We start from the raw sequence: 72,089 nt of genomic DNA, 5'->3' as shown, positions 1-72,089 counted from the left end.
CGCCTAGCCTTCGAGGTCAGGGCCTTGCAGTCCGAACATGACTCCGCATCGTGGTCGAGGCCCAAACAGTAAAGGCACCGGCAGTGACGATCCGTAACCGACATCAAGCGGTTACAGTCAGCACAGGCTTTGAAACCAGGCATCCTACCGGCACCGGAGTCGAAACAAGATCAAAAAGGATCAAAAAACGTAGTCAAAAAAGACTAAAAGGGATAGCTCTCCCGGATCTGCGCTTACTGGCGCGGAAAAAAGAAGAACTGACGTCAGCGCGCGAGGGCGGCGTCTAAGTACTCCGACGACGTCATTCCGGCGCACGACGCCGACGACTGACGCGGAGCCACAGACGACGCCTAGCGACGCGCAAGGGGTATTGCTGACGAAACATCTTCCGGATCCAGTCTGACGCCTGGGGATATTCTAAGGTGAGGAATCTAACTAACGTGTTTCTTTCAGATTTGCCTCTTTCCTACCAGAAGATCCAGAAGATACGAGTTTTGGATTCAGTGAGATCCTGGTCGGACGGGCTACTTGTGCTCGTATTATGGGTAAGAGCCGGTCTTTTTCTGCGCCAAGCAGTGCCTGATCATGCATGCTAATGAGTGATGGCAATTGGTGTTAATCTGTGTTCTTGTCTTTTGTTTCCTCACAGGGTACATGGGCCTTTTCCCTGTCTGTAGCTGCTAGAGGGGAATGTTGTGCCCAAGTGTCAACCCCTTGTGTTGTCCCTCTTTTTACTCCTGCCTTCTCCCTGTGTTCCTGGCAGCTATCTTATTGTTTATATACCAGTGGTAGCTGCCAGAACAGGGGTAGTGGACCGGGTATATCTTCGCTCCTGCAGTGTTGGGCGATATCAGGTGGTATCAGGACAGAAAACCAAGCCCACGAATTGACACACTGCCCGAGCGACTGAGGTAGAAGATTTGAGGCAGGAAAATCATGGGTTGCGTCAGGAGTTGAGTACATTCAGAGTTCGGGATCAGGCCTGGGGTCAGAGTAGGGGTTCTTCATTGAAGGGACAGGGACCTATAGTACAACCCGCCACTTTCCAGTTTGACAGGGTGTCAGGGCAAGGGGCCAGTGGTAGTACTCCTATAGCAGTCACTGTCACTACACCCACTCCTGTCCCTTTGGCTGTGTCGGAACAATTTACGGGTGATTGTAATAAATACAGTGTGTTTGTGAATCAGTCACTTACATTCTATGTGCCGTTCCACAGCGTTTCCAGATGATTCTGCCAAAGTGGCTTTTATTATATCTTACTTAGCGGGTACGGCAGCTATGTGGGCTGTTCCGTTAGTGGATAGCGATGATCCTGTGCTGTACAATTATTTGGCTTTTAAGGAGCAAATGCATTGTTTGTTTGCAAAGCATGCATTTATGCAAGCTAGCGATGCTGAATTATTGAAACTGAGACAGGGTAAACAAGATTTGTTGTCTTAGGTCTCCTCATTTAATCGTCTGGTTTCAGAGACGCATTGGCTCATGGCAAAAAGAACCTCTTTGTTTTATCAGGGGTTGAGCGAAGAGTTGAAGGACATGGTGTCTCAGGTGGTGGATCCTCCAGAGGATTGTTCGGCTTTCATTGACTTAGTGGTCAAATTGAATCACTGATTGTCTGAAAGACGTGGGGAGAGGAATCGGTTTCAGGCCTCCCATGTGATTTGTGTGAGAAGCGAGAATAAAGGGCCTGTGGAGCTGAAACAAGGGCCTGAACCTATGGAGATAGGTGGAGTGAGGGGTCCGTTGTCGAGTGAGGAAAAAGGCAGACGGTGGGCACAGAACTTATGTTTGTATTGTTGGAAAGGTGGACATTTTGCTCACGAATGTCCGGTGAAACCATCTAGTTTGCCCACAAGAAAGGCTGTAGCGTTTGTGGGTAGACAGGAAGGAGTAAGTCCCATGGGAGATGTCGCTTTTAGTCAATCATACGTGATACCTGGTGCTGGTCAGAGGGTTCCATGACATTTCACCATTTCTGTCTGTTTGGTGTTGTCTAATAGCAATAGATCAACCTTGTCTGTGGTGCTTGATTCTGGGGCCACATGGAATTTTATGGACATCCAACTCGCTGAGAGATTAAATGTTCCATGTGTGTGCAAAGAACAACCGGAACCTGTAAGAGCCATAGACGGGACCGAGTTGGCCTCAGGTTCTATAACTCATCAAACAGAACCCTTGTGTCTATTATGTGATAATGGACATTCAGAGACGATAAGTTTTGATCTCATAGATGCTCCTTCATTTGGGATTGTTCTTGGTGTACCCGGGCTGCAGAAGCATAACCCTAGGATTGATTGGGTAAGGTGAACAGTAACGTTAAACTCTGCTCACTGCTTACAATGCTGTTATCAGGTCACCAAGGACTGGGTTATGCCATTAACCTGAGCAGTGGGTGACTGTGGAGAAATTGGTGATATTCCTGCTCCATATGTGAAGTTTGGTGAGGTGTCTGATAAAGTCCGGGCCAATACTCTTCCACCTCACCGGTCCTTTGATTGCCATATAGTTTTATTGCCGGGTGCTACATTGCCCTGTAGTCGCATCTATGCATTGTCAGAACCAGAGGAGCGACATCTGAGGGAGTATTTGGATGAGAATTTGGCATCTGGTTTTATACGTCCTTCTTCCTCGCCTGTGTCTACGGCAATTTTTTTTTTATTCCTAAGAAGGAGGGCCGTCTTTGTGCTTGTGTGGACTACAGAGCACTCAATAAGGTGACGGTAAAGACTAAATATCCACTCCCATTGATCCCTGTGTTGCTAGATCAAAAGAAGCATGCTACTGTTTTTACTAAACTGCATTTGAGGGGCGCATACCTTCTAATTTGTGTCCGTGAAGGGGACGAATGGAAAACCGCTTTCTGTACAAAGTTTGGTTTGAGTATTGCGTTATGCCTTTTGGTGTGTGTAATGCTCCAGCTGCTTTTCAGTTTTTTATCAATGAGGTTTTGAGGGAGTATTTGGACGTGAGCATGATAGTGTATATTGATGGCATCTTATTTTTTTCTAAATCCACTGTTGATCATGAGATACACGTGTCACAGGTGCTGAAAAAGTTGAGAGAATTCCAACTGTTTGTGAAGCTGAAGAAATGTAAATTCTATACCTCTTGCGTGTAGTTCTTGGGGTTTCTGGTTTCTGCTGGTGGAATTAAGATGGATCCTCGTAAGATTGAGGCTATTGTTACCTGACCCTCCCCTACCTGTGTAAAGGACGTACAGGTTCTATTGGGATTCGCTAATTTTTATCGGCGGTTTATTTCACATTTTTTGGATGTAGTAACGCCTATGACTGCTTGTTGAGAAAGAGGGTGCCGTTTGTTTGGTCTCCTATATCACAAGCTGCTTTGGAGTTGTTGGTTGATAAATTCACCTCAGCCCCTGTCCTTGTGCATCCAGATCCTGCTTTGCCCTTTGTAGAGGCTGATGCTTCTTTGTGTGCTGTAGGCAGTGTTCTCTCTCAAAGGGATGTAGAAACGGGTTTTATGCACCCTATTGCCTTCTTTTCTAAAACCTTGTTACCAGCTAAACACAATTGCACGGTGGCAGAGAGGGAGTTGTTGGCCATTAAGTTGTCCTTTGAAGAGTGGAGACATCATTTATGGGGGGCTCGACACCCCATTACGATTTATACAGATAATAAGAATTTAGAGTTCTTTCGCTCAGCCAGAGAACTGACCCAGAGACAGATGCGATGGGTATTATTCTTTAATGAATATGATTTCATCATCACATATAGGCCTGCTGCACAACAATTGAAATCAGATGCGCTGTCCCGTATCCATGTGGATCAGATGGGGCATGCACAGGGCCCTGAATTGAGACCTGTGATTCCTGGGGAGAGTATCGTGGGTTGTGTTTCAGCAGAAGACTTTTTGTCTTCAGTGAAAGGACAAATGGGGAACGTGGATCTTACCCCATGGCTAACAAATCCACTTTTCTCTGTTCAAAACGGTCTATTGTATCATGATAGGAGACTGTTTGTACCACCTGAACTGAGGGAACAGGTTCTCCCTTGATGCCACTCCTCATCCTTAGTGGGTCATCCCGGAATGAATAAAACCAGAGTTCTTTTTACGCTGGGTTTGGTGGGAGACAGTGGGACATGTCCAGGTGTTTGTAGCTTCTTGTCCTGTTTGTACCATTAGTAAGCCTACACACACACACACGTCCTTCTGGGTTGTTGCATCCGTTACCTGTCCCTCCAGCTCCGTGGCATACTATCAGTATGGATGTTGTTATCTCCCTCTTGACTCCGATTATACAGCCATACTGGTGGTAGTGGATTTGTTTACTCAGATGGCACACTTTATACCTTTACCAAATATGCCTACAGCTCATGAGTTGGCCATAGTATTTGTGAATAATGTAATGAAGTCACATGGGATTGCCCACTGCCATTGTGTCTGACACAGAAGCGCAGTTTGTATCGCATTTTTGGACCGAACTGTGCTCCTCTTTAAAAATGGAGTTGCGTCTGTCATCCGCTTACCATCCTCAGAAGGATGGTCAGACGAAATGTACCAATGAAACAATGGAGCAGTATATGCGGTGTTTATTGACCTCCTTAACATGTAGTTGGAATATGGCACTCCACCTGGCGGAATTCGCATACAATAACAGCGTGCATACAGCCTTAGGGATAACTCCTTTTTTTGGTTCTATAGGATTCCATCCTAAGGCCATTCCAATACAACCCACGGGGCATGTACCTGCATTAGACACCTTAAGTCTCTCCTTGGTCCGAATATGGGGGAAAGCACAAAAACAGTTACGGGTTACCAAGCTTAGCATGAAGAAGCGAGCTGATCGACATAGAGATCCCTCCTATGCAGTAGGGGATCAGGTATGGTTGGCAACAAAGAATTTGTGGTTGGGTGGCTGCCGGAAATTACAGCCACGGTATGTGGGACCTTTTAGCATTCTCAGTATAGTGAACCCGGTTGCCATGAAATTGGAGTTGCCAGAGGATTATCGTATCCATCCTGTGTCCCATACGTCCCTATTGAAACATTATACTAGGTCTACTCAGGCGTTGCCGCCTCCCCCTCCTGTTTTAGTGGATGGGCATGAAGAGTTTGAGGTTAATGCTATCCTAGATTCTAGACGTAGGAGAGGGAGGTTATATTATCTTGTAGATTTGAAGGGATATTCCCCTGATGATCGTACCTTGGAACCAGCGGGTGATGTTCATGCTCCCCGGTTGGTGCATTTGTTTCATATTCGTCATCCTACTAAACCACGTCCTGTGGGGAGGCCGGGGGGGGGGGGGGGGGGGGATACTGTTAGGGATTAGACGGGTGCCTGTACCGGTTTCCCATTGTTTTCTACCTTTGTCCTCTCTCTTTGTGAATGCATGGTTGGGACTGTTGGTGCGTGCGTGAATTTGGCGCGAAGGCTGGGGTATAAAACTGGCCGTCACCTGTAAGTCCTTGCTTGGTTTCGTTTCCCGTTCTTGTTACCCGGTAGGACTTCGCCTTTGTTCACTGCTTCCTGCACGTCAGATCGTCTTGTCTTGTCTCCTCCTTGTGGATTTGCTGCCGCTCGCAGGACTGCGGGTGGTTCTTGTTCCGGGACTTTGCTCTTTTTCCCCTTCCCTGGAGTCAAATACCGTGGCTATCTGGTGTTGCGGTTAATTTTATTATCGGTATTCATTGTTCAGCGGGTACGCGGCTGCGTGCCGGTTTCTCTCCTTGCTACTTTATTTTCTGGACATTCTATGATCAATCTAGGTCGTTTTTAGACTTTTAACACTTTAGGGTGATTTTTCACAAACCGTTTGGAATATTATTTACGGACCTAATTTTTCTTTCTTTTTGTGTTTGTTTTCTTGGTCTAGAAGATGTTTTTTTTTTACAACTGTGGCAGACTTTTTCCCCTTGTTTTTGATCCCTGAAGAAACACACACTGGATATTGGGAGTACCTTATTTTGCCTCTTTCCTACCAGAAGATGCGAGTTTTGGATTCAGTGAGATCCTTGTCGGACGGGCTACTTGTGCTCGTATTATGGGTAAGAGCCTGTCTTCTTCTGCGCCAAGCAGTGCCTGATCATGCATGTTAATGAGTGATGGCAATTGGTATTAATCTGTGTTCTTGTCTTTTGTTTCCTCACAGGGTACGTGGCCCTTTTCCCTATCTGTAGCTGCTATAGGGGAGTGTTGTGCCCAAGTGTCAACCCCTTGTGTTGTCTCTCTTTTTACCCCCACCTTCTCCGTGTTCCTGGCAGCTATCTTATTGTTTATATACCAGTGGTAGCTGCCAGAACAGGGGTAGCGGACTGGGTATATCTTCGCTCCTGCAGTGTGGGGCGATATCAGGTGGTATCAGGACACAGTGCATGCGTGACCAGCACAAGAAGCAGATCGTATTAAAAAGGGCGCAGGGCCAGAGTGGCCAAATAAAATACAATTTTGCCAGGAGCATTAATCCATTATGATTCCCTACCTGGTGGCAAAGAAGGGTAAGCATTTAATTTAACTTTGCTTGTTGATGTTTGTATCACAAGACTTTTCAGAGTCAGGTGTTAAGACTAAGAAGGCCCGCCCACCAAGAGATGGGCTGCGTTGCCTGAACAAATGCCACTAACCGGGAGAGCTGAATTTGCCCCCACCTCACGTGTCTGTAGTAATCTCAATGAAGGACAATAACTGTTCTGAAGAGGCAAGCCCTAATTGAATAAACTCAGTCAGCAGGTTTGGATTAATCTCTACACCAAGTAGTTTCAAATCAGGTACTACTACAGCCCTGTCGATCACAACCACAAAAGCACACCCCTGGTGGGGAGGCCCGATCAGTTTCTCACTTGCATTTTGTAGGTCTTGTTATAGTCCAGAATCAGAGTAATGGAGGGGGGGGGGGGTAATTTGTATCCGTCCTCATCGTCGTGAGGGTGATTTGGAAGCCCTTATACTGAATCAGTGAGACATAGCCTCCAGCCTCCTAAGCACACCGTTTCAGAAGCTTGTGGTCACATTCTAAAGTGGTTGGCTGCACCCTGGTGATTTCTTACTGCAATATATGTCTGCTTGGGACCTCAGCTTGCCATTGGGACTAGATCAGGCACACCTGCCTCTAGTGGAAATCAGTGTTGGCATGGTCAGGACCACATGAACCCTGTGATCAGACTGGATCTGGGAACCAGTAACAGAAGGAGGTCCACTGGGACAAGTTTGCAGAAAGTCTGCTCGTGGACATGCGACCGGTGGTCGCTACTGCTTTGTAGGCACATTTTAGATCTATAGTCACCTATTCTATCATTTAGATCACTTTGTGCCCTTATGGGGTTATCTTTAAAGTGTATGCCTTTATAAACTTTTTCGGGAAACTTAAGTACACAGAGGGAGGTCTTATTTTGAATAAATTAACCAAATCCATTAGCTGTCCTCCTTCATCAGAGCTTTCACAATGGCTCCCTTCTTTATGAGATTTTTGACTTCTTGTTTCAAACATTTGAGGTGGTCTTTTCAGCACTGCAGAATTTCTGCTTCAATATAGAGGTGTGTTCGCCAACTCTAAACAATATTGGTGTTTTATGCCCTTTAGTACACACTGATTAAACGTTACCCTTTCCAATTATTGTAGAAAATCTTGCTGTTGGAGGTAGATGATGCAAGACTCATTTAGTGGATTAACTGGAGCTCCTTGGGTTTTGACATCTTCCTTTTTCTTAAGCCTCCCACGTCCACTGCATGTTCATGACATGCAAGTCTAACTCCAAACGACTTTGGAATTGTTGCAAGGGTGTATGTTCTAGACCTCTTCTACATGCACACCTTTTAAAGGATCTGCCTCGCTTGTGAAGTTTCCATGGCCCTTGGGGGTCCTTCATTTGTTGCAATGATTTGTCCACAACCTCAAAGGATGTATTGATTACAGTTGTCTGTACCACAGATATCCTAGGTTAGAAGACTGGGATCCTGAGCCTGCCATAGCTCTCAATATAGTGTAGCACGTGTGACGGTGGGCCTACCGTAACTGACAAACAAGCTACAGATTATCTACTGGCGGTCGCCAGTAGATAGTTATAGTTAGGACCGTGTTTCCATAAGAAATCTGAAAATTCTATTTTGAATAACTTTGGCGCCGGTTGACGAACCCTCGCGCAATTCTCAAAACTAATGGGGCGCTCCGCTCAGCTCCTACCCTGAAAGTCTCGGGGTGATTCGTCAAGCGGGGGCCGAGAAAAAAGGGGGGTCCCAAAACGCGTTTTCCCCATGCATTTTCCCATAGGACCTTTAGTCGAAGGTACAGCCCGAACGGCTGAACAGAATTACTTGAAATTTGGCAGAGGTAGTCCTCAGGTCAGGCATGTGCCTTTTGCATGTATGGAGTAAATCTGTTCAGTATTTCCTGAGAAAATTGCAGTTAAAGCACATAAATATCTATAGCCGCACACGGTGCGCGCACCCTAACGTGCGCGAGCGTAATTCTGATTGGTGGTTACATGTCCGTCAACGTTCGAATCGGTCGAAATCAGGAAGTGTCAGCCGCCATTTTGTTTGTTGTGGGTGCAAGAGTGAAAAATAGAGGTGGCGAACATGAAAAGGGGGCAGGGTAGAGAGTTCCTGACCCCCTAGCCTTTGTCAGGGGGTCCCTAAAGGACCCCGAAGGGTGAAAAAAGATTTTTTTTTTTTTCAAATCGCGGGGTGCGCGCACGGTGCGCTCACGGTGAAAAACCTTTAAAAAAAACAAACATACATAACTTACCATTTAAAAAACCGTACAAATTCACTTAAAAAAACCATAGGTTTCACACACGTTATAGTTAGGAATTAGCATTTAAAAAACCTTGCAAATTCACTTAAAAAACCATAGGTTTCACACGTTATAGTTAGGTGGACATTTCACTCGTAAAAAACCAATGAAATTCCCCCGTTATAGTTAGTTCAGATAACTAACTCGCGCGACCGCCACTCTATCACAAGGATGATGTCATGAGTGATGCCACTGACCAACTTAAAAAACTTATTTGCGCTCCCTCAATCGTCAATGGTTCAGGCCGTAAGATTGGAATTAGGACTGACTTCATGGGGTATGTTGGCTGGTATGGCCCTGCTCCGTTTTTGGCAACGGTTAGGGGCGGATGGAAACTTAAAAGTATCCCAATGGTGTAAAAACGAGGTAGAGAAAAGCGAGTTAAGATGGGCAAAAGAGATCAGGGCAACCATGAAGAAGTTATACCGTAGGATGGAGGTTACCCTGGGCCCTAACGATTCTGTGGTAAATATTGATAAAAAGATCCTCAAATCGCTGGGGAAGGAAATTTGTATTGTAGAGGATCGAAAGTATCTTGGGACTAAACCATCAGTAGATTTCATGATTACTGTTTGGGAAGATGATCAATGTTTCCCTTATATTGATAGGCTACCAGATTGTGGATTACGGAGGGAGGTCCTTAGGGTAAGAATTGGGGTAAACCCATGTTATACAAACCATATGGCAAAAAGCGCCATGATTGACAAGATGGGAAGATGTACTTGCACTTTGCACACATGTTGTGATCTGTTACATACATTATTAGATTGCCACAGGCTTTTAGAATTACGATGCATGTTCTTAAAACCATTATTTAAGCTATAGAAGATAAAAACTAGGACACAGGCTGCCGCACTATTAACCGAAATGACTAATTTAGATATTGCTGTTGCTATGGGGAAGTTTATGCAAAAAGTGAAAGTATTTTTGAATACCATTATTGAGCTGTAGCAAATAGATTATGTGCAATTTAGGTTATAAGACGTATAAATGAGTTTTTAAGATGTATTTTAATATTTTAATAGAAATGAACTTTTTAAGATGTAATTTTAAATATTGTGTGTTTTGTTTATGGATCTACGGTCCAAATAAACGTGAATTAAAACTGAACTGACTGATGCCACTGACCATTTCATGAGTGATGTAATATGTGACGTCATGAGCAGTGGATTGCGGGCGCGCGAGTTATAGTTATCTGAACTAACTATAACGGGGGAATATCATTGGTTTTTTACGAGTGAAATGTCCACCTAACTATAACATGTGTGAAACCTATGGTTTTTTAAGTGAATTTACAAGGTTTATTAAATGCTAATTCCTAACTATAACGTGTGTGAAACCTATGGTTTTATAAGTGAAAATATATATATATATATATACCTCCAATTCACTCCTGCAGCTTAGTAAGTGAGTCAACACATTATTGAAGGATGAAGATGGTCTCCAACTCATTCTTTCCATCCTTAAGCCTACGCATTTCAGAGCTGTGCACTCCTTGGGCTTGTTGGTGAATGCAGAGTCAGCTGGTATCGATGGTGTCCCCTCATTCGCTTTGCCTTTAGTAGTAAGCGAATCCCGTTTCCGCTACAGTAGCGCAATGTACATTGGGACTTGTAGTCTCCATCTGTCGCTTTAATACCCACAGTGGGCCCCGCAACTCTCCAGCAGTTTAAAAGGGGGCAGAGGTTCTGTACAAATCCTCTGAGTTAAAGGCACTCCAGTGCGCCCCGGGTGAAAGATAACATCTCCATTAGTGTAATACCCCTGCTGTAAATTACGCTACTGTAGCGGAAACGGGATTCGCTTACTACTAAAGGCAAAGCGAAAGAGGGGACACCATCGATACCAGCTGACTCCACATTCACCAAGAAGGAGCGCACAGCTCCGAACGCGTAGGCTTAAGGGTGGAAAGAACGAGTGGGATACCATCTTCATCCTCGCAATAAAGTGTTAACTCACTTACCTGACTGTCGAGTGCTTCTTGAAAGCTGCAGGAGCGAATAGGAGGGATATATATAGATATATATATATATCCACAGAAAAAGGCGCGCTCCTTCCAGCAGCGTCAAACGGGCCACACCAACAGTGCTTGTAAATAGACTTTATTCCAAGAAAAAAATCAAACAGGCATTACGCGTTTCGAGTCTAACGACTCTTAATCATATGCCAATTGCCACACTGACGGTGAGTTCGTTAGCTTTTCAAACGTAGCTTGTGAGACATTGACAAAGGACAATTTTTCCAGTTTAAAGGGACAGTTCATTTCTTGAGTATTTATTCAAGGTTTCATCAATTAACTTGATATTTTGCGCAGCGAAGACCAGTACAGTCACTCCCATATTCTCCAGGTTAATCCTTTAAACCTTAAGTGGCATTTATTCTCTGTTTATCTTCGTTACTCCTTTCATTTCGTTATTCATTTAATTTTCGGGACTTCATCTCCACAATACCTCATAACTGTCCTTATCACTTTTCTGGTTCCCAATGTCGATTTCGGCAAAACTTTACTGACTCAACTGTGTTCCAAGAGCAATATATGCTATAATAGGAAAGTTCCATACCTCGGCCACAGTCTTCATCAGGAAAAATTTCACTACCACTGTATTCTTTGTCAGCTTGTAGTTTGTCTTTCAGGTAAAATCAAGCACAAAGTGCATAGGAACATTCCTCTCGCAAATCCTGGCTGCTCAATCTGTTCACATCCCAAGATGAGGCGGGCCTAACACAACGGCCCTTCCAACGAAACTTAGTGCATGCTCAGTGTCACAGCCGGCGGGCATTCCAGATAAGCTTTCAGCTTCCACCATACCCCTGACAATGGAAATGCCTCTGCCTCACGGATTTGGGGCCCGGTTAGGGTGTGTCAGACACCTCTTTTACATCCACAGAAAAAGGCGCGCTCCTTCCAGCAGCGTCAAACGGGCCACACCAACAGTGCTTGTAAATATATATATATATATATATATATATATATATAATCTACTGGAGGTCGCCAGTAGATAGTTATAGTTAGGACCAATTTTCCATAGGAAATCCGCAACATTCTATTCCCAATAAGTCTGGCGCCGGTTGACGAATCCTTGCAAAATTTTCCAAACTTTTGGCCAGCTCCGCTCCGCTCCTACCCTGAAAGTTTCGTGGTGATTCGTCAAGCGAGGGCCGAGAAAAAAGGGGGGTCCCAAAACGCGCTTTCCCCATGCAATTTCCCATAGGATCTGTTGTCGCAGCTACAGCCCGAACCGCTGAACAGAATGACACCAAATTTGGCAAAGAGTTAGTCCTCAGTTCAGACTCGTGCCTTTTGCATAAATGGTGTGAATCCGTTCAGTAGTTCCTGAGAAAATTAGAGTTAAAAGTACATAAATATCTATGGCCGGGGAGGATCCGCGGACCCTACCCGCACCGTGAGCGCACCCTCCCCGAACCGAGCACGCACCCTCCCGATCGCACGCTGAATGCTAATTGGCTGTCGAGTGTCTGTCTACATTCGAAACCAGGAACTGTTTGCGGCCATTTTCTGCCTCGGTAGAAGCGAGGCTGAAGAAGCAAGGGGAATAAGTGTGTAAAACATATAAAGGGGCAGAGTGGAAATACTCTGACCCGCTAAAGGTGCTTAGGGGTTCTAGAAGGACCCCCTGGGGCCCCTTTTTTTAAACAGCAAAATGCGTGCACGGTGCTCGCATCCTATCACGTTGGGTTCAAGGATTCTCTCGCGTTGGGTTTGCGGATCCACAGAATTTTTTTTTTTTTTTTAAAAAGACAAGAAATCATTGGTTGTATGACTACTTTCTACACTGACTTTTAAGACTAGTTTAGAGTTTGTCTTCAATTAATATTCACATGAAATACATAGATATATTTCTTTAAATGTTAAATACTTTGCGGGATCTACGCACCTACCGCGTCATAGACGCAGATGACGCATCGCGGAAGCGCGTAAACGTCGCGTTACATACATCGAACGTGTCGCGTATAGGCTGGGAGTCGCGTATCGGTCGCATTGCGATCGTGCACTAAAAACATACCCAACGCATACCGTGCGCGGATGCTTCCGCGTAGGGATCGAGAACGGTGCGCATAGGGTGCGCGGGTCCAAAAACATTGAAAAAAATATGAAAAATAAAGTTTTGAACATATAGTTAAAGAAATATTTTTGAAAATATAAAAAAATATGTTTGAAAAACCCAATAAAAACAAATAATATATATTTTTTAAAGAATTAATTAAATACATTTTAAAAATGGCGATAAAGAATTTCAAAAAAACATAATGAAATTGACACACTGAAATTGAAAAATATAGGAATCCAATGAAAATCATTAAACATGATCTCTTTAGAGATAAGTTATAGATAGGAATTAGCATTTAAAAAAACCTTTGAAATTCACTAAAAAAAACATAGGTTTCATGCACGTTATAGTTCGGAATTGGTATTTAAAAAACCTTTGAAATTCACTGAAAAAAACCATAGGTTTCAGAGACGTTATAGTTAGAAATTAGCATTTAAAAAACCTTTCAAATTCACTGAAAAAAACAAAGGTTTCAGGGGCGTTATAATTAGCTGGACATTTCTCTCGTACGAAACCCTAGAAATTCCCCTGTTATAGTTAGTTCAGCTAACTATAACTCGCGCCCCCGCAATGCACTGCTGATGACGTCACATATTACATCACTCATCACATGGTCAGTGACATCACTCATGACGTCATCCAGTGACTGTGTGTTTCTGTAAAGTTTAAATAGGTTTTATATATTTATAGTGAAAGGCCTGTGGAAGAATGAGTGGGTGTACAAGTGTGTGAATGGATGATTTTCTAGGTGCGTAACTGACTATAAGTGAGTCATTAAATGTATCTTACTGCAGACTAGTGACTAAACTGTGTGAATGTCTTTGTGTCTGTGTGTAGGTGTATAAGTGGCTGCATGGTTTTGTGAATAGCTATATGACTGTCTATATGGGTTATTGATTGGTTGTCTGAGTATCTGTATGGGTGCCTGAGTGTTTGTGTGGGTAGGGTGTGTGTGACTCTATGCATAGATGTGTTAGTGGGTGATTCTATGGGTGCATGGTTTTAAGAGTGCATCTGTGATGAACTGTATGGTTGAGTGAGTGTATGTATGGGTGTGTTAGGGATTGAATGTATATCTCAGTGGTACATGTGTGACTAACTACATATGTGAAAGGCAGTATATATGTGTGTAAGAGTATATAGGTGGGTGTATGTGAGAGTGTGTGATTGTGAGAGTGGCTGTATGGATGAGTGTGTGCTTGTATCAATGATTGTATAAGAGCGTAAGAATGTGGTACTATTTTTATGAGTAAGTAAACTTGAGTATGTATAACTGCATAGGTGAGTAAATGGGAGTGTGATTAATTATTTGCATGACTGACTAGGTGTGAGAGTACCTCTATGGACGATTGGTGGTGTAGGAGTGTCTATGTAGGTGTATAAATGCATATGATAGTCTTGTACAGAGTGGCTGTAAGTATGAGTGACTGTACAGGTGAGTGAGTGCAGGTGTATGTAGACCTAAGAGTTAATGAGTGGGTATGTAGTTATTGGTATTGGAGTATCTATGGTTTTGAGAATGGACGTCTGAAATTTTGAGTTGGTGTATCAATGATTAAATTAGGGTGTGAGAAGATGCAGTAATTTATCACATGGATGATGTCATCAGTGATGTCACTGACCATGTCATGAGTGATGTGATATGTGACGTCATCAGCAGTGCATTGCGGGGGCGCAAGTTATAGTTAGCTGGACTAACTATAACGGGGAAATTTCTAGGGTTTTGTACGAGAGAAATGTCCAGCTAACTATAACACCCCTGAAACCTATGTTTTTTTTCAGTGAATATATATATATATATATATTACCTACTGGCGGTCGCCAGTAGGTAGTTATAGTTAGGACCACGTTTCCATAGGAAAACCTCAACATTCTATTTTGAATAACTTTGGCGCCGGTCGACGAATCCTCGCGAATTTCTCAAAATAGGTGGGGCGCTACGCTCCGCTCCTACCCTGAAAGTCTCGGGGGGATCCGTCAAGCGGGGGCCGAGATAAAAGGGGGGTCCCAAAACGCGTTTTTCCCATGCATTTTTCCATAGGACCTTTAGAACGAGCTACAGCCCGAACGGCTGAACAGAATTACTCAAAATTTGGCAGAGAGGTAGTCCCTAGGTCAAGGAAGTGCCTTTTGTAGGTTTGGTGTAAATCTGTTCAGTAGATTCTGAGAAAATAGCCTTTAAATCAATATATATATCTGAGCCCGCTTACGGTACGCTTACCGTACGCTTACGGTAAGCATACGGTGGCGTGCGCGAGTGCGATTCTGATTGGCTCTTAGATCTTAGTAAACATTCGAATCGGCCGAAACCAGGAAGCGGCGGCCGCCATTTTCTGTGTTTCACTCTGAAAAAAAAAGAGTGAAAACAAGAAAAGGGGGCAATGAGGAGAGTTACAGACCCCCTTACATTTGTGAGGGGGTCAAAGAAGGACTGTAAAGTACAAAACAAACATTTATTGATTTTTAAAAAAAATCACGGGGTACGCGTACGGTAAGCTTACGGTAAGCGTACGGAAGAAACATGGCGTGCGCGAAGGAGATTCTGATTGGCCCATAGATCTTAGTAAACATTCGAATCGGCCGAAACCAGGAAGCGGCGGCCGCCATTTTGTGTGTTTCACTCAGAAAAAAAACAGAGAAAACAAGGAAAGGGGGCAATGAGGAGAGTTACAGACCCCCTAACATTTGTAAGGGGGTCAAAGAAGGACAGAAAAGTACAAAAAAAACATTTATTGATTTTAAAAAAAATCACGGGGTACGCGTACCGTAAGCTTACGGTAAGCGTACGGTAAAAAAAATTAAAAAAAAAAAATGAAAAGCAGATTTAAGAGTTTGCTCTTCATATGTCCTCCATGTGCGCACGGTGCGCGAAGCGCATCGTGCGTTCATGGCCCATCTAGCGTAATGTGGGCACGCGGTGCGCGAAGCGCACCGCGTGCTCACTGTGCGCGCACGGTGCGCGAAGCGCACCGTGCGCGCATGGAACGAAATGCGTTAAGTGGGCGCGCACGCCACAAATGGCGTAAAGTAACTTAGCATTTAAAAAACCGTACAAATTCACTGAAAAAACCATAGGTTTCACACATGTTATAGTTAGCTGGACATTTTACTGATAAAAAACCAATGAAATTCCCCCGTTATAGTTACTGTAGGCAACTATAACTCACGCGACCGTAATCCTCTGCTGATGACATATGTGTCTTTATGAAAAAAAAATATTTGTAATATATGTATAGCTAAAATTTAATGGAAGAAGACATGGGCAAATAAGTGTCTAAATACAGTATTAGCATCAGCAGAGGATTGCGGTCGCGTGAGTTATAGTTGCCTACAGTAACTATAACGGGGGAATTTCATTGGTTTTTTATCAGTAAAATGTCCAGCTAACTATAACATGTGTGAAACCTATGGTTTTTTCAGTGAATATATATATAGTCATGAGAAGTCATTATAGCAATCTTCACATGGTCACAACTGTGGCCAACTCCTAATTTGTGCAATTGTGCAATAGGACCATGTAGGAAGCGGTCTCTGTATATACTAGAACAACATAAGGCATAATGTGTAGAGTCCAGGGAGTTCCCAAAGGTATAGCTGAGGCTAAATTAGACGAGTACCAACAGCTATCTTTGTGGTACTGTGGGTGAGCAGTTCGGCTTATCAGGAGGGTGTGCTAAGCATATATTGTTTTCACTCAATCAAGGCTGATGGCACACACTCCGGGAGGCTTCCTGAAGGCGATCACCGGCTGGAGAGGTAAGATGGGTTCTTGGAGGGATTCCTGGACAGTCATTTGGGCCACCCTAGGCTGTGGGTGTCATGAGCAGGTGTCTCTTTTGCCATTGGGTCTTCTTACTAGCTCAGGTTGCCGGGACCCTTTAGGTTGAGGCTGTAGGTGTCGGATTGAGGGAGGTCGAGGATCACTAGACCCCGAGTCAGGATCGCTGGGGAGACCTCCTTGTGGTGTTGACCCACTTGAAACTTGGGCATCTGGTGCAGAGTGGTGGAAAATCGCAAAGCCACCTGGATCCAGATTCTGTGGGTGAGTCTTTGTGGAGGAAATCGGGTGCTCACAGGAGAAAGTCTTTAAGATGGGTACAGAGAAGGTCTTAGTCTCTGGGGGGCTGCTGGACACACCGGGGTTCCACTGTAGGCAGGTCACAGTTGGGACAGGCCGGTAGGGCAGGTGCCAAAGCAGTTGATGTTCTCTTCTTCCTGGGTCAGCACGCCTCTTCGGTCCTTTTTCCTTGAAACTGAGGAGGCAAGGTTCAGGGTCGCCCCTAAATACAAAATGTAGGGTTGTTTACAGAGGTGTGTTCGGTTGGGACCAATGGGTCGTTTCCTTGGGGTGAGTACACCCCCTATTATGCCACCCACCAGTGGGGGAGGGGGGAGCATGAGCCTCTTCCTTATTGATAGATCCCATCATCTTCAGGATGGAGGGGACAGATGTGTGCTTCATCTCGCCTCCCTCACCTGAGGGGTGGGCTTGGCAAAGGTGGGCCCACCTCTCCTCCTAACTCCGCTTCCCACAGATTCTCTCACACAAGGTGGGGGTCAGAACCGGTGCGAGCCAGTTGCTGGGGGCAGCAAAAGGCAGGGACAGCTTACAAAGGTGGCAGGCCTTTAAAGCTTCCCCTTCGTGGACCCAGCCTGAAGACTAGGTGTTCCATACGATGGTGGCTTGCACCTGTGAAATTTAACAGGTGTGTACAGAGCTGCAGACTGATCCTGAGCCAATCCACTCGGAAAGCATACCCTCCCCCTCCTGGAGGTTACATCAGAGGGTATGCCGCTGGGGCCAGCAGCTCACGGAGATAGTTGGTGGTAAGGCACCAATCTGTCAGTGAGGTGGCCCCATTGGACCTGGTGTGTGGAGGACTGGATATGGAGAATCTAATCACCCCTTCTAAGTTGCCACCCAGAGAGCTAGTGACATTATGTGTGCGGTTGTAGTTGATTCCCGCTGATGGGGGAACCCTGGAGACCAGGCGAGTTAAGGGTACTGCTGTGAACCTAACAGTTATGAACAAAGCCTTTGTCCAGTTGCCTCACCCTTCTGTTCCTGAGTCACAGGTGTGGCGAAACATACGGCCCTATTAAAGACCCATTATTCTGCATCTCGCATTACTCCTGCAGCTTCTGGCTTAAGTGGAGATGGGAAACAACCCCAAACAAGCTAAACTTGCATTCGATGCCAAGCGTACTCTAAGGTCCTCATTGCCTGAGGAGACTGGTGCGGCATAGGAAATCTCAATGAGCAAAAATGACCCGCACATGAAGACACTCCTCTTGCAAACGCAGAAGAGCTTCAGCTCAATTGATGGCAAACTGGACTTGCCTACGGCAATTAGATCAGTTATCCACTATGCTTAATAAGCAGGGCAAAAGTCTCTCCTCTGCAGAATCCCGAGACTCGTCCTTAGCAGATGAAACTCCTTGAGATGATTTAAGTTCTTGAAATCATAGAAGCCAAAAATGAGGACTTCAAGGATTGCAACAATAATCAGACTGGAGGGAGAAAGAAGAGCCTCTGATACACTCAGCTTCCTTATCTCAAGTATCAAAAAATCAATGGGGGAGTGGATCACTAGTCCCAAAAGAACCAGGGAGTGCAAAGGTAGTACTAGGTACTGTTAAGGAACCCTCAATCACGTTTTTTAGATGTCGATTTGAGCGGTATATTTTCGTTCTCCGCTTCGTTATTAACAACGTGACAGCATCATCATCGGGTTAATGCAATGCTTCCTCCACCTGGAGGTCGTCCCACTGGTTTTTTTAGTAGTGATCGTAGACTAAAAAAGGTGAGTTCTGGTGAAGTGACATGTGGTGAGAAAAATATATCGATTAAAAATCCCGTGGAGCCAGTAAAATATCTTTAATTGCACTGGATGCGGGAAATTATAAAAGTTCTTCGGTGTGCACCTAGAGGTTAAATATGGCCATGTGCACTGTAAAAGAAGTGTCCATAAAAAAGGTCGACATGTTTCAGCCCTTCAAATGCCCCGGAGGGTCAAGTGGGCTTTCTTCAGGACCTAAACAGTGAAGAAGTCCCTAGTAGTCAGGAGGTCTTCCAGTGAGTGAAGGGAGATTTGTTAATCCCAAGTGTATCTGTTCAATTTGAACCTATAGTCGTCGTTTGGAGCGATTATGGGTAGGGCAGAGGGTAGAGGGAATGTCAAATAACAGACCTTGTTAAAACCATACACTCAATAGAGTACAGACGTTTCTGGTTATTCTCAGATGTATTCACAATTGATAAACTGCTATAACAACTAGAAAATGGCAATTCTTTAAAAAACAGGTCTCTGGACTAAGCGTAGTGAAAACGAGAGTACGTTACTTAACATCAAAACGTACTTGTATCTAGTACTCGTTTAGTTTACCAGAAAAAATAATAATAAGCGTTTGATTGTCACATCTTATGTTATGTTATGTTCTTTCATGGGATTGGGAGTGAATGCAAAATCGAGACCGTGTTAACCGGTCACGCGCACATTATTTGAAATAATGTGCGCGTGACCGGTTAACACTGTCTCGATTTTGCATACGCTTAGTCCAGAGACCTGTTTTCAATCATGGCCTTGAGAACCTACCCCCCTGCGAAAGTTATTAGATGCATGATTCGGAGCTATTGGAAATATCAGCATACCATTTTAGCACGCTCTCCACGAGGAACCTTACAACCTTCTCATGCTAATAACCACATTTCGCTTCTGATTTGAGTACCTCATGGATTTAGAATTTGAAATGTTCTGTAAGTAAGATGTCTATTACCGCTTCATAACCATAATAAGTAACAACACAATGGGGCAACTGCTTTATGAAAACATTGTTAACCTTTTAGAAATGCCTTTAATACAAGTGTATTTACTATTCTCCAACATACGACAAGATGGATGGTTTGCCTCTTATTCTTGCAGGAAGGAGGGATGAATTTTGCCATGTATAGTGGGTATATTTACAGTCACTCACTTTTTAAAGAATTGCCATTTTCTAGTTGTTATAGCAGTTTATCAATTGTGAATACATCTGAGAATAACCAGCAACGTCTGTACTCTATTGAGTATATGTTTTTAACAAGGTCTGTTATTTGTCATTCCCTCTACCCTCTTCCCTACCCCTAATCGCTCCAAACGACGACTATAGGTTCAAATTGAACAGATACACTTGGGATTAACAAATCTCCCTTCACTCACTGGAAGACCTCCTGAATACTAGGGTCTTCTTCACTGTTTAGGTCCTGAAGAAAGCCCACTTGACCCTCCGGGGCACTTGAAGGGCTGAAACATGTCGACCTTTTTTATGGACACTTCTTTTACAGTGCACATGGCCATAATTAACCTCTAGGTGCACACCGAAGACCTTTTATAATTTCCCGCATCCAGTGCAATTAAAGATATTTTACTGGCTCTACGGGATTTTTAATCTATATATTTTTCTCACCACATGTCACTTCACCAGAACTCACCTTTTTTATTCTACGATCACTACTAAAAAAAACAGCGGGACGACCTCCAGGTGGAGGAAGCATTGCTTTAACCCGATGATTATGCTGTCACGTTGTTAATAACGAAGCGGAGAACTAAATATACAGCTCAAATCGATCTCTAAAAAACGTGATTGAGGGTTCCTTAACAGTACCTAGTACTACCTTTGCATTCCCTGGTTCTTTTGGGACTAGTGATCCACTCCCCCATTGATTTTTTGATACTTGAGATAAGGAAGCTGAGTGGATCAGAGGCTCTTCTTTCTCCCTCCAGTCTGATTATTGTAGTATTTATTAGCGCACAGCTGTGGGAGCTCTCTCTATGAACTTTTAAAAGAACTACCTACACCATTCACGTTGGAGACAATCATGGCCGAGAATCTAGGCTTGAGTTACTCCACGGAAGAAATTAATGCGATTCTGTCCCTTCCCTCACTACTGCAAGGTAAAGATCTGACACAAACCCTAGCCCAAACCACCGACTGGGACGAACTGTCAGAAACAAAAAAAGAACAAGTGCGTACAGCCATTCACGGCGCCATCATGACCGAGTACTTGTGTGCCAATGCGGCACCAAAAGGACTTTGGGTTAATAACGCTCCACGAATCTTCCTACAAGACCTGGTCTTTCGCAAAGACTGGTCCTCCATCTCCTGGAAGTGTACAAGAGATTACCTAGTTCTCATAATCAAAACAGCAACAAGACTTACAGAAGAACTTACGATTAAAATCCAAGTGATGGAAACGAAAATTAAGAGTATGGTACACTTGACAGTGTACAAGAAAAGGTTGGAAGAAATAAATAAAGAAATCAACGAAACAAAAGATTATATCACACAGAACAAAATACAAAAACTGGGGAAAGATCTGAAAAGATTCTCAATGGAAAGAATGCACCCTTATAGCGCAGAAGACTACAAGGTCCCAGATGACACGCTTGACAACTCGAGCAACTCTAGTATGGGTTCCTCAACTAACGGCTCTGACTGGAGTGGTGAGGAATCTTATACACTAAGAAGAAACAGAGGCCAATACAGACGCCAAAATAGGAGAAGACCCAACACCTGGTTTAATCCTTATTTTGGCACACAACCACACCCAATGCCCTATACATCATTCAACCCCAATCTCCCAGGCTGGGTGAATCCTTTTTACCCAGGTCCTCCCTCCATGGGAACCACAGCCGTGTCAGATATGGGACACAACTACACACAGACCCCCTTTTTTAGGGAGAGGCCAGACCACGAACAGGTCGAGACGCAAGGGAGTCACCTGGTCAGACCAACAACGTCAAGTTCACACAAGGAGCATGACGGGCGCGAAACCAGGGACCAGCACAACAACCTCATCTTCAACTTGACTAACATAACACACACAAAGGAACAAGAGGATGTTCTCAATAAAGGTCTTAGCTATGTACCTACACCACCTTTAGACATTTTCAGACTCCAAAGTGAAATGGCAGAATTTTGCAGAAAAATCAAACAGAAAGCTTTCTTTAATAATCAGGACGAAATAACCAGAGATGGCGATACGACCCTCCTTCGCAAATCCAATTTTTGCCCTTTGAACCACCAGGTTCCAGTGGAAATCTTAGCCTTTGAACAGGCCATAATGAAGGAAGTAGAAGATCTAAAAGACCAGACAAGAAAACCCTTCATGAACATTTCCAACTCTGAACAGAAAGCACTGGATACACTGAGACAGAATGATGAGCTAGTAATTAAACCAGCTGACAAAGGCGGTGGCATTGTACTACTTAGCAAGGAAGGGTACCATCTACAATGCATCGAACTACTCTCTGACAAGAAATTTTACCAAGTCATCCTCACAGATCCCACCTTACGCTTACAGAATACCATTGCAATAATGGTTGAAGAAGCTGAAACCTACAATTGGATCTCGAAGACCGAGGCAGAGTTTCTGACAACAAGGACACCAAGGATGCCGTATTTCGACTCCCTCCCCAAGATTCACAAAGAACGACGACCGCCACCTGGACGCCCCATCGTGTACGGGATCAGCTCTCTTCTAGAACCCTTACCACAATTTGCTGACCATTACCTGAGACCGCTAGTACAACAGACCCCCACTTACCTGAAGGACACAAAAGACCTTCTGAATCTTCTTCAAGATCTACAATACTCAGAAGAAACAATGTTACTAGTAGGACTCGATGTCGAAAGTCTGTATACCAGTCTCCCACAACAAAAAACTCTAGAAACCCTGGAGACGTTATTGTTTAATCAGCAATGGGAACACAGAACACCGAGACACTTTGTTCTCGAATGTTGTAGGCTAGCGCTTACAGAAAATCACTTTGAGTACAACAAGATCATGTACAAACAGTGCCATGGTACTTCCATCGGGAGTACCTTCGCGCCGAGCGTAGTGGGGCTCTACGTTAGTGATTTCGAGACCACCCACATCCATGACACCTCCAACCCTTTTTTGAACCGCATCGTCTTCTGGAAACGTTATATAGACGACGTTCTCTTAATATGGGAAGGTAACAATGAAAATCTGGCTGAATTCCACCAGTGGCTCAATACCAGAGATGAGTGGCTAAAGTTCACATACACAGCAAACCCCAACAAACTGGATTTTCTGGACGTTACAATCTTTATTGAAGGTGACAGAATACAAACAAAAACTTACTTTAAACCTACCTCCAAAAACAGCCTCCTGTCATACAAAAGCTTTCACCCACGGCCAATGAGGGAGAACCTACCTTACGGACAGTTCCTCAGATTAAGACGAAATTGTAGCAACATCCAAGATTACAAAAGTCAAGCGAAGGAACTTAGTGATAAACTCCAAATTAGAGACTACCCCAGAAATATCATCAAAAGGTGTCAGAAGAGGGAAAGGAATCAACAGAGAGAGACCCTCCTAGGCACTACAACTAAGGAACCAACAACAGACCTAGTGACGTGTGTAAGCACTTACAGCACAGTGACAAATGATGTCAAAAAAATCATCAATAAGAACTGGCGAATCCTTACCTCTGGAACACTTAAATGGCCAAAACAGAAGTTTTCAAACAAAAGGACGAAGAATCTGAAGGATCTACTTGTACACACGCGACCACTGGCAAAATCAACCATACCGGTACTACAGGGACTCTGGAACAACACACCTGTTACGGGACATTTCCTATGTGGGTCATGTTCTGTTTGCCACTTAACAACGGCAACAACCACTCTACAATTGTTACCCAATCTAAAATGGACAATCAGATTCCACACCAACTGTAATACCACTCATGCTATCTATATTATTACTTGTCCATGCGGTTTACGCTACATCGGAATGACGTGCCGAAAAGTAAAACAAAGACTTTGCGAGCACCGCAGCAATATCAAGTGCAAAAAGAGCACAACCAAAATGAGCAATCATTATCTGGAGAAAGGACATACTGTCAACGATCTACGCTGGGTCATTTTAGAAACTCTAACCATCAAGAACAATAATGCTGAGAAAGTGCTGTTCGAAAAGGAACAAAGATGGGTCTACCGCCTTCAGACACATTTACAAGGACTGAATGACAATATACCATGGCTGAGCTTCATGAAATAATAAAACTCCTTTATAACAATCATACAACTTTATTGACACTGTGTGCACGCGACAAGGACGAAATTCATCTATGAAGTTATACAGGTAATACACTGGTCAGTAGAAACTAATGATTTGCGTGAACTCAGGTAACCTAACTGTTCTTCATCCATGAGAACTAAATACATTTTCTGCTCTGTTTACAACTATTACTGTATTAACCGATCACTTAGAACTCCTGATTTGTATAGCCTATACAAAATGCCGTCCTCATGATCTGGCAACATGCCAGTACCCGTTTGTGGACATAGTTACCACATTGTAATGCTACAGATATGTTTTATCCTACTCGAACATCTACCACTTCAAATATAGCAACTTGCTTTTCTGCTGTATTTAATATAACTGTCTGTTTTATGATATAATATTATTTCCACACTTATGAGATTGTGCAGATCTAAATACATTACCATTTGGGACGACTATTGCTCTCCCCCTCGCTCTGGACGTAACTTTATCCATTTCGAGTCTTCTGTCCTTGTCTCTTTTTAGTGTCTATGCCCCTTTTCCATCTCCTTATAACCTCACTACACAGGCACCGGAACTAGTACCGGGCCAAAGAGGGCAGAGTCAGCACTGGACGAATGTTCCACGCCGAATAGGTAAGAAGGATGAGAGCTGATACCCGTAACCGCAACGTAAGAGATTGGCAAAAGTTTGATGAACTTTATTTCTCTCCCTACTCTCCTCTCCCCACAAAGCGCGTGAGCGACCGCCCCATTCACACCCACTGTAGCCTGCAATAACGGCGAACAGGTACGAACTAACACGTCTTTATGTGCTGCGTGACTATGTTCTTTTGCATGACACTTATCGCGAGTCTGAATTAACACGTTATCCTTGATAGGCAATTCCCCGCCACTCAATCTCAATCTCCTTATTTACTATTCTGAATAAAGGCCATTTAAAATAATGTGCGTGTAATCTGCTTTACACGGTCCCCCCGGCGTCGGAGAACAGCGATGCCATACGCTCTCATTCCTTAGGCGCCCTTTTCCCCCGTATTTTTTACAAATGCGTAATTTTCAACCGGTCTATTCAACCTTTGAGTGCTGACCGTTTTCAAATAATGTGCGCGTGACCGGTTAACACGGTCTCGATTTTGCATTCACTCCCAATCCCATGAAAGAACATAACATAAGATGTGACAATCAAACGCTTATTATTATTTTTTCTGGTAAACTAAACGAGTACTAGATACAAGTAAGTTTTGATGTTAAGTAACGTACTCTCGTTTTCACTACGCTTAGTCCAGAGACCTGTTTTCAATCATGGCCTTGAGAACCTACCCCCCTGCGAAAGTTATTAGATGCATGATTCTGAGCTATTGGAAATATCAGCATACCATTTTAGCACACTCTCCACGAGGAACCTTACGACCTTCTCATGCCAATAACCACATTTCGCTTCCGATTTGAGTACCTCATTGATTAAGAATTTGAAATGTTCTGTAAGTAAGATGTCTGTTACCGCTTCATAACCATAATAAGTAACAACACAATGGGGCAACTGCTTTATGAAAACATTGTTAACCTTTTAGAAATGCCTTTAATACAAGTGTATTTACTATTCTACAACATATGACAAGATGGATGGTTTGCCTCTTATTCTTGCGGGAAGGAGGGACAAATTTTGCCATGTATAGTGGGTATATTTACAGTCACTCACTCTTTAAAGAATTGCCATTTTCTAGTTGTTATAGCAGTTTATCAATTGTGAATACATCTGAGAATAACCAGCAATGTCTGTACTCTATTGAGTATATGTTTTTAACAAGGTCTGTTATTTGTCATTCCCTCTACCCTCTTCCCTACCCCTAATCGCTCCAAACGACGACTATAGGTTCAAATTGAACAGATACACTTGGGATTAACAAATCTCCCTTCACTCACTGGAAGACCTCCTGAATACTAGGGTCTTCTTCACTGTTTAGGTCCTGAAGAAAGCCCACTTGACCCTCCGGGGCATTTGAAGGGCTGAAACATGTCGACCTTTTTTATGGACACTTCTTTTACAGTGCACATGGCCATAATTAACCTCTAGGTGCACACCGAAGACCTTTTATAATTTCCCGCATCCAGTGCAATTAAAGATATTTTACTGGCTCCACAGGATTTTTAATCTATATATTTTTCTCACCACATGTCACTTCACCAGAACTCACCTTTTTTATTCTACGATCACTACTAAAAAAAACAGTGAACGACCTCCAGGTGGAGGAAGCATTGCATTAACCCGATGATGATGCGGTCACGTTGTTAATAACGAAGCGGAGAACGAAAATATACCGCTCAAATCGATCTCTAAAAAACGTGATTGAGGGTTCCTTAACAGTACATAGTACTACCTTTGCATTCCCTGGTTCTTTTTGGACTAGTGATCCACTCCCCCATTGATTTTTTGAGACTTCAAGGATTGGTCAAGATGCAATATCCACTTGGTTGGAGTCCACTAACACCAGCAACATGGCAGACAATGTTAAACCGCGCTTAAAGACCTGTTTCGAGGTTTTCACTGCTGTTTGAAGTTGAGAGAGCAAATCACTCTCTGGGGCGTACACCGCCACAAGGGGCATACTCCTGTCCGATCTGAGCCAGGCTGTTCAACTTCAGGGACCATGACACTATCCATAGATTGGCTAGAGCGAAACAATTCCTGACATATTAGGGTATGACTTTCTATGTTGCTGGGTTTCACTGTGGCAGTGCAGGAAGCCTGACCGGAATAGCACCCTCACAAACAAAAACATCAGCAAGCAGGAGTATCCTACACCAAACAGTACCCAGCAAAATGGAATATTATGCACTGCTACAAAGCTCATATTCTTGAGACCACAGAGTTCTTCTTGATTCGTCAAGCAGATTCTTGCTAAATCTAACAGGAGATCCTTTAAAGACACAAGAATCTAACAAAGGATTCGGTGATGTGGAATGAGACCATGCAGTTGTGTTTTTACTACATGGCAAATGTGGTATAGCAAAGGAAGCGGCCTGCATGTGCATCCTATAGACTGTGTCCACGCTAATACCTTTTGTTACAGCATTCTGAGGTACCCTTCTGTCAGGGTGTTGAATTTTCAACTATTATGGCGCCCCCTGGAGCACCCCAATTTACCTACTTTGTTTTAGTATTGCTTATGTATATTATGCTGATTTTACTTGGGGGGGGGGGTAGTTGGAGATTTCTTTCACTGGTTGGTGAGGGCAGCTAGTGTGATAGGGTTCTAGAGTGGTTGCGGGATTACACGTGAGCAGACGCAAGATGACAGCTTTATATAAGCCAATGTTACACCTATTATGTGCATGTACTCTTGGCAGGAGCCTATCCATCCTTCACAACTGTATAGGGTGCTCGATCTTCACACATTTGAGGGTAAACTTTATCTCGGCTTGTTTACATTGAAGGTAAGATGGCTTAACCCCCAAAAAGTTAAGCACGTTTTATCATATTTAGATTAGCACAAAAATGATGTGGCAGTATTTCAAGGGATGCATTTTGCCCATTCTACCATCTCCAAGGTGGCACCAGAATGCAAAGTTTATTGTACATTTGTCAAATTCTGTTAATTCGCTAGAGGCATGGCTATCTTGATTAAAACAAAAGGGGTCTAGTTCAGACTTATTCAGGAAGCAAACCACCCAGAGGGGCAGTATAGTGTAGTGCAGGAGATGCTTCATGGTAAACATAGCACACTTGTCATTGCCTACAGCCCTAAAACTGAAGACATCTCTTATACAATCAATATGGTGCAAGTGTGCAGCTATGTCACCTCAGACTATACTTTGGGGAGGGGGGTTTTAATATTGTGCTAGATAAATTCAGAGATACACTCCACTGGCACTACTTGTAATCACAATGCTGTAATAAATGCAACAAACACAGTCTACAAGTGTGGGCTAGAAGATATATGGAGAAGCAGATACCTAGAACAAAGAGAGGGTACACATGTATCATTAGCCCACAGCTCCTGGACTATTGATTGGGCATGTGATGTGTACATGGACAATCTCGACAGAACACTTACCATGCACCTTCTCTCTCCACTAGCCAGGTAAACTGGTGCTTGAACAACCAGCCCCATGACCCCTTTACCTGGCGATTGCTACCGTACGCTCTTTAAGCTCTGTTTCTGGAAGAGGTTAGGTCAGAAATTGAGATCAACTTAGTCCTTAAAGGGCTACATACATGGAATATGCATAGCTAAACAGAATGGTCAGCGTAGATCGCTCCAAGACGGTCTCGCTCGTCTTTTAAAGGAAATAAAAGCCATAGAGGTCGAATATTAGCTCCACTCAGCAAATACACTGGTGAGCATAAAGACCACACTGGCCAAGTTTACACATTGGCAGAGCAGGAGGGTCCTGCACCTACATAAACATGCAAAGGCGAGGGTATGTGGAGAGGGGAAGAGATCGAGCAGAACTCTGGTGGCGTTGGAATGCTGTCTATGGACGTCACAATCCATTGAGTGAATCAGAAGTGTAGAAGAGACAGCTCTGTATGAACTGAGCACATTTTGACTGAATTTACAAGGTATTACACATGTTTTCCACACATACGGACAAGTTACTTACCTTTGGTAAAGCCTTATCTGGTAGAGACAAGATCTAGCTACAGATACTTAACCTTTAAACTTCCCAGGCGTCCGAATGGATTCGGAAGATTTTTCTTGAGCAGTACCCCTGCGCGCCGGAAGGTGGCGTCAGTCAACTCTGCGTGACGTTGTAGGAGTTGTCTCAGTCATCGTGACGTCCGCATCGTCAAAAGAGGGGCCACCTTGGCACGCTGACGTCTGTACTTTTCACGACTTTCCATGCCAGAAATACGGAGCCATAAAGTTGACTGACAATGGTGTATTTAGAAAGCTAGGGCCCTGAAGGGGAAAGCCGTGACATTAAGAACTGATCTGCAGTGCGGGAAGGCGGGAAAGGAACCTGCGGCTAGATAATTTCTCTGCCAGATAAAGCATTTCCAAAGGTAAGTAACTTGTCCATCTGATAGAGACATCTTGAGGCAGATTTCTTACCTTATAACCCAAGCAATAACGTCCCCAGAAGAGGCACTGCAGAAATGTTTTAACCAGAAAAGTCCTATAGGACAGAACGGCCAAAGAGGCCTTCCCTACGGACCGGATTATCCAGGCAGTAACGCTTAGCAAACGTGTGCAGGGATGCCCATGCAGCCGCCTGGAAGATGTAGAGGACTGGGATACCACATTGGAGAGCCGTGGTGGCTGCTTTAGTTCTGGTAGCATGAGCTCTGAGGTTTTCAGGAGGCTGCTTCTTTGCTAGAGTGTAACAGATCTAAATGCAGAGGATATCCCATCAAGCGATGGTTCTATTCTGCACAACACGTCCCTTCTTTGCTCCAAAGTACCCCAGAAAGAGTTAGTCGTCCACCCGGAACTCTTTAGTGTGGTTAAGGTAGAACGATAACGCTCTTTTGGGGTAAAGACGATGGAGAGATTCTTTTTCCTTAGAAGGATGCGGAGGAGCATAGAAGGTGGGCAATGTGACAGATTGCCTAGATGTGGCTACTTTAAGCAAAACAGAAACCCTAGTGCAGAGCACTACCTTGTCAGGGAAGATAATTAGGTAAGGAGGCTGATAAGAAAGTGCCTGCAACTCGCTCACCTTCCTGGAAGAAGTTATTGCCACTAAAAAGGTTGTCTTGACGGGGAGTAGCCAGAGGGGGCAATTGTGCAGTGGCTCAAAAGGTGCACATATTAAATAAGTGAGGACCAAGTTAAGGTCCCTATGTGGCATGATATAAGGTGAGGGGGGGAACTAATGTGTAAGCTCCTTCAGAAATCTATTTACAAAAGGAGACTTGAATAGTGATGGTTGGTCTGGCAACCGTAGGAAGGCAGAAAGGGCCAAAAGGTAACCCTTTAGAGTGCCCAGAGCAGAGGCCTGTTTGGCAAGAGATAGGATAAAAGGAGGATGTCTGAAAGGGAGGCAGATAGAGGGTCAATAGATCGTTCTGTACAATATATACACATTTTTTGCCATCAGCAGTCATATATTGTCTTAGTGGAGGGATGCCTGAAAAACTCCACATAGATCAAAGGCTATCAACTGCTGTAACTCAATCACCAAGCAACGAGGCGGTGGGTTGACAGGTTCGGATGGAGGACCCTCCCCTGCTGCTGCGACAGAAGATCCTCCCGAAGGGGCAGCTTGATCGTAGGATCGATGCTCATCTAGAGAAGTTCAGGATACCAAACTCTCCATGCCCAGTCTGGAGCCAGAAGAATGACTAGGGCTCGGTCGCTCCTGATCTTTTTGAGCACTCTGGACAGGAGTGGTATGTGCGGATAGGCGTATAGGAGGCCTGAGTTCTACTCGAGACTAAAAAGCGTTTCCGAGTGAGAACCACCTTGGAAACCCCAACACGCAAACTGCAGACATTGCATGTTCTCTTCAAAGGCAAACAGATCTAACAAAGGTTTTCCCCACCTCTGAAAGAGTCCTTGCGCCACCTCCGGAGAGATACGCCATTCTGAGTTGGTTTGCCTGGGTGTTCAGGGAACCGGCCAGGTGTTGAACCACCAGGGATATGCCCTGTATTCCAGCCAAGTCCAGAGATGCAAGGCCTCCTGACAGAGGTTCCACAACCCTACCCCGCCTTGTTGGTTGCAGTACCACATGACAGTGGGGTTGTCCATGAACACCTGAACCAGCCTTCTCTTGAGAGATGGTAAGAAAGCTTTCAGTAAAAGACACTAAATTGATGGACGGAATGCAGAACAAATCAAAACATTCTCCCCCAGTCAAGAGATCTGGGTTAAATCCATCATTACTTTGCTCACCATGCCACCCCAGTTTAGACCTGGCCATATGCAAATCAGTCTTGACCCTGTGCCTCATGGGAACAGTCCAGCCCGAACTGCCAAGCCACGTCCTCCCTGGACTGGAAATAAGCATCCTAGGACCGGTTTCGGGGTTTCACCCCTCTTCAGCCAGGATAGCTTGAATCCTGTGTTGTTTTGCAGTTGTTTTTGAAGAAGGCTTTCAGTGCCAATTGGATCCACGGAGCTTCAACAGGTTGATGGGAAGACCGGCTTCCGCTAGAGACCAGAGTCCTCTCATCTCCACCACCCCCAGATGGGGGCCCCATCCCAGGAGTGACACATCTGTCGTCACTGTGAGAGCTGGGCGGGGAAGGGAGAGGGGTCTGCCTGTGACCCATTCGCGGTTTGTCAGACACCACTGCAGATCTTATGCAGTTCCCCCGCTAGATCTGGACTTGATTGGTGAGATTCCCCAGAGGCTGCGCCCACTGGAACTTCAGATACCACTGCAAAGCCAGCATGTGCCATCAGGAATGATTCACTAGCAGAATGCAGAAGGCCATGAGGCCCAGCAGCCTGCGCTAGTCTCACCGAAATCAAAGACAGAGGCTGAAACATCGGTATCATAGCCTGAATATCGCCATTCGGAAGTACGGGCCTGAAACTGCACCGTGTTCAGAACAGCTCTGATGAAAGGGAGCGTCTGGGAAGGAGTCAGGTGTGACTTTGGCATGTTGATAGTGAACCCCAGCGAATGCAGGATGTTTGCCATAGTTTGGAGGTGGGAGACAACCGCCGGGGCGAGCCCGCCTTCAACAGCCAGTCGTCGAGATAGGGTAAGACTTGAACCCCTGATCTCCATAGATGAGCTGTGACCACGGCCATCACCTTGGTGAACACTTGACGGGCACTGGTGAGGTTTAAGGGGAGCACAGTAAACTGAAAGTGCTTGTGGCCCATCATAAACCACAGGTAGCGGTGATGGGCAAGCAGGACTGAAATATGGAAATAAGCGTTCTGCAAGTCCAACGCTACCATCCAGTCTCCGGGTCCAGGACAGACAGAACCTGAGCAAGAATGAGCATCTTGAACTTCTCTTTACTGTGGAAGTAGTTGAATGCTCTGAGGTCGAGGTTAGTACGAAGGTCTCTGTCCATTTTGGGGACGAGAAAGTCGCGGGAAGAGAAACCACATCCTAATTCTTGAACCAAAACCCTCTGTATGGCTCCCTTGGCCAAGAGAGTCATGACTTCTTCTCGCAGTAAAGCAAGGTGATCCCCTGTCAGCCAATCGTATGTAAGAGGCATGGAGGGAGGGGTAGTCTCAAAGGGGAGGGAGTAGTCCTTCGGACTATCTTTAGAACCCACTTGTTTGAGCCGCTATCTATGGAGGTGATGCTGTATCATGCCACCAAATGGACGTCCATGATCTGGGAGGCTCGGACTAGGACGACTGGGGGTGGAGGAGGGAGGGGGGTTTGTAGCCTGACCTGACCTCTGGTCAGCCAACCCACGGGGTCAGGGCGATCAGCGCTCATGGCTGCACAAAGGTCTCGCAACTTGCGCAGTCCTCTGGCTAGGATAGGCTGGCGCAGCTGGAAGCCACTTCCGTAGCCACGAAAAGGGCGAAAGGCAAACGCAGGACGAGTTGACTCGGAGAGGCACCAAGACTTGGCTGTAGCCTGGGATAGCTTGAAATGCTCTAGTGCAGTGTCCGCCCTATCTTCGAAGAAACGAGAGCCATCAAAGGGCAAGTCCATAACGTTAGCTTAGACAACCCCAGAGAAGCCAGACGTTCTCAGCCAGGCGTGGCGTCTAACAACCACTGTTGAGGAAATCACTCTGCCCAGCGAGTCTGACGTGTCAAGGCCACAGTATATAGTAAACTTTGCTGCATCTCTCCCGTCTGCAACAGCCTGGGAGAGGACAGCCCGGGGCCTTCTCCAGGACTTGTGGTAGAACATGCGCAACTGCCTTATATAACAAATGGGAGCAGTGACCCCAGAGGTATGCGGTGTTCACCGACCGCAATGCTAGGCTGGTGCAAGAACATATTTACTTGCCAAAGCTTTCCAACCTTTTGGAATCCCTATCTGGGGGAGCATAAGGGAACGCACCACGAGAAGTAGAGGCTTGTATTACCAAGCTCTCGAGGGTCAGGTGAGATGTGAGGAAAGTTGGGTCGCTCGGTACCATGCGATGGCAGCGGGAGATTGTTCTATTCACAGGAGCCCCTGTGCTAGGCTTGGACCAGGAGCCCAAGAGAAATTAGTCAAGGCTTCATTAAATGGCAGCAAGGGTTCAAAGGTGAAGACGCCAGGCTGCAAGATCTCCGTTAAGACATTGGTCTTGACTGCCCTGTATAAAGCTGCAGGTCCAAGACCTCTGCAGCCCTACGTACCACCGTAGCAAAGGAAGCTCCCTCCTCCATAGCCAGGTTATGAGGAGAAAGCATGCCAGGCTCTGAAGTGATATCAAAGTCACTGGCATCAACCAGTTCTTCATACCAGTCCATTTCTTCAGTATAAAGCTGGACTTCTAAGGGGTCCCGAGTCCCCTCCCAATATAGGTGTACGCCCAGCCGGCTCATTGTCATCCAGGATGAGAATGGGGCTGATGTGGCCAGTAAGCACAGGCTGCATTGGCATTCTCAGGATTGTGGAAAGTCGAGGCGGTACGGCTGGTACGGATCCATGAGGAGCCATGGGCGCCGGAGCCGACCGTGCAGAACCAAGCTGAACTGTTTCCGTTGAACCTGTGGGGCCTGGAGGTGTGCCTGCAGGGTCAGGCCGCCAAAATATGGTGCACATAGCATAATCAAATTCCTTGAACTGAGCAGGGGTTGCTCCCTATCAGGAGGGGAAACACGGAGCCGACCCAGGAACATGCTCTGCAGAATGAGGCCCCGAATAACTAGACTCCTCAGTCGCGTGACAGACGAGGTGAAGTCGAAGCATGGTTCGACTTGTGTTTTTTTTAAGTGCTTCTTACCTGACCCCTTCGAGGACTTCGAATGGAAGAAGGAAAACTCGGAGCCCCCACAGTGGTGCTCGGACCTTCCACTCGACCGAGACCGCGAACAGAAACCAGACCTCCGAGGCTCCGGGCCGCTAACAGCTTTAGGAACTGCTTCCTCAAAGATTTCTGAGTAATGTCCGGCAGTCGGAGCACGACTTTGGGTCGTGGTCACACTCCAGGAACCAAAGGCACACTAAGTGGAGATCCGTGACCGTCATAGCGCATTGACAGGCACCGCACGGTTTGAATCCAGATGTCTTATTTTATATGATTACCTATCAATCAATCATAGGCATTTGTATAGCGCACTGCTCACCCGGAGGGTCTCAAGGCGCTGGGGGGGGGGGGAACGCTACTGCTCGAACAGCCAGGTCTTGAGTTGCTTCCTGAAGGCGAGATGGTCTTGCGTTGTCCGGAGGTGGATGGGGAGGGAGTTCCATGTCTTGGCTGCCAGGTAGGAGAAGGATCTTCCTCCGGCGGTGGCTCTGCGGATGCGGGGGACGGTGGCGAGAGCGAGGCTGGTGGAGCGGAGCGGAGCTGGCGGGTGGGCTTGTGGAAGGTCAGGCGGCTGTTGAGGAACTTGGGGCCCAGGTCGTGGAGGGCCTTGTGTGCGTGGGTGAGGAGTCGGAACGTGATTCTTTTGTTGACGGGGAGCCAGTGCAGGTCTCTCAGGTGTCCGGAGATGTGGCTGTGTCGGGGGATGTCCAGGATGAGTCGTGCTGAGGCGTTCTGGATCTGTTGGAGTTTCTTCTGGAGTTTGGCGGCGGTGCCGGCGTAGAGGGCGTTCCCGTAGTCCAGCCGACTGGTGACGAGGGCCTGGGTGACCGTCTTCCTGGTCTCGGTGGGGATCCACCGGAAGATCTTTCGAAGCATGCGCAGGGTGTTGAAGCATGAAGACGAGACGGCGTTGACTTGTCTGGTCATCGAGAGGGAGGAGTCCAGGATGAAGCCTAGGTTGCGTGCGTGGTCCGTTGGCTTGGGGGTGGCTCCCAGGGAGGGGGGCCACCAGGAGTCGTCCCAGGCGGAGGGTGATGATCCCAGGATGAGGACCTCCGTCTTGTCTGAGTTCAGTTTCAGGCAGCTGTTCTTCATCCATTCGGCGACGTCTTTCATCCCTTCGTGTAGGCTGGCTCTGGCGGCGTCCGGGTCGCTGGTGAGGGAGAGGATCAGCTGGGTGTCGTCGGCGTAGGTGATGATCTTGAGGTTGTGTTTACGTGCGATGGTTGCGAGGGGGGCTCATGTAGACGTTGAAGAGGGTGGGGCTGAGCGATGACCCTTGTGGAACGCCGCAGATGACTTCGGTGGCCGCTGACCGGAACGGGGGGAGGCGGACTCTCTGCGTTCTTCCGGCGAGGAATGAGGTGATCCACTCCAGGGCCTTCTCCTGGATGCCGGTGTTGTTCAGGCGCTGTACCAGGGTGCGGTGGCAGACAGTGTCGAACGCTGCGGAGAGGTCCAGGAGGATGAGGGCCGCAGTTTCCCCATTGTCCATTAGGGATCTGATGTCGTCTGTGGCTGCGATGAGGGCGGTCTCCGTGCTGTGGTTGGCTCGGAAGCCGGATTGCGAGTGGTCGAGGGATCCGTTGGTCTCGAGGAAGGCGGCTAGCTGTCTGTTGACGGTCTTCTCGATGACTTTGGCAGGATACGGGAGGAGCGAGATGGGGCGGTAGTTCTTGAGGTCGGAGGGGTCTGCAGTTGGTTTCTTCAGCAGGGCACGGATCTCGGCGTGTTTCCAGCACTCCGGGAAGGTGGCGGTGTTGAAGGAGGCGTTGATGTCGCGGAGGTGGGGTGCGATGATGTGGTCGGCCTTGTTGAAGATGTGGTGTGGGCAGGGGTCCGTAGGGGATCCGGAATGGATGGTGTTCATTGTGCGTGTTGTGTCTTCGGTGCTGACTGGGGTCCAGGTGCGGAGGGTGGCGTTGGGGTGCATCGGTTCGGTGGTGGCGTTCGTGGTTGGTGGGCCGAAGCTGTTGTGAATGTTGGCGATCTTGTCGTGGAAGAAGGCTGCGAGGGAGTCGCAGAGGTCTTGCGAGGGAGTGATGTCATTGTTTCCGGCGTCGGGGTTGGAGAGCTCTTTGACGATGCTGAAGAGTTCCTTGCTGTTGTGGGTTTTGTTGTCCAGTCGTTCCTTGAAGTCTGTCTTCTTTGTGGCGCGGATCAGTTGGTGGTGTTTGCGGGTGGCGTGTTTGAGGGCCGTCATGTTGTCTGTGGTCTGGTTGGTGCGCCAGGTGTTCTCCAGGGAGCGCCAGTTCTTCTTGGAGGTGATGAGCTCGTCGGTGAACCAGGAGGCTTTCTTGCTGCCGCGTCTGCTGGGGGGGTTCTTCTTCAGTGGTGCGAGGGCGTCTGCGCAGTTGGTGATCCACTGTGTGGGGTTGTTGGCGGCTTCCTTGGGGTCCGTTGAGCTGGTGGGGGGGTTCTGGCTGAGGAAGGTGGTGAGCTGGTCGCCGGTGATCTTGTTCCAGCCCCTGCGGGGGTCTTGTTGAGGGCGGTGGTGGGTCGTCGTTTTACTGAAGCTGAAGTGGACGCAGCTGTGGTCAGTCCACTGGAGATTGGTGGAGTGGCTGAAGGTGACGTATTTGCTGGATGAGAAGACTGGGTCAAGCGTGTGGGCCAGCGTAGTGGGTGGGGGTGGTTACCAGTTGCTTGAGTCCGAGGTTGGCCAGGTTGTCCAGCAGAGCAGTGGTGTTGCGGTCCTTGTTCTCCAGGTGGAAGTTGAGGTCCCCCAGGAGGATGTAGTCGGTGGAATTGATGGCGTGCGGGCTGACGAAGTCTGTGATGTCTTCGCTGAACTGTGTGCGTGGTCCCGGCGGTCTTTAGACGAGGGTGCCTCGGAGCGTGGTCTTGGGGTCGGTGTGTATCTGGAAGTGGAGGTGTTTGGCGGAGGTGAAAGTGTCATCGGAGTTGGTCGTGATGCGGATGGTGTTCTTGTGGATGATGGCGATGCCTCCTCCTGTCTGGTTTACGCGGTCCTTCCTGGTGATTTTGTAGCCTTCCGGGACGGCGATGGCGACGTCGGGCGCTGAGGAGGCGTTCATCCAGGTTTCCGTCAGGAAGGCGATGTCTGGTGCTGTCGAGTCGAGGAGGTTCCAGAGTTCGGCGGCATGCCTGTGAACGGAGCGGGTGTTGAGCAGGATGCACATCAGGTGTTTGTTGCTGGGGCGCGATTTAGCAGGTGCGGTGTTGGGTCGGAGGCCGGTGAAGCGGCAGGTCAGGCAGGTGAAGGGTCCGTGGGTGCGTCTCGGGGTGGCTCGGTAGCAGGCGGTGTTTCGGCCGGCGTAGAGTGCGTGGAGGGTTTTGGCATCGTAGATGTGCAGGGTGTGCTGGCGAGGGCGAGGACCAGGGGGTCTGGCGCTGGGCGCGGTCCAGGTGCGGATGGGCGCAGACGGGCTTACCTTTGGCGCACCTTCGGCGCTCAATCGGCGCGTCCGCTGCGCGGTCGCTCTAGGTGCGTCATAAGTAAGGAGCCGGGAGGGAGGAGCAGCTGGGTGGCGGGAGCGGGGCGGCGAATGGAATCACAGGGGGGCGGGGCCGCAGGGAGGCAGCGGCGGGAAATTCCAAGAAGCAGCGGGCAGCGGGAATTTCCCAGGAGCAGCGGGAATTTCCCAGGAGCAGCGGGCGAAGGAATCTGCAGGCAGGAGGCGGCAAAGGCAGGCAGGAGCGGCAGCAGTGAGTGGGGCGACCAAGCCCTGTGGAGGGCTGAGCGGTCACCTATACACCAATGAAAACATTTTCACAAAAGGTCAAAAACAGTCTGTCAAAGAATGATGGGGTATCTCTCTAAAACGGATCTGCGCTGGATGGCGCGGAAAAAGAATGGACGTCAGTGCGCCGAGGTGGTGCTTATATAGACGATACGGGCGTCACGATGACCGAGACGCAACCTACGACATCACGCAGCGCCTACTGATGCCACCTACCGGCACGCAGGGGTACTGCTCAAGAAAAATCTTCCAGATTCAGTCAGATGCCTGGGAAGTTCAAATGTTTAGATGTCTATCAGATGCCTTTGGCCTAGGTGAATTATACTGTATATTTTGGACGCATCCTCCTGGTCTGGATCAATGATGAGCATAAGCAGTTCCTGGACACCCCACTTACACCAGAGGAGATGGATAAGTTACTTACCTGTAATCCTAGTTCTCATCCAGGGGGTATACTCATCAAAGTCCTAAGCCGTGAATAGTCCCGCCCACGTGCGGGGACCCCGGAGCATTAACAAATTATATGTATATATATATATGTAGCAAACCGAACTCCCCCGAACCTCCACAGCAGCGAACAAGCAGCAGCAGCGGCGAACAGAGGGAAACAGACCCCGATAGAAATGGCAGGTAGATTTTATTCTTCTACTCCGTGACGCGTTTCGAGCACAGCCGTGCTTTTGTTCACACACCGAGAGCCATTCCGCCATTACATTTTTAAATATGCTGGGTGAATTGCTTCCTGTGTCACATGATTATAGACATGGAAGAAAGCTTCCGTGAATGTGCTTAATGAAGGCCATATTTCACATAGCTCGAGAGCAGGCAAACGTGCAAAATACTGCTGTATAAATACACATGCAAGTAAAAACAGTATTTCCAGTGCAGAAAAGAAACTTGATATATACATACAACATAAATATGAACATGTATATGCACATTGAATTGGATTTAAAAACAACATCGATATATATATATATATATATATATATATATATATATATAATATGCATTTAGATACATATGCAGCCTAAAAACATATTACTAGGCTCAAATATGCCACAATTAAATTGTAAATCTTTTACATTTTAAATAATAAAGAAACATAAATCATGATATAGAGAAAGAAAACTGCTTTCAGTTTGCTTTGAAAACACAGCCTTTATTTTCAAAGGTAAAAAGGCAAGATCATAGAGGCAAATTAGCCTAGAGAGGCTGCATATAGAACAGTTGGAAAAAACTGTCACCGTGCCTTTAAGACCTCCAGGAACCCCCAGGCTCCCATCATGCACCACAGGGGACAGTTAGGTCAGTTATTTTTGGACAGCGTATAACAGTGTAAGCACAGCATGGGTAACATACATATTTATGGCCATGATATTCGTCCGGGGAGCAGGGAGGGTTGCTTATGACTTTAATGAATATACCCCCGGGAAGAGAACTAGGATTAGAGGTAAGTAACTTATCCTTCTCTTCCAGGGGATCCTCATCAATAGTCATAAGCACTGAAGAACAAGTTACTTACCTTCAGTAACGATATATCTGTAGGAAACATTAGTTAGTTAGATTCCTTACCTTAGAATATCCCCAGGCTGGATCCAGAAAGATTTGTCAGCAATACCCTTGCGCGTCGCTAGGTGTCATCTGCGGCACCGCGTCTGTCGTCGGCATCGTGATCGCTGGGATGACGAAGTACTTAGATGCCGCCCTCGCGCGCTGACGTCAGTTCTTGTACATATCTTTTCGCGCCAGGAACGCAGACCAATGCAAGAAACAGACACTGGTGCCATGAATCTAGGGCCCTGAAAGGGATGACCTTAACCCTAGATATCAGTTCGCAGGATGGGGAGAATGGATGGGGCGGTAAGGAATCTAACTGTTTCTTACAGATATATCGTTACCGAAGGTAAGTAACTTGCTCATCTGAAAGAAACACGTTAGTTCGATTCCTTACCTTAGAATAGATACCCCAGCAATACCAACCCCGGTGGTGGGTCTGGGAACCAAGATCACACCAGGAAGTCCTGGAGAACGGAACGGCCAAAGAAGCCGTCTCTCCGGACTTGGCTGTCCAGGCAGTAATGCTTAGCAAACGTGTGCAGCAAGGCCCCCGTCCCAGGGCAGTAGGAGTCGCTGTGGCCCGAGTGGAATGGGCCCTCAGCCCCACAGGAGGTTCCTTCTTAGCCAAGGAATAACAGGCCTTAATGCACAAAACGACCCATCGATAGATGGTTCGCTTGTGCACTGCCCGCCCCCCTTCTTAGCGCCCACGTAGCCAACAAAGAGTTGGTCGTCCACCCGGAACTGTTTCGTGCGGTCCAGATAGAAGGACAACGCTCGTTTTGGGTCCAGAAGGTGGAGCTCCTCTTCCTCTTTCAAGGGATGCGGAGGCGGAAAGAAGGTGGGCAATGTAACAGACTGGCCGATGTGAAAAGCAGTTACCACCTTAGGGAGAAAGGAAGAACGAGTCCTGAGAACAACCTTGTCCGGATGGACAGAGAGGAAAGGAGGCTTAGAAGAAAGAGCCTGGACCTCACTCATCCGTCTGATAGAGGTGATGGCAATCGGAAAAGCAGTCTTAAGAGTCAGAAGACGAAGAGGACAATTATGAGAGCAGAGCCCTGCTGGGCCAGGCAAAGAAGAAAGAGGAGAATTTCTGAAAGAGGGGCAGAAAGGGGATCCACAGCCTTTGCTGGGCACCATGCCACAAATTTGTTCCACCTGCAGGCGTATACCGTTTTAGTGGAGGGACGCCTGGCTGCCAGAATGACATCACAGACTTCAGGAGGCAAGTCAAATGGCATCAACTGTCGCCGCTCAATCTCCACGCATGGAGGTGGAGGCTGGAAAGGTTCGGGTGGAGGACTGTCCCATGCTGCTGCGACAGAAGGTCCTCCTGAAGAGGCAGTCGAATTGGGGGATCGATTGATAGACTGAGTAGCTCGGGATACCAGTATCTTCGTGCCCAATCCGGAGCCACAAGGATGACTTGGGCACGGTCGCGCCTGATCTTCTTCAGCACTCTGGGCAGAAGTGGTATAGGCGGAAAGGCGTACAACAGACCGCAACTCCACTCGCAACGAAAAGCATCTCCGAGCGAGTGCAACCTTGGAAATTCCAACGCGCAGAACTGATGACATTGTGCGTTCTCTTCGGTGGCGAATAGATCTAACCAAGGCTCTCCCCACTGCCGAAAGAGGCCTTGCGCCACGCCTGAGTTCAGACGCCATTCGTGATCCTTCATGCACCGGAGGCTGAGTTCATCCGCCCTGGCGTTCAGAGAGCCCGGCAGGTGTTGAACCACCAGGGTAATGCCCTGATGTTCCAGCCATGTCCAGAGGCGCAGAGCCTCCTGACAAAGGGTCCACACGACCCCACCCCGCCCTGTTTGTTACAATACCACATGGCGGTGGTGTTGTCCGTGAACACCTGCACTGCACTTCCCCAAACAGAGGGAAAGAATGCCTTCAGTGCAAGCCAGATCGCCCGCAGCTCCAATAGGTTGATATAGAACCGGGACACCGCCGGAGACCAGAGGCCTCTGATCTCCGCCTCTCCCATGTGGGCCCCCCCCATCCCAGGAGGGACTCATCCATGACCACTACGTGCTCCGGTTGGGGTAGGTAGAGGGATCTGCCACTGACCCAATCGCGGTCCGTGAGCCACCACTGCAACTGCCTTGCAGTACCCTCCGAGATCAGGACGTGGTCGGGCAGGTTGCCCCGATTTTGAGCCCACTGGAACTTCAAGTCCCACTGCAGAGCCCCCATCCGCCACCTGGCGTGATGTACCAGCAGGATGCAGGTGGCCATCAGACCCAGCAGCCGCAGCACCAACCTGACCGAAACTCGGGATAAAGGCTGAAAGATCGGAATCAGAGCCTGAATATCCCGAACCTGCTGTTTTGGAGGATAAACCCGAAACTGCGCCGAGTCCAGAACCGCTTCGATGAAAAGGAGCTTCCGGGAGGGACTCAGATGAGACTTCGGCACGTTGATGGAGAACCCCAGCAAATGCAGAAGGTCGGCCGTAGTCTGGAGGTGGGAAACGACTGCCTGGGGCGAGGCAGCCTTCAACAACCAGTCGTCGAGATAGGGGAAGACTGGAACCCCTAATCTACGCAGATGAGCTGCGACCACCGCCATCACTATCGTGACCACCGAGGGGCACTGGTGAGGCCGAAGGGGAGCACGGTAAACTGAAAGGGCTCATGGCCTACCGTGAACCGCAGGTAACGCCGGTGGGCCGGCAGGACGGGGATGTGGAAATATGCATCCTGCAAGTCCAATGCTACCATCCAGTCTCCAGGGCAGCCAGAATCTGAGCTAAGGTGAGCATCTTGAATTTCTCCTTCCGGAGGAAGGCGTTGACGCTCCTGAGGTCCAAGATAGGGAGTAGGCCTCCTTTGCCCTTCTTGGGAACCAGAAAGTAGTGGGAATAACAACCCCGACCTACTTCTGGGCCAGGAACGCGCTCGGTGGCCCCCTTGGCCAAGAGGGCCGTAACTTCCACCTGCGAAGTTGCAAATGATTCCCCGACATGCGGTGGTACTGAGGTGGCATGGCTGGAGGGGTTGCCTCCAAGGGGAGGGAGTAGCCCCTTCGGACGATTTGCAGCACCCACCTGTCTAATGTGATAGTACGCCAGTGGAGCAGGTGATGGCGAACTCTGCCCCCCACTGGCGTGAAATGGGCCTGAAAGCTCGGACTAGGAAGGCTTTGAGGCAGATGCTGCTGGGGCAGATGTGGGCTGACCGGCTCTCTGTCCCCCCTACTCCGCCTCGGCGGAATCCACGTCCGCTACCGTGTTGAAGGTGGTTCTGTGGCTAGACGGACGTGAGGGGGCACCCCTTCCTTGGCCACGAAAGGGGCAAAAAGCAGAAGTTTGCGGGCGCGGGCCGAGAGGTCCAAGGACTTGGTCGTAGCCCTGGAGTCCTTAAAGCGCTCCAGCGCACTATCCGCTTTGTCGCCAAAAAGGCGACTGCCATCGAAGGGCATGTCCATGAGGGTGCTCTGGACATCCTCGGAGAAATTCATGGACCTCAGCCAGGCGGGGCGACGAATCGCCACCATGGTCGCAATTGCCCTACCTAGCGAGTCCGTTCTGTCAAGTCCACATCGTATCGAGTACCGTGCTGCATCCCGCATGAGCCTCCTCCGGATACTGGGGCAGCATGTCCGCCACCGTATCCCACAAGGAGTGGGTGTAACGGTCCAAAAGGCACGCGGTGTTGATAGACCGCAACCCAAAACTAAGGGAGGATAACAGCTTCTTCCCAAACTGGTCCAACCTTTTGGAATCCCGATCCGGAGGAGCGGACGGGAAGGCGGTCTGGGAGGTAGAGGCCTGGATAACCAGGCTCTCAGGGGTGAGGTGCAACGACAGAAAGCTGGGGTCACCCAGGGTGGGGCGGTGGCGCCAGGCCACTTTCCGGTCCACAGGAGTGACTATGGAGGGCTTGGACCAGGTGCCCATCAGAAGGTCAGTCAGTACTTCATTAAACTGCAGTAGAGGCTCCGAGGAGCTTAATGGCGGTTGAAGCACTTCCGTGAGGAGGTTAGTCCTCACGGCCACTGCAGGGAGCTCCAGATGAAGGGCTTCGGCAGCCCTGCGCAGCACCACAGAATAGGTAGCACCCTCCTCCGTAGCCACGGAGGGAGGAGAGATGAAGCCAGTATCAGGGGAGGTGTCGAGACCACTGGCATCCCCCAACTCTTCTGCCCAGTCCATACTCAACTGGCACTGCTGTGCCAGAGGGTCCTCAGACCCCTCCCAGTCGTCCCCGTCATCCGACTCCTGTAGACAGGTTGAAAGGTCCGAGCCGGGAGGTAGATGAATTGCTCATCCATCGGCGCCAGAGACGGCACCGGGCGCCGCCGCTCAGACGCCGGACCGGGACTGGACCTGGGGACGACGTTGCCGGGGGCGGCACTGAAGGGATCGGCGCTGGCGGAGGGGTTGTAAGGTCAACCGGCGTCGACCGGGATCCAGGCCTGGATCCCACAGAGGCCTGAGGCGTAGGGACTGAAGTCGACAACGGCGCCGGAGCCGCCGGCTCGCTAGGCCTCCCAGTCGGACCTGCGGGGCCCGAAGCCGCGCCGGCAGGCCTCGACGGCAGAGCGAGACTCCTCATGGCCACGAGGAAGTCTCGGATCTCGTTTGGAGTCGCATTAGGCTCCGGGACCGGAGGGTATGGGGCCGGATGCGACTCCTGCGGCTCAGACGGAGCCACGCGGGTGGTGCCACCCGAACCCTCAGCAGAGTCGCACGACCGGCGAGGGGAGTCAGAAGAGCGATGTCGCCTCTTCGACTTCTTACTGCGCCTCGACTTATCAGAATGCGAGGACTTTGACGAGCGGTGATGGCTGCGGCTCCGTGACCAGTCCCTCGACCTCCTCCTCGACCGGGACCTTGAGCGGCGCGGAGCCGACTGCCGGATCTCAAGCAGCTGGCGGGACCGCTCCCGCCTAACCCTTCGAGGTCAAGGCATGACTCAGCATCATGGTGGGCCCCAAGGTAGTAGAGACACCAGCGGTGGTGATCCGTGACCGACATCAGGCGACGACAGGCATCGCACGGCTTGACGGGCATCCTTACCGGCACCCGGAGTCGAGGTCGACTCGAAAGAGGAACCAAAAAAATTTCAAGAAGTTTAGTCAAAAAGTGACCTAAAGGTATGCTCTTCCCGGATCTGCGCTTACTGGCGAGGAAAAAAGAAGAACCGACGTCAGCGCGCGAGGGCGGCGTCTAAGTACTCTGACGACGTCATCCTGGCGATCACGACGCCGACGACGGACGCGGAGCCGAAGACGACGCCTAGCGACGCGCAAGGGTATTGCTGACGAAAATCTTTCCGGATCCAGCCTGACGCCTGGGGATAGTCTAATGTAAGGAATCTAACAAACGTGTTTCTTTCAGGTTCGAGTAGCAAGCCCATCCCCATACCCTGCGGACGAATACCAGCATATCATAACCTGCTAACAAAACATATATTACCCAAATAAGTTTCTCAAGGATGCTGGTCCAAACCTAGTATCAGAATCAAGGCAATAATGGCATGCGAAAGTGTGCACCGAACGCCATGTGGCCGCTTTACATATTTCCTGAATAGGTACATTACTAAGCATCGCTATCGTAGTGGCTTTTCCCCTTGTAGAATGAGCCCTCAGCTTGCCTGGGAGCCGTTTGTGTGCCAGCTGATAAGATAACATGATACATTACACTATCCATAGCAAATGACCTTTGAGAGGCAGGAAAACCAGTGTTCAATGGACCATAATTAATAAACAGCCTGTACGCCTTTCATTTTAACACTCTTTTCAGATCTAGAGTGCAAAGCTCTCTCAGCAGGAGTGACAGGGTTCACAAAGAATGTAGTAAGTGATTGACTGGTTGATGTGAAACTCCGAGACCACCTTAGGAAGGAACCTCGAGTGAGTTCTAAGCACCATTCTGTTCGTATGAAAAATGAGATAAGGCTCTGAAGAGCACAAGGCTTGTATCTCGCTCACCCTGCGAGCAGATGAGATTGCCACGAGAAATACAGTCTTCCACGAAAGATGTTGCAGGGAGGCTTTGTGGATAGGTTCGAATAGGGGACCCATTAACTTAAAGAGGACCACATTAAGCTCCCAGGAAGGAGATGGAGACCTAACTGGTGGGTAGACCTTTTTTAGACCCTCTAGGAAGTCCTTAACAACTGGCATCTGAAAGAAAGAAGCCTGAGTGGGGGACTTTCTATAAGCTGTTATAGCTGCCAGGTGAACGTTTATGGAGGAATATTGCAAACCTGCTTTGGCCAAATACAGTAAGTAGGGTAACAGTACCTGTTCCTGACCTTGAATAGGGTTGTGACCCTCAGCAGTACACCACATATAAAAATGCTTCCACTAAAAAGCTTAAGACTTTCTCGTAGAAGGTCTCCGTGCCTCCTTCAAGATCTGCAAGCGGTCTTGAAAGAGACCTAAATGTCCATATTGGGTGAACTCAGGAGCCACGCTGCTTACCTCAGGGACGTCAAGTTGGGATGGAACGTCTCGCCGCCCGCCTTGGTCAGCAGATCCGGATGACATGGTAATCTCCTGTGTGGTACTTTGGACAGATGAAGGCGGTCCGGGTACCACCATTGGCGAGGCCACTCTGGCGCAACCAGGATCATCTCTGTCTTGGATTCGTACAGTTTCCTGATCACCAGGGGAATGAGGGAAACTGGTGGAAAGGCGTAGAGTAATGTCTCTGACCAGTCTATCAACAGAGCATTCCCCTTGGAGCCTGGTTGCAGGTATCTGGAGGCGCAGACGTAGCATTTTGCGTTTTCTGCGTCCGCGAAGAGATCTAGGTCTGGTGTTCCCCAGCTGTGAAAAATGTCATGCGCCACTTCTTGTTTTAGCACCCAGTCGTGCACTTCTGCGAAATGTCTGCTTAGGCTGCCCGCTTGGACGTTGAGGACGCCTGGTAAGTGAATTGCGGAGATCTTCATGTCTCGTGCTAGAAGCCAGTTCCAAATCGCCTGCACTGCCAGAGACAGGGGGTCTGGACCTGGTGCACCCCTGCTTGTTCAGGTAATACACTGCTGTTGTATTGTCCGTCTGAACAAGCAGAGAAGTCGATTTGATGGAAGGAAAAAACACCTTGAGAGCCAGACGCACCGCTCTGAGCTTCAGCATGCTTATGTGGTATAGCTGTTCTCTCTGACCACATTCCTTGGATCTGTAGGGACCCCATGTGAGCGCCCCATCCCTGAAGGGACGTATCCGTCACCAGCGTCTGCTTGTGCAGTTCCTCTTGAAAGGGGGCTCCTATAAGAAGATGAGTCCGTCGCATCCACCATCTGATGGAGAAACGGACAGAGGCAGGGTTATAGTGTCCTCCCAGCGATTGGAGATTTGAGACCATTGATCCTTCAGAGTCTGCTGCAAAGGTCAAATGTGAAGTCTGGCGTTTGGGACTAGAAAAATGCACAAGGCAATCGAACCCAGTAGAGATGAAAGCTGGCTGGCCCTGTGATGAGGTATCTTCAGGAGGGTCTGACACTTGTGGAGAAGGGATAATAGTCTCTCCTCCGAAGTATACGCTCTTGCGTTAAATGTATCCAAAGTTGCGCCCAGGAAATGTATCTGAGTTGGATTGAGGATGGATTTTTTAAAATTGAAGTGCAGACCCAAGTGATGCAGAAACTGAATGCAGCAAGCGAGGCGATGCACTCTTGAGAAGCCAGTCGTCTAGGTAAGGGTAGACGAGGATTAGTTTCCTCTTTAAGAACGCAGCTACTACCGTGAACTGAAAGTGGTCTGATTGAATATGAACCCTTAGAAACTTCTGATGCCTGCGAGACACTGGAATGTGGAAATAGGCATCTTGAAGATCTATAGAGAACATCCAATCCCCTTGATGTAAGTGTGGGATTATTTGATGTAATGCCAGCATTGTCAACCTCTCTCTCAGAATGAACTTGTTGAGAAGCCTGAGATCTAGTATAGGCCTGAAGAACAAGTTACTTACCTTCGGTAACAATGTATCTGTAAGAAACATTAGTTAGTTAGATTCCTCACCTTAGAATATCCCCAGGCGTCAAGACTGGATCCGGAAGATTTTTGTAGCAATAACCCTTGCGCGTCGCTAGACGTCATCTGCGGCTCCGCGTCAGTCGTTGGCGTCGTGCGCCGGAATGACGGAGTACTTAGACGCCGCCCTCGCGCGCTGACGTCAGTTCTTGTACATAGCTTTCCGTGCCAGGAACGCAGAGCCATGCAAGAGACCGACACTGGTGCCAAAAAATCTAGGGCCCTGAAAAGGATAGCCTTAACCCTAGATGTCGGTTCGCAGAACGGGGAGGATGGGTGGGTCGGTGAGGAATCTAACTTACTAATGTTTCTTACAGATACATCGTTACCGAAGGTAAGTAACTTGTTCATCTGGAAGAAACACGTTAGTTAGATTCCTCACCTTAAAATAGATACCCAAGCAATACCAACCCCGGTGGTGGGTCTGTGAACCAAGATCACACCAGAAAGTCCTGGAGGACAGAACTGCCAAAGAAGCCATCCCTCCGGACTTGGCTGTCTAGGCAATAGTGCCTGGCAAACGTGTGCAGCGAAGCCCACGTCGCCGCCTGACAGATGTCCTGCAAAGGGACTCCCCGTCCCAAAGCAGTAGTAGCCGCCGTGGCCCGAGTAGAATGGGCTCGCAGCCCAACAGGAGGGTCCTTTTTTGCCAAGGAATAACAGATTTTTATACACAAAACGGCCCACCGGGAGATGGTCCGTTTGTGCACAGCTTTTCCCTTCATAGCACCCACGTAGCCAACGAAAAGCTGGTCGTCCACCCGGAACTGTTTCGTGCGGTCCAAATAAAAGGAGAGCGCACGTTTTGGGTCCAGACGGTGGAGCCGCTCTTCCTCTTTGGAAGGATGCGGAGGTGGAAAGAAGGTGGGCAAGGTGACAGATTGCCCAAGATGAAAGGGGGTCACCACTTTCGGTAGAAAGGAAGGACGAGGCCGAAGGACAACCTTGTCCGGATGAACAGATAGAAAAGGAGGCTTGGACGACAGAGCCTGGAGCTCACTCACCTGTCTAGCCAAGGTGATGGCTACCAGGAAAGCAGTCTTAAGCGTCAAAAGACGAAGAGGACAATTGTGAAGAGGCTCAAAGGGAGCGCACATCAGAAATGTTAAGACAAGATTCAAGTCCCACTGAGGCATTACGAAAGGGACAGGAGGGAACGTGTGAGTAATGCCTTTAAGAAAGCGTGACACTACAGGGGACTTGAAAAGAGAGGGCTGATCAGGAAGCCGTAAGAAGGCAGAGATGGCAGCAAGATAACCTTTCAAGGTGCCCAGGGCAGAGCCCTGCCGGGCCAAAGAAAGAAGAAAGAGGAGAACCTCAGAAAGAGGGGCGGAAAGGGGATCCACAGCCTTTGATGTGCACCATGCCACAAATTTGTTCCACCGGCAGGCGTATACCGTCTTTGTGGAGGGACGCCTGGCTACCAGAATGATATCACAGACTTCAGGAGGCAAGTCAAATGGCATCAACTGCCGCCGCTCAATCTCCACGCAAGGAGGTGGAGGCTGGACAGGTTCGGGTGGAGGACTGTCCCCTGCTGCTGCGACAGAAGATCCTCCCGAAGGGGCAGACGTATCGGAGGATCGGTCAACATACTGAGTAGCTCGGGATACCAGTACCTTCGTGCCCAATCCGGAGCCACCAAGATGACTTGGGCCCGGTCACGCCTGATCTTCTTCAGCACTCTGCGCAGAAGTGGTATAGGCGGAAAGGCGTACAACAGACCGCAAATCCACTCGCAACGAAAAGCGTCTCCGAGCGAGTGCCGCCTTGGAAATTCCAACGCGCAGAACTGCTGACATTGCGCGTTCTCGTCGGTGGCGAATAGATCTAACCAAGGCTCTCCCCACTGCTGAAAGAGACCTTGCGCCACCTCGGAGTTCAGACGCCATTCGTGATCCATCATGCACCGGCGGCTGAGTTTGTCTGCTCTGGCGTTGAGAGAGCCCGCCAGATGTTGAACCACCAGGGTGATGCCCTGGTGTTCCAGCCATGTCCAGAGGCACAGAGCCTCCTGACAAAGGGTCCATGACCCCACCCCGCCCTGTTTGTTGCAATACCACATGGCGGTGGTGTTGTCCGTGAACACCTGCACAACACTTCCCCGGACAGAGGGAAGGAAGGCTTTCAGTGCAAGTTGGATCACTCTCAGCTCCAACAAGTTGATGTGGAAGCGAGACTCCGCTGGAGACCAGAGGCCTCTGATCTCCGCCTCTCCCATATGGCCACCCCATCCCAGGAGGGACGCATCCGTCACTACGACATGCTCCGGTAGGGGTAGGGAGAGGCTCTTACCCGTGACCCAATCACGGTCCGTGAGCCACCACTGCAACTGCTGTGCAGTGCCCTCCGAGATCAAGACATGGTCGGACAGGTTGCCGTGATGCTGGGCCCACTGAAACTTCAGGTCCCACTGCAGAGCCCGCATGCGCCGCCTGGCGTGATGCACTAGTAGGATGCAGGAGGCCATCAGCCCCAGAAGCCGCAACACTAGCCTGACCGAAACCCAGAATAGAGGCCGAAAGATGGGAATCAGGGCCTGTATATTTCGGACCCGCTGTTCCGGTGGATGGACCCGGAACTGCGCCGAATCGAGAACCGCTCCGATGAAGAGGAGCTTCTGAGAGGGGCTCAGGTGTGACTTCGGCACATTGATGGAAAACCCCAGCAAATGCAGGAGATCCGCCGTTGTCTGGAGGTGGGAGTCGACTGTCTGGGGCGAGCCCGCCTTCAACAACCAGTCGTCGAGATAGGGGAAGACTGGAACCCCTGATCTGCGCAGATGAGCTGCGACCACCGCCATCACTTTCGTGAACACCCGAGGGGCACTGGTAAGGCCGAAGGGGAGCACGGTGAACTGAAAGTGCTCCTGACCCACCGTGAACCGCAGGTAACGCCGGTGGGCCGGCAGGACGGGGATATGGAAATATCCGTCCTGCAAGTCCAACGCTACCATCCTGTCTCCAGGGTCTAGGGCAGCTAGAACCTGAGCCAAAGTCAACATTTTGAACCGTTCCTTCCGGAGGAAGGCATTGCCGTTCCTGAGGTCAAAGATAGGGCGTAGGCCTCCTTTGCCCTTCTTGGGAACCAGAAAGTAGTGGGAATAACAACCACGACCTACTTCTGAGCTCGGAACGCGCTCGACGGCCTCTTTGGCCAGGAGGGCCGAAACTTCTTCTCGCAGAAGATTCAAATGATCCTCCGATATACGGTGGTGCTGCGGTGGCATGGCTGGAGGGGTCGTCTCGAAGGGGAGGGAGTAGCCCCTTCGGACCATTTGCAGCACCCACCTGTCCGAAGTAATGGTACGCCAGTGGAGCAGGTGATGGCGAACCCGGCCTCCCACTGGCGAGGAATGGGCCTGAAAGCTCGGACTAGGAAGGCTTTGAGGCGGATGCTGCCGGGGTGGATGTGGACTGACCGCGTTGTCCTCCAGTACCGCCTCGGCGGAAACCACGTCTGCGACCGCGTGCAGGCTGGTTCTGCGGCCGGTGGCTAGGCGCACGTGAGGAGGTGCCCCTTCCTTGGCCACGAAAGGAGCGAAAAGCGGAAGTTTGTGGCCGCGGGGCTGAGAGGCCCAAGGACTTGGCCGTAGCCCGGGAGTCCTTGAAGCGAGCCAGCGCACTGTCCGCTTTCTCACCAAAAAGGCGAGCGCCATCAAAAGGCATGTCCATGAGTGTGCTCTGGACATCCCCTGAAAAGGACGTGGACCGCAGCCAGGTGTGACGTCGAAGCGCCACCGTGGTAGAAATCGCCCTACCCAGCGAGTCCGTAGTGTCGAGTCCACATCGGATGGCATGGCGCGCTGCATCTCTCCCATCGGCCAGAGCCGTGCCCGGGCCTCCCCCGGGCACAGTGGCAGCACGTCCTCCACCGTATCCCACAGAGAGTGGAAATAACGGTCCAAGAGGCAGGCCCAAACTGAGCGAGGAGAACAGCTTCTTACCGAACTGTTCCAGTCTCTTGGAATCCCGGTCCGGAGGAGCGGACGGGAAGGAGGATTGGGAGGTAGAGGCCTGGATAACCAGACTCTCGGGGGTGGAGTGTCGAAGCGCCACCGTGGTAGAAATCGCCCTACCCAGCGAGTCCGTAGTGTCGAGTCCACATCGGATGGCATGGCGCGCTGCATCTCTCCCATCGGCCAGAGCCGTGCCCGGGCCTCCCCCGGGCACAGTGGCAGCACGTCCTCCACGTATCCCACAGAGAGTGGAAATAACGGTCCAAGAGGCAGGCCCAAACTGAGCGAGGAGAACAGCTTCTTACCGAACTGTTCCAGTCTCTTGGAATCCCGGTCCGGAGGAGCGGACGGGAAGGAGGATTGGGAGGTAGAGGCCTGGATAACCAGACTCTCGGGGGTGGAGTGTTGGGACAGAAAACTGGGGTCGCCCTGAGCAGGGCGGTGGCGCCTGGCAACGTTCCTATCCACAGGAGGGACTGTGGAGGGCTTGGACCAGGTGCCCTGCAGAACGTCAGTGAGGGCCTCATTGAATTGCAGCAGAAGCTCAGTGGAGCATGCGGCAGACTGAAGCACCTCAGTGAGGATGTTAGTCCTCACAGCCACGGCAGGCAGCTCAAGCCCAAGGGCCGCGGCTGCCTTGCGCAGCACCACAGAAAAAGCTGCACCCTCCTCCGAAGCCACAGTCGGAGGAGAGATGAATCCAGTGTCCGGTGAGGTATCCAATCCACTGGCCTCCCCCAGTTCATCTGCCCAGTCCTGAGAAAGTTGTCCTCAGACCCCTCCCAGTCGCCCCCGTCATCAGATTCCTGGTAAACAGGAGGAATGATCGGAGCCGGTCGATAGACAATATGCGTCTCTAGCGGCGTCGGATGCGGCATCGGGCAGCGCCGCATCAGCGTCGGGACCGGACTGGGGCTGAACCGGGGATCGACGAAGACCGGAGTCGGTGTCGGGGGTGGTACCGGTGTCGGCGCCGGCGGAGGAGGCGGCGTGACGAGGTCGACCGGTGTCGACGGGGGCCCAGGCTCAGGCCCCTCGGGGACCTGCAGCGTCGGGGCCGGAGCCTCCAACGGCACCGGGGCCGGAGCCGCCGGCACGCAAGGTCACCCAGTCGAGTCCGCGGGGCCCGAAGGCGCGCCAGCGGGCGTCGACGGCGGGGCCAGGCTCCTCATGGCCGAGAGGAAGGCACGGACGTCCGTCGGCGTCGTGTCAATCCCAGGGACCGGCGGGTATGGGGATTTGCACGGCGCCTGCGGCTCCAGCGGAGCCGCGGGGGTGGAACCACCCAGACCCTCGGCCGAGTCGCGCGACCGGCGAGGGGAGTCCGAAGAGCGGTGTCGCCTCTTGGACTTCTTGGAGTGCCTCGACTTAGCCGAAGACTTCGAGCCAGACGAGTGACGATGTCGAGTGCGGCTCCGCGACAGATCCTTGGACTTCCTACTGGACCGGGATCGAGAGGGGTGCGGAGCAGAGTGGCGAAGCTCGAGAAGCTTGCGGGACCGCTCCCACCTAGCTTTCGAGGTCAGGGCCATACAATCGGAGCACGACTCTGCGTCGTGGTCGAGGCCCAAGCAGTACAGGCACCGGCGGTGATGATGATCGGTCACCGACATCAGTTGGTGACAGTCGTCGCAGGCCTTGAAACCAGGCATCCTACCAGCACCAGAGTCGAGAAGTGACCAAAAAGAGCCGAAAAAGTTAGTCAAAAATTGACTAAAGGGGTAGCTCTCCCAGATCGGCGCTTACTGGCGCGGAAAAAAGAACGGACGTCAGCGCGCAAGGGCGGCTTCTAAGTACTCCGACAACGTCATTCCGGCGCACGGCGCCAACTACGGACGCGGAGCCGCAGACGACGCCTAGCGACGCGCAAGTGGTATTGCTACAAAAATCTTCCGGATCCAGTCTGACGCCTGGGGATATTCTAAGGTGAGGAATCTAACTAACTGGTTTCTTTCAGATCTCCTTGTTTAGACCTTTCTTTGGGACCAAGAAGTTTCGGGAATAGATTCCCTGTCGACGTTGATGCCATGGGACCTACTTGATGGCCTCCTTTTTTTTTTTGAAATTTTTTTATTGAATTTTCAAAACAATATTCCTAAAGACTAATACTACACACAATAGCATCATATAAGAATCCAACCATCGAGGTACATGTCAGCAGAGATCGACTCTATGTTCCCGCCTTAGTTCCCCCACCCACCACCCACCACCCTCTCTACCCCCACCCTCCCCTGTCAGTGTGCCCATGGCAACCCCTCATCAACCTCTGCCTGTCGGGCCCCGTGGTCCGAGATATCCCAACTCCAGACAAGCAAGAAAACCCTGTCATTGTTCTCATGAGAGAAGGAGCACCACATTGACCTCCCTCTGCACCCCCTGCTCCCACCCTGGCTACTCAACAGCTGTCAATGTAGAGTGCAGACGCTGAATCCTCCATGAGTGTACCTAAGTGGCCCCGTCCTGCATGGACTCCCCAGTAGCCCCAGTCGGCCCTGTCCCAGATTCCACCCTCCGGTCCATGTCTACAGAATCCCTATCCCCCTCATTCAACGTCTCCCAAGATCGCAGCTCTTCTACCAACAACCCCCACGTCCTCGCCGCTTCCAGCACCTTATCATTAGCTGCTCGTCTGGCCATCTGAAGCCGAAGCGTCCCTTCGCTTCCCGCCCAGGACAAGAAACTCGCCCTCCATCTCCAAAAGCTCGGACCGGGCCTGACCTTCCAATGCAGAGTGAGCTCCCTCTTCGCCATTATCAGACCCAAATCGCAAAACTTTCTCGTAATTTTGGTACTGGGGGTGTGCGGAAACCACAACAAAAGGCAAGTCCACCTCTCCGCTTCCAACTCGCGCTCAGTCACCTGATTCAGGCACGCCACCACGTCCGCCCAATACGAGCCCAGTCCCCGGCAGGACCAAAACATATGACCAAAATCAGCCCCCTCCACTCTGCACCGTGGGTACGGCGATTAGGAGCCTCCGAAGTACCACAGGATTTTGACCGGGGTTAAGTAAGCCCTATGGAGAGTGTAAAATTGGATCAATTGAAATCTAGCATTGCGCGTGCCCTTCCAGGCCCGCCGCAAAAGCTGTATCCACGTCGTCTCGGGAATGGGCCTACCAAGATCCCCCTCCCATTTACCCCGCAAGACATCCATGGGTGCCAACCTCTCCGTGGACAGCCGCCCGTAGAGACAAGTGATGGCCCTGAATGTACCCGCCGCCATAGTGACGTACTGACATCCCCGAGAAGTTGGGGGCTCTGACAGCCCCATCTTCCATTGTTTCTGGATCCCAGATACCAAGGCGGTGTGCAAAAGATAGTCCCCCCTCGGCAGGTCATACGCCCCCTGCAAGTCCTGGAATGACAACAAAACGCCATCCCTGTATAAGTCCCCAATCATGTGGACCCCACACTCTTCCCAGTGAGCCAGCGCTGACCAATCCCCGCCATGTGGGAGGGCCGTGCACATGCCCAGGGGTATCTCCGGGGCATACGGCACGGCGAAGCCTGCCCTTTTCTGACTACGGATCCAGCACAGCCGGAGTGTGCGCTCCTCAAGGGTAAGCTGGTCCAGTCTGAGCCTCTGCCGAAGCACAATGAATGACAGCACATGTCGCGGGATGACCCTATCTTGCGGGCCCTCGGGGCCTCGAAATTCACGCGCCACGGCCTGCGTCAGCCACTGCAGCTGTGCCGCCAAGTAGTACCATTCAAAATCTGGGGCTGCCAGTCCTCCCTCCTCCCGCGGCCTCATCAGCGTTGATACCGCCACTCGTCGTACTTGATGGCCTTCTTTAGGAGTAGAGCTGAAACCTCTTCTCTCAGAAGATTTATGCGATGACAGTTTTTCGAGGAGGAATAGAAGGTGCCGGGGACTTGAACCTGATGGAGTACCCATTCCTCACAATATTAAGCACTCACTTGTCTAATGTGATTTTGGTCCACTCTTCCAAATAAAAACGGATACCCCCCCAACCAGAGTGGGTAACGTAACTAGGGGAAGCAAGCACTCGCTGCTTCTGTTGCTTGGCAGCAGGTGTGGATTGTCTGGAGATTACTCCTCGTCCACTACCAGGACAACGCTGGTTTGACTGGGATCTTCCCTGATATTGTTGGAAAGACCACTGAGGGGTATTGTCGGTCATAGGGACGATAGCGTTGTCTGAAGTCTTTCCTCTTTTCCAGACCAACCGCCTTCACAGTGTCTAGTTCGGTCTTCATTCTAGACATTGTCGTCGGTGTGAGCGCCGAAGAGTGATGTCCCATTGAACGGGAGATTTAAGATCCGATGTTGAGCCTCTGGCTTCAAACCCGTCAGTCTCAGCCAGGAAGAGCGGCGGGCACAGATCCCATGTGACTATCCATGGGCAGCGAGATCAGAGGCATCCGCTGCAGCACTTATGACCTGATTGCCCACCAAACCACCATCCTGAAGGATCTGGGAGTCCTGCCTGTCTTCCTTTGGGAGCTTCTCTGTGAAGTGTGAAAGAGTCCCACAGAGAACGGTCATAACAGCCCAGTAAAGCTGAGGCGCTGGCCACTTCCATATAGGATGCTGATGTATTACACATCCTCTTGCCGATGGAGTTCATGGCCTTACTATCTTTATCTGGAGGTACCAAAGATGATGCTGCCCCTGTCTGGTTCTTCCGTGCTGCTGATACGATGACCGAGTCAGGAGGAGGGTAGGCTCTCAGAAAGAGTGGGTCCTGCTCAGGAGCCTTGTACTTCTTGATAATTCGCAACAGAGCTACTCCCACTGACGCTGGAGTCAGGGATTTTTTAAGAGCAGGCTAGCAGACCCGGAACCAGGGGCAGAAGAGGCCTAGATGCAGACCTATGATGAAGCGTCTCCAAGATGACCGATGTGGAAGGGACAGACACAAGCATCTCAATATTAGGTTTTTCAGCCCCTCTACACAAGACCTTGTTGAAGGTCACAATGTCATCAATAAGCGACACTTTACTTGGTAGTAAAGAAGAGAGAGTTGGAGAGTAGTCTGCTTTTGAAGGTCTAGAGTCTGAGGACCACGAAGATCTGTGGCTTCGCCTTCTAGGAGAGCGTTGGCGAGTTCTTGAAGACTGACTCCAAGGCAATCTTGATCTATGCCTTCTTGAAGTTGGCGAACTTTGAGGCGTGGTACACCGCTCGTGTCCCACAGACGAATGAACGGATTGTATGATCGGAGACCTTGACCTGCTAGGAGTATGATCCAGCCTGGAAATTCTCAGAATCTTCCACTCTCTTAGGCTCCCCAGCCATCTTGGAGCGATGTTAGTTGGAGGAGCATACTATTCGGAGATCCGGGGAAGAAGAAACACTCCTGGAGGTTACCACCTGGACATTCTGCGCCGTCGATTTGTCCCTCGATGTCGCCCTAGGTCTCTTGGCAGGAGGAGACCCATGACTGGACTGCGCCTTCCTCGACGTCGATCTCCTCTATGTCATACTGGACCGCGATGTTTTCCGTGGTGACCGTCTATGCCCCGAGGGCGATCCGTGTGGTCTCGACGTCGACATTCTCGGTGACGGAAGCTTCGACGTCGACCTTCTCGGTGACGGATGCTTCGACGTAGAGTACCTCGGCAGCGACTTCCTCATAGGTGACATCGACCTCCTCGAAGGCGAACGCCTGCTATGACACTCAGTTGGGGAATGACTGCGTCTTACCGGCGTCGTGGCACTCTCGACGTCGGCAGTGTCTTCGACGTCGCCACAGGTCCTCTCAGAGGCGGGCTGTTCTGTCGTCATTGAAGAGTCGGCATCGAGCGACTGCCTAACTCCGTCGTAGGCGAGCCAGAACTGGACCACCTAAGAGATGGTGTGGACGTCGGCCTGTGATGGGACTTCGTACCTGAAGTTGTTTGCTTCTCCTGCGAATGGTGTCTCGACGTCAACATCAACGCTGAAGGAGAGCACAAGGGTACTTTCGACACCGATCTGTCCCCCGAAGGTGTATGGGATGGCGTTTCCTCTTCTCACCCTAGTCTTTGCACTCCAACCTTTTTTGAGAGGAGGGCTTCTTCGAGAGATGTTTTTCTCGACCACTTGCGGACTGCTTTCCTCTCTCCTGCATAGCATGCTGTTTGATTATTTCCCTTTCTCTAAGGGTTGTTCTTTTTTTACAGTGGTAGCACTCTTCTGGTCTGTGAGATGAAGGTAGACAATCAATACAAACAGATTGCGGGTCTGATTTAGCCATTTGTTTTCCACAGTCCGGGCACTTATTAAATAAGGCCGGCATTTTGACAGGAAAATATTGACCAAATTCTGAAAAACAGCAAAATGTAGTACCCCAGGTACTAAAGACGTCGAGTGAAACACAAAAAAATCACTTTAGAACAACAATTAGTGAGAAAAACCCACAAACTGACTAGCTCAATGCTTCAAGATCCTCACAGAAGGAGCCGGAAAAAAGAACTGACCTGTCACCTGTGGTGCAGGATGGGAGCCTGGGGGTTCTTGGAGGTCATAAAGGCAAGGCGCCAGTTTTTTCCAACTGTTCTATATGCAGCCTCTCTAGGCTAATCTGCCTCTATGATCTTTCCTTTTTACCTTTGAAAATAAAGGCTGTATTTTCAAAGCAAACAAAGCAGTTTTCTTTCTCTGTATCATGGAAATATCGTGATTTATGTTTCTTTATTATTTCAAATATAAAAGATTTACAATGCAATTGTGGCATATTTGAGCCTAGTAATATGTTTTAGTATGTATATATATATATGCATATTACCTATATATGTGGAGCTATATATGTATATGCATATAATTTGTTATTGCTCCAGGGTCCCCGCACGTGGGCGGGACTATTCAGTGCTATTGAGGAGTATCCCCTAGAAGAGAAGGATTAGTTACTTACCTGTAATCCTAGTTTTCATCCTGGGGTATACTCATCAAAGTCATATTCTATGAATAATCCCCGCCCATGTGCGGGATCCCGGAGCATATAGAAAATACATATATATACACATATATTTGCATATGTGAAAACATATACATGCAGCCTAAAATGTTTCAAACATGGCAAAAATGCTGACATTACATAGGTTTGCATTGTAGTACCCCTAACCCATAGGGAAAAAAGGAAGCACTAAACCAAATGTCATACATTAATGCTTTATTGCCATAAAGCAAACTTGTAATTACAGGCATTTGCCTGTAGGCTGCAGCAGAGTACTAAGAAACAAAGAAAACTGACACCTTGCCTTTAAGGCATTAGAGTAGGGGTACCGTGCCTTTAAGACCTGCAGGAGACCCCTTGCTCCCATGATGCACCACAGATGGCAGTTAGGTCAGTTCTTTTTGACAGTGCATATGCACCTGAGTAGATCTGCAATCAATAAACAATAACTTGAAGAGAATGCTCGTCCGGGGAAGTGGGTGGGTCGCTTATGACTTTGATGAGTATACCCCTGGATGAGAACTAAGATTACAGGTAAGTAACTAACCCTTCTCATCCAGGGGATACTCATCAATAGTCATAATATATTAATAGAGTAGCAAGCCCATACCCAAAGTCTCACAGATGAGCAACAGAGCATATAGAACATGAACATCACATTCAAACAGCAGTTATGCAAACAAATTCCTCAAAAAGGCCTGCCCCACCTGGGCATCAGAATCTAGGCAGTGTAAAGGTATGTATCGAACGCCATGTAGCCACCTTGCAAATCTCAGATATAGGAATGTTGCGAAGGAGAGCTGTAGTAGAAGCTTTCCCTCTGGTAGAGTGTGCTCGTGGTCTGCCCTGCAGAACCTTGTTGGTATGACAAGGCTATACAGGAGACAATCATCTAGAAATAGATCTTTTGGAAGCAGCCAGACCGGTATTTGTTGAACCATAATTGACAAAGAGCCGGTCAGACTTCCTAAGTGGAAGGGTTTTATTTAGGTAAAACTTCAATACCCTCCGGAGGTCTAGAGAATGAAAAGCTCTCTCCGAGGGAGTGCTTGGCCGAGGAAAGAAAGTGGGCAACGTGATAATCTGATTGATGCAAAAATCTGAGAAAACCTTGGACAAAAAACTCAGATGAGTCCGCAGCACCACTCTATTGGCGTGGAAAACAATGTAAGGCCCCTTGCATCACAGGGCCTTAATCTCACTTACCCTGTGGGCTGAAGTGATGGCTACTAAGAAAGCAGCCTTCCAGGTCAAATGCTGCAAAGATGCCTTATGAATAGGCTCGAAAGGAGCACCCATCAATTTGGTGAGGACAATGTTAAGCTCCCAGGGAGGCAAAGGGGACCACACTGGTGGAAACACTTTATTAAGCCCCTCTAGGAAATCTTTGACCACAGGCAGTTGGAAGAATGAGGTCTGGGTAGGAGACTTTCTATAAGCTGTGATAGCAGCTAAGTGGACCCTGATGGAGAGGTACTTCAGGCCTGACCTTGCCAAATGCAGTAAGTATGGAAGAATCACTTGCTCTTGACCTTGAGTCGGATCAAGAGCGTTGTCCCCACACCAAAGGTAAAATCTCTTCCACTTGAAAGCATAAGACTTTCTGGTGGAGGGCCTCTTTGCTTCTCTAAGAATGTCCATACGGTCAGCCGAAAGGTCTAGATGTCCGTACTGGATGACTTCAGGAGCCATGCAGTCAACCGGCGAGAGGGGAGGTTGGGATGAAACACTCTTCCCCCCGTTCTTGGTCAGTAAGTCCTGGCGGCAGGGCAGCCTCTGGTGTGGATCCTCTGACAGTTGGAGGAGATCCGGGTACCACCGCTGGCGTGGCCACTCCGGTGCTATCAGGATCATTCTGGTGCTGGTCCTGTAGAACTTCTGTATGACCGCCGGGATTAGAGGGAGCGGAGGAAAAGCGTACAGCAATGTCTACGACCAGCTGATCAAAAGTGCATTCCCCCGTGATCCCTGCTGGGGGAATCTGGACGTGAAGACGGGGCATTTCGTGTTTGCCGCGTCTGCGAACAGATCGATGTCCGGCACTCCCCATTGCCGGAAGTCCTCTTGAGCGATGTATTCGTTGAGCACCCAGTCGTGCGCTTCTACCAAGTCTCTGCTGAGGCCATCTGCCTGCACGTTCAGGGTTCCTGGAAGGTGGATTGCGACGATTGAGAGACCTCTCGCCAGCAGCCACTGCCAAATGGATTGGGCTTCCAGAGACAGGACTCGTGATCTGGTGCCTCCTTGCTTGTTCAGATAGAACATACTTGTTGTGTTGTCTGTCTGAATCTGAATGTGGATGGATCGAAGAGACGGATACAGGGATTTGAGCGCCAGATGGACCGCCCGTAGCTCCAAGAAGTTGATGTGATAACTTCTTTCTGTCTCGGACCAGAGACCTTGTACCTAAAGCTGGCCCATATGAGCTCCCCAGCCTTGCATTGAGGCATCTGTGACCACTGTCTGTGTTGGAGGCGTCTGATGAAAAGGGACCCCTTGCAGCAGGTGAGAACGTTTCATCCACCATCTGATGGAGTCCCTGGCAGCTTGTTGGAGAGAGATACGATCTTCCCAGCAACCTGACCTCTGAGACCATTGATCTACGAGTGCCTGTTGTAGAGGCCGCATGTGAAGGCGTGCATTGGGCACAATGTAGATGCACAAGGCCATCGATCCCAGTAGTGAAGACACTTGCCTGGCTGTAGGAAGTGCAGTGTCGAGAAGAGTTTGGCACTTGAGAAGCACTGATGACAACCTCTCCTCCGAAGGACACACGCTTGCCTCTGCAGAGTCCAGGGAGGAGCCCAGATAGTGTATCCGTTGAGTGGGGTTGAGAATCGACTTCTTGGAGTTGACTTGCAACCCCAAGGAATGTAGCAGGTTGAGGCAGTATGAGAGATGGCTCTGGAGTAGCACAGGTGTGGAGCTTTTCAGGAGCCAGTCGTCTAGGTATGGATACACGAAGATCTTCCGCCTGCGGAGGAAGGCAGCCACCACCGCCAATCACTTGGAGAATGTCCGTGGGGCGGATTTGAGGCCGAACGGAAGCACTCGATACTGGTAGTGGTGACGAGAGACCTGAAACCTAAGAAATTTTCGATGTTTCACTGAGACAGGAATGTGGAAGTAGGCGTCCTGCAGGTCGATGGCACACATCTCCCTGGTGAAGGTGCGAAAAGATTTGGTGAAGGTCTAGCATTCAGAATTTTTCCTTTCTGATAAACCTGTTCAGCAGGCGCAGGTCGAGGATAGGTCTGTACTCTTTGGCTACTCCTCGCTTTTGGACTAGGAAGTAGCAGGAGTATACCCCCTGGTTTCTTTGGAGAGGTGGGACCTCCTCTATGGCCCTCTTGGAGATGAGGAAAGATACTTTGTCCTGTAAAAGCCGACTTTGAAGTTGAGGAAGGCGCTTCAATTGCGGGGGCACTTGCGGAGGGGGAGACTTGAACCTTAGCAAGTAACCATGCTGCACAATATTCAGCACCCATTTGTCTCTTGTAATGGTTTCCCACTCTTCCAGGTGAAAAACGATCCTCCCTCCTACCGGAGTGGCGAACGGGTGCGGAGGAAGCAATGCCTCACTGTTTTGGAGGCTGCTTTGTGGTGGACTGTTGCTGCTTGGTGTTCCCTCTTCCTCTGCCACGGCCCCTCTGCTGGAATTGGGGCCTCTGCTGATTCTGGGAGGACCATTGAGGGGTTTGAACCCTCTGCTAGAAGTAACATTTGTCGCCCTGACGAAAGCGCTTCCGGTATTCTTTGCGCTTCTCCAGACCTACAGCCTTGACAGTATCCAGCTCTGTCTTCATTTTATTCATTTTCTCATCGGCGTGAGCCCCGAACAAGGAGGAGCCGTTGAATGGAAGATTTAGAATCTTTTTCTGTGCATCAGGCTTGAGGCCTGTGAGGCGCAGCCAAGCTGAGCGCCGTGAACAGACGCCATGGGAGTAACCATGAGCGGCGAGATCTAAAGCGTCCGCTGCCGCACTTATAACTTGATTGGCTACTAGCCCACCTTCTAGTAGATTTTCGCTTAAGTCCTGCCGGTCTTCTTTGGGGAGCTTTTTGGTGAACCTTGAGAGGGAGTCCCAAAGAGACCCGTCATATCGCCCGAGAAGGGCTGAGGCACTTGCAATCTTCATGGAAGAAGCAGACGTATTGCACATTTTTCTGCCATAGGAGTCCATCTGCTTATTGTCCTTCTCTGGGGGGACAGAAGATGACACAGACGCTGAGTGAGACCTCATGGCTGCCGCCACAATGATGGAGTCCACTGGTGGATCAGCTCTGAGAAATAAGGTATCCTCTGCTGGGGTCTTATACTTTTTGGCAATCCTGGATGGTACGGAGCCCACCGTAGCAGGGGTGAGGAATGTGGCCATAGCTGGATCCAAGAGTCATGGCACCAAAGGAAGCAGCAGTCTAGGAGCTGTGCGATGGTGTAAGGTGTCGAAGATGATTGATGTAGGAACTACAGGGGTATGCAAAGTGATGTTCAGTTTCTGCGCACCCCTACCCAGGACATCTGAGAAGGTTGCAATGTCATCGATGGGAGACACCCGCGATGGAAGAGTCGAGGAGAAGGTCGGAGAATAGCCCCGGACCGAGGACCGAGTGGAGGAAGACCATGTGGGCGATCTTGTGCGTCTTCTCTTATGGGGACAGTCGTGATGAGAGCTGCGACGACCCCTAGACCTTGATCGGTGCCTAGAAGGTAATCTTGGTCTTCTGGGGTGAGACTGACGACCCCTGGACCGTGATCGGTGCGTGGAAGGAGATCTTGGTCTTCTGAGGGGAGACTTGCTTCTCTGAGGAGAGATCCTAGAAGGCGAGTAAGTGCGAGAGTAGTCCGAGCCCAGACTTCTGCAGTCACTTGTCCCTACACCTTCCAGCCAGCGAGGGCGACAGACCATACTTCTCTCCAGCTTTAGGAGATGTCTACGGTGAAATTTGTACAATATGCAGTCCTGGGGATGATGACTGGTCCCCAGATGACATCTCCTCTGTGGCCGCAGCACTTTTGTTCCTCGACGTCGAATGCCTCGACATCGATGAAGTCTGCGTCACCATCGGTGTCGATCGAGGCGATCTGCTATGGGACGCACGTTAATCTGAGGAGACATTCTTGCTTTGCCCTACCTGGTGAATACTGCCTATAACCTGGACACATAACGATCCAGAACGCCGGAACAAGAGCGGGTTTTACCGCGGATCTTGCCGCAGCATCGAAGGAAGGAGACTACAACTCCCAGTGGGGACGCGCGACGAACTGCGCATGCCTAGCGCGCCAGGAGGCCTTTAAATCTGCCGGGCCACCCCACTGACAGCCTCCCACTTGGACTTCCATAGTATTAAGGTATTTCAAAACAAGGGACATATATTGTTGATTTGAAGTTCGGATCTTGCTGTGGAAACCAAACCTCTCTGGCTATAGGATTTATATACCTAATAGTTTACTCCCTCTAGTGTCTAGTGCTGCCTAAGTTGGCAGGGAGGAATTATAGCAAATTGCGAGTGCTTCCCACCCTGCTTGTAAATATGAAAGGGAATGGTAAAAACAGTAAAAATTCTAAGTCTACTACATCCCGCCCCATGACTAGGCATCAGACAGCAACGACACAACCTCTCCCAAGTCTTACAGCCATTGATAAAATGCTTCAGCAAACAATTGGAGTAGCGGCAACAGCTATAGAAAACACGGAGAGGTGATTGTCGATTACCCCCGCTATTCCATCTTTCCAATCTGTGGAGGATTCTTTAATTGCTATTACTAATCCTCCAGATTTTAATTCCTCTCTTATGTGTTCCTTTGCTGAGTTGCCCTGTGCACAGACTGTCCTTAATGAAACTAATGCCCCAGAGGTTATTAAATCTCCATCTTATTCTGAAGCCAAAAACGTGTTTGTAACTTGCCCCGCAAGCAGGAAACTTGGGATTAGGAAAAGAAAAGTAACAAAAAAAACTATGCCTTCAACTGATTCCACTTCGGCTGATGGTGGTCCTTCTCCTTCGTCTTCTATGGGGGCACCTCTCTGGGCTACCCAGCTCCTACTTGATTTTCAGGCTCATATGGAACAGTTACTTGGTTCACACTTTAAATCTTTGTCATCTAGGTTGGACAGACTAGTCTCTACCATTAACAACGTTGGTTCAGGGAGAGCCCAAGTGACCAGTTCATTAGGGAACCCCAGTACTAGTTCTGTTCCTAATCACGATAATTTCCCTGTTAGTAAAAATATCCCACCTGTACCCCCCCAGCTAATCGTCAAGACTATTCCTGACACAACTACATCTCTGTCTAGGGATACAGGCATCGGTAGCCCTATAACGCAGAGGGGGGCTACCGAAGCGGGGGTTAAACGTCTGGATAAGCAAGCACAAATGTACAGAAATACTGCTAGGGAGGAGTCTCAAATCGTGCTGCCTTGTACTGATCTCCCACCAGAGTCCCTACCATACGCTGTGGTGCTTGTTGGTGTCCCCCCCCCTTAACCCAAGGAAAAACATGAGGACTATTCTGAATTTAAAAACAAATGTGTGTACTGGCTTAACTCCAATAGGCCTCTTCCCTCCAACATCTCTGGTGAAATATTGGGTGTAAGAAGAGTAGACTGGATTAGGGCCGCACCTAAAACCATCACAGGAAATTGTGTCATTATTAACTTTAGGCACACACTCGCTGTAGATTATATCTTCAGCAGGACACCAATCAGGTCTAATACTCAAATTATTCCACTACACTTGTCGTACTTCTACCCGGCACCCCAGCTAAGAATGGGACAGAATAGAGGTGTTTGGAGTGAGGGGGGCAAGAATATTTTTCATGCCAGAGCACAACAGGGAATGATAACTTGGGAGGACCGGTGGCAAACTACCCCCTACTCTCACTATTCCCTCAAAAGAACAGGTTTAGTATGTTGGAAGAGGTTGATTGACCAGATGTGAGGCAGAGCCCTGTACCACGTATTGATAATATCTTGGGTACCCAAATAGCGACAGTGGTGGGTAATGGTGGGAGCAGTACCTCTGAATATGCATTAATACTCCACTCTTTGAGCATAGATGGGGGAGGGATGGAAGCAAGAGAAACTATTGAATATGTGGGGGCTTCTCTTCCTTCGGAGGTGCTGCTAAGAGATGAGGTAAGGGATATGATATTAGAACCTAATATTCAAAAACGAAGAACTAGTTCTAACCAAAATGAGGGTGATCCACTGGCTGGTAATAGGGCAGAAGATGGGAAAATAAAAATTCTGTCCTGGAATGTGGCTGGGATGAAGACTAAATTATCCGTACCTGAGTGGGGCAATTTTATAGGCAGGCATAATATTTGTTTGATGCAAGAAACATGGGCGTTAGAGGAGAATGTAAGGACTGGTTTTGCCACCTTTGATATTTTGGCAACCACAAGGGGCAAAGGGAGACCTTCGGGTGGTCTGACAATATGGGTGGGTTTGGGCGTTCAGGGGTCAGGGTGCCAAATAACAACTAACCTCGCCTGACGTCCAATGTGTACTCTAAAGATGTCACAGTTTGCCATAATAAACATCTATGCCTGCCATTAAGGCGGCCAAGATCTGGAATTGATACAATCCCAGCACATTCCAGGAGAGATTTTTATTTTCCCATCATTTGCCCTATTAGTTGGAGGTGATTTTAATTGCCAATTTGAGCCCCTTGAGAGCTCGTATATGGGAGAGTTGGATCAAGAGGACCAGTTCTGGCATGTTCTGGTTCCACAAATTCCTCCTGTTAGAGCTTGGACCACTCTGGTCCTTCAAATTAAGTCCTTCTCCCTTGCAATGTCTTTAAGGGCCTGTAACGGGAGGTTGAAACCCGATTGCCTGGGGTCGGCCACGTTCAATAGATCAGGGCAAACTTCCATCATTGATTATATATTGATGGAAACCAGACATTGGGATAAGTTGTTGGAGTTTATGATATACCCTAGGCAAGATAGCGATCACAATGCCCTCATCTTAACTGTCAAACCGGGAAGCTTTGGGTTAACAAACCCTCCCCCTGACCCAATGGCCTTTCGCTTCCCTTGCTGATATCCAATAATAGGAGGAGGGTCAAATGGCCCTATTTCCAGAATTCCCCCGCTAAATTCGCTACAATATATCAGATAGTTATACCGTTTCTCTCTGATATGGGGAATATAAGTGAAGGTAACTTAGGTGTAAACTCCCAGGGTACCCCCCCTGGAAATTCATAAACAGCTTGTTGCCAAGCTGGTGGATGTGTTCAATCCTGTGGGGAAAAAATGCCACCAGGATCGAACACATCACTGGTATGATGCCTCCTGTAGAAAAGCAAAAAAGGATCTGCTTTCTGCAATAAAAGATGAAGATAGAGCCAATATTAAGAAATTCCGCCTAGAATATAAAAAGGCCATTGTCAGGGGAAAGAAGGACTGGGAGGAGCATAGATGGGAGGAACTTAGATCAGCCCGCTCTCGAAGAGATTCCAAGGTGTTCTGGGCTATTGTGAGTGTCGGTGTGAGTAGGGGAGGCTCAACCCCAATTGTAAATATAGCATCCCGAGTGTGGGAAGCGCACTTTGGAGCACTATATGGCGATTCGGGTGAAGATATTACGCTCCTTTCTAATCCCGATTTACTTCTGGAGCATAGATCAGTGAGTGGGACTGACTAAGTCTTTGGTGAAACTATGATCCGCCCTCCGTTTGTCGCCTCTAAGCCCCAGCAGGAGTATCGATTGCTGGGGTTCTCGGACGACGGACGGAGTGAGGACTCCCTGGTGAATGGGGGCGAGTTTCACTTGGACCAGTCCGAGGTTATTACCCTCAAGGAAGTAGAGTCTGCAATAGCAAGGCTACTACCAAATAAAGCTCCTGGACTAGATAAGGTGCCCGCGGACCTATTTCGGTCCCAACCTAAAATATGGGCACCGTACCTGGTGGTTTTATTTAATTCAATCCTTATGGGGGCTGATCCACCAGATACTTGGCTAGGAGCGGAGATTGTCCCCATTTTCAAGAAAGGCTGCCCGTTAACCCCAGCAAATTATAGGCCCATTAGCTTCACAGATACCTCCCAGAAATTAATGGGTAGAATTATTTTAGATAGAATTCAAGGATGGATGTAAGAAAATTAAATATTCACCACATTACAGGCCGGGTTTAGGTCGGGTATTTCAACTATAGACCAAATTTTTCGGCTGCAGGTCTTATTTTGGAAAACGGTGAGAGTTGAGGGTGGTAGCCTCTACCTCATCTTTGTTGATCTGCGCGCCGCCTTTGACCTCGTCCCAAGGGAAAAGCTGTGGAAAGTTTTAGCAGATATGGGTCTCCCACCCTATCTATTGAACATCTTAATCAGATTTCATAACGGTAATTATGCCCAAGTTAGGTGTGGGAGGCATGGCGATCTGTCTGCATGCTTTCCAGTCAGGAAGGGTGTACGACAAGGGTGTGTTTTGGCCCCAACCTTGTTCAGTCTTTACATCAATGGTCTTATCGACCATTTAGCTGATGTAATTGATAATGATGCCCCCAGGCTGGCTACCGGCAGAGTGCCCGCTCTGATGTTTGCGGATGACACTTTGTTGTTATCCAAAACATCATCGGGCATTCAGCGCACCCTGGACGGTTTTGTTGCATTTTGTACTGCTCGAGGATTGGAGATAAACTTGGATAAGACCAAGTTTATGATTTTCAATCCTCCGAAGCAGACCCGTCCAAACCCCACTCTTAACGGCTCTGCGCTTGAGAGAGTTAGGACTTGTGTTTACCTTGGGATCAACCTGACAGAGAATTTTGATTGGGATTCCCAAATTTCGAAATCAACGCTCAGGTTGCTCCAAGTTATGGGAGGGATTAGCAAGGACCAGCGAACTTCGGTCTTTAAACCAGCAGCTCCGGCTATAGAAATATATTGATTACAAGCCAGAACAGCCTCGTTGTATGGAGCTGAACTCTGGGGCCATAAAAACATATCTAAACTCATCAGGGCTGAGCAAGGTTTTATGAGAAGCCTATTAGGTCTGCCGCTAAGCACACCACTTATTCCTTTGCGATTTGATCTGGGGTTGGAATCAATCGAAGACCTAGTAGCTCTACGGCATGGAAGCACTTTGAAGCCAGTCTCCGAAATTCAAGTCAACGATCGAGATTCGCCTAAGCTAAGTCCCGAGTTTCTTCGGGTTTTTAATATTTATTTTCTACGCGCAGCACGCGCTTGTACAATTGTGGCACTAGACTTCAAGTAACGCGTGTAGAGTGACATCGAGAGGTTGGGGCAGACAGCTCAGCTAACGCTCTCGTCTTTTCTGAGCATGTGACTTCTGGTTTTTTCAGACTTGAACAAATTGTAGAAAGCCTCGTTTTTTCTGTCAAACGCTTGGCGCTCATGCAAAGAGACATTCGTGTACACATTTTTAGAAAGTGTCTGTTACGAACAATTCAAGGTTTTGAATGTGATGTGTACATAAACTAAATTAATCAGGGAATAGTAATGTTATAAAAATCTATAATTAGAACTGTTTCAAAGATGTTTAATGTAATTACAGGTCAATGCATTTAGATTGTATGTAGGTTCTCTCCCAAATAGTGTTACTTTTACAGAAAAGGAATTAAGAAAATCACAGCAAAGATTTTAAAAGAAGCTTAGTGGGATTGTTCAGTTTTAAAAAACTGAAAGGTGAGCAAAAGAGAGAGTTTAATTTACTAACTGTCGAGTATGATAACAGGTCTGTATAACAGTCTTGCTTCTTTTGCTGCAGTGATTAGTCAATTGTACCAACGCCTAGGAAAAGAGGTGCATCTTTGAGGGCAGAAGTATCGCACTTAAAACAGGTGATCCTGGTAGTGGAATAGTAAGAGTGATCTGTCTCTAGCCCCGACACTTGATAGAATTTTTTAAGTGTTGTTTTGTTGTATTTTCCTGTAGCCCAAAAAAGAACACAAGCAAACTTCTATTAGTAAGAACCCGGCTGGTCCTGGAGAAGAGCTGCAGTGTCTTTCTTTGTGTGTTGTTTGTTGTCCCAATCCCCTTCCCTTTTGGAGTATTTGCCAAGGTCATTGTTAGAATCAGTGAGGTTGAGAGATATTCCAGACGGGTTTGGGAAAATTCTTCAACATCGCCCCTGTCAACTACCTGGATTTCAGGTGAGTGGTTCGACAATCACGACAGAAAGTCAAGCCATAACATTTACAGTTGACCTGGGCGATGGATTCACACGTAGATAAAACTATCCCGTCTATGCAGGATTTGTCGCAGGTGCTACAAGATCTACGACAAGTAGTATCTAATTTGAAACAGGAAAACTCCCAGTTAAGAGATGACTTACAGCGTTACAAGCCCCGAGACAATCCTTAGGATCCTACTGTTCGACCCAAAGTGGTGCTACAGCCACCTCGTTTCACTTTACAGACTACCAATTCTGATGCTCCTTCAGTCCCACCTATTAATGTTTCTGTCACTACCCCAACTTCCGCTCCTTTAGCTCCCCCGGAGCGTTTCCTTGGGGATCATTCAAAATTTGATATTTTCCTTAATCAGTGCCAGTTACATTTTTTGTGTCGTCCAGCAGCTTTTACCAATGATGAAGCTAAGGTAGCCTTTGTGTTGTCTTATTTGAGTGGCGTAGCAGCAAATTGGTCTATTCCTTTTGTGGATAGGGATGATCCTATTTTACATGATTTTTCGCGCTTTAGATCAGAATTGCGTAAATTGTTTGCTAGGCATCAGTTCATTCAGGCCAGTGATAACGAACTCCTGAGTTTACTACAAGGGTCAAAGGATTTATTGACTTATATGACTTCCTTCAATCATCTAATCGCTGAAACTGATTGGCCTGAAGAGAAAAGAACATTGTTGTTCTATCGGGGGCTTCGGGATGAGCTCAAGGATGTTCTGGCTCAAATTGTCGATCTCCCCACTGATTGTTCAGATTTTATGGACCTAGTGGTCCGATTAGACCATCGGTTAGGAGAACGTAAAGGGGAAAAAACACGACCTGATGCTCCTAGAGTTTTAGTTTTCAAACAAGAAAGAAAGGAATCCAACCATACCAACTCGGATGGTGTGGAGCCCATGCAAATTGGTGGAGTCAGGGGGCCATTGTCAAAAGAAGAAAAGGACCGTAGGCGTAGATTAAAACCTTGTTTATATTGTGGGAAATCCGGGCATTTTGCTCTGGAATGCTAGTCAAAACCAACCACACCTAGAAAAATTATCGGTTGTAGCGATTCTCCTCTGGTTACAGATGACTCCTCGGGAAACGCCCTAGCCCGATAAGGAACGAGACCCCCTTGTCGAGCGTTTCCGATTCCCGGGTCTCTCCACAGTATTTGGCTAATACGGTCACTACAGTCCCTCGAAATTTAACACTCATTGTCACCTTGTTTTTGTCAAATCAAGTCAGGAAAGTTATTCCAATCCTTCCAGATTCAGGAGCTACTGGAAACTTTTTAGATATCGGATTAGCATCAACCTTGGATATTGCAACGTCTAAAAAAGTTTCCGGAACCGGTCCGAGCTGTTGACGGATCCGAACTAACCTCAGGTTTGATCCAATTCGAGACCCAACCACTAACTATGGTTTGTGCTGATGGACATTCCAAGGTTATTCAATTTGATTTGATCAACACTCCTGTTTTCGGTGCTATTTTAGGAATACCTTGGCTACAGACACATAATCCCAAGATTGATAGGGTTAAACGAACAATAACCTTGGATTCTTCTTTTTGTGCTCACTCTTGTTATCAAAATAAGAATATGCCTCTAATACCTTTGCATTGTGCCTCGGTTAGCGGTCCACTTGAAGAGCAAGGATCTTCTTCAGTACCGCACCATTACCAAGATTTTTCTGATGTATTTTCGGAGGTACAGGCTACCCAACTTCCACCACATCGGTCATTTGATTGCCGAATAGATCTCCTTCCAGGCACCACCTTGCCTTGTAGCAGAATCTATGCCCTGTCAGATCCTGAAACACGATATTTACGGGAGTATCTAGATGATTTACTCTTGAAAGGTTTTATACGTCATTCGACCTCCCCTGTAAGTGCTCCTTTGTTCTTCGTACCGAAGAAAAATAAAGAACTCCGCACTTGCATTGACTATCGCGCTCTTAACAAGGTCACAGTTAAAAATCGATATCCTCTTCCACTCATTCCTGTCCTCTTGGATCAGGTTCGGAATTCCACCATTTTTACCAAGCTTGATCTTAGAGGTGCTTACCATCTCGTCCGCGTTAAGGACGCCGATGAGTGGAAGACGGCTTTCAGAACTAAGTTCGGATTGTTTGAGTACACAGTAATGCCCTTTGGGCTTTGTAATGCCCCTGCTGCATTTCAGTTTTTTATTAACGAGGTGTTGCAGGAGTTTTTGGATGTCTGTGTCATTTGCTATATAGATGACATTCTGATTTACTCGACGTCCACTGACGAGCACATTCATCATGTTAGAGCTGTGTTACAACGTCTACGTGAACACCAACTGTTCATTAAGTTAGAGAAATGTATGTTTCATGTTTCCACTGTTGAGTTCCTTGGCTACGTACTATCACCTTAGGGTATTGCTATGGATCACTCTAAGGTTCAGGCTATATTGCGTTGGGATTCCCCTAAATCTATCAAAGAGATTCAACGATTTTTGGGATTTGCTAATTTTTACCGACGCTTTATTCCAGGATTTTCTTCTGTTGTAACCCCTATTACGCAGTTACTAAAGAAAGGTACTCGCTTTTGTTGGCCTGAAGAGGCTGAGAAAGCCTTCCAAAGTCTAAAAAAAGTCCTTTACTGAAGCACCTGTTTTACATCACCCTGATCCCAATCAACCTTTTTATGTGGAAGCAGACGCTTCTCAGGTAGCGGTAGGGGCCATTTTATCACAGAGAGATACGACTTCTGGCCATCTTCACCCTGTTGCCTATTTTTCTAAAAAACTGTTACCAGCCGAACAAAATTACACGGTAGCTGAACGTGAATTACTTGCCATAAAGTTAGCTTTTCAAGAGTGGCGTCATCATTTGTTAGGGGCACGTCATACTGTCACTATTTACTCTGATCACCGTAATTTGCAGTTTTATCAAAGTGTTAAAGCTTTAACACCAAGACAACTGCGCTGGCTTCTTTTTTTAACAAATTTGATTTTGTCATTACCTATAAGCCAGGGAAAAAACAACAAAAGGCTGATACTTTATCACGTCTTAGTTTTCAAGGTACTGAGGTAGATCAAGAAGAGTGTAAGCCAGTTAT

This window comes from Triturus cristatus, chromosome 9 (genome assembly GCF_964204655.1).
Source record: "Triturus cristatus chromosome 9, aTriCri1.1, whole genome shotgun sequence".
Taxonomy (NCBI): Eukaryota; Metazoa; Chordata; class Amphibia; order Caudata; family Salamandridae; genus Triturus; species Triturus cristatus.
The sequence above is the reverse complement of the archived record's forward strand: the minus strand, read 5'-3'. Positions refer to the sequence as shown.